Source organism: Arachis hypogaea, chromosome 4 (genome assembly GCF_003086295.3).
Source record: "Arachis hypogaea cultivar Tifrunner chromosome 4, arahy.Tifrunner.gnm2.J5K5, whole genome shotgun sequence".
Lineage (NCBI taxonomy): Eukaryota > Viridiplantae > Streptophyta > Magnoliopsida > Fabales > Fabaceae > Arachis > Arachis hypogaea.
In genome coordinates, this window is record NC_092039.1 from 97,141,999 (window position 1) to 97,214,087 (window position 72,089).

General features: G+C 35.4%; 1 protein-coding gene across 2 annotated transcripts; it reads left to right on the forward strand.

The window, feature by feature from the left end:
* The first annotated feature begins 32,224 nt into the window (after positions 1-32,224).
* On the forward strand, positions 32,225-37,407 carry LOC112795054 (putative UPF0481 protein At3g02645). Of its 2 annotated transcripts, XM_025837011.3 has the most exons (4): positions 32,225-32,320; positions 34,690-35,474; positions 35,666-35,895; positions 36,623-37,406. In XM_025837011.3, exons 2-4 carry the CDS (start codon positions 34,693-34,695, stop codon positions 37,210-37,212), a joined length of 1,602 nt encoding a protein of 533 aa, XP_025692796.2. In that variant the 5' UTR covers positions 32,225-32,320; positions 34,690-34,692; the 3' UTR covers positions 37,213-37,406. The 2 variants fall into 2 exon arrangements, with proteins under 2 accessions (XP_025692796.2, XP_072090786.1); XM_072234685.1 differs by lacking the exon at positions 32,225-32,320 and having other exon boundaries at positions 34,257-35,474; positions 36,623-37,407.
* The last annotated feature ends 34,682 nt before the right edge of the window (positions 37,408-72,089 follow it).

A 72,089-nucleotide genomic window follows, 5' to 3' on the forward strand; every position in this document is an offset into this window, starting at 1 on the left:
TTTCCTAGCTACAGCAGGAGCTGTGATAGATGTCAACAGAGGTGAAATAGTCCTTCAATTGAATGGGGACTACCTTGTGTTTAAGGCACATGGCCATCCCTCTGTGACAAAAGAGAGTAAGCATGAAGAGCTTCTCTCAGTTCAGAGTCAAGAAGAGCCCCCACAGTCAAACTCTAAGTTTGGTGTTGGGAGGCCACAACCAAACTCTAAGTTTGGTGTTAAGACCCCATATCCAAACTCTAAGTTTGGTGTTGGGACTATACAACATTGACCTGATCACCTTTGTGGCTCCATGAGAGCCACTGTCAAGCTATTGACATTAAAGAAGCGCTTGTTGGGAGGCAACCCAATTTTATTTATCTAATTTTTATTTTATTTTATTCTATTTTTATTTTGTGTTTTATTATGTACATGATCATGTGGAGTCACGAAAAAAATATAAAAATTAAAAACAGAATCAAAAACAGCAGAAGAAAAATCACACCCTGGAGGAAGCACAGGCTGGCGTTCAACGCCAGTAAGATGCATCTGGTTGGCGTTCAACGCCAGAACAGAGCATGAATCTGGCGCTGAATGCCAGAAACAAGCAACATTCTGGCGCTGAACGCCAGGAATGTGCCCAGAGGAAAAGTTGGCGCTGAACGCCAGTAACAAGCATGAAACTGGCGTTCAACGCCAGAAACATGTTATATGTGGGCGTTGAACGCCCAGAATGTGCACCACTCGGCGTTTAAACGCCAGAATGGTGTGCAAAGGCATTTTACATGCCTATTTGGTGCAGGGATGGAATTCCTTGACACCTCAGGATCTGTGGACCCCACAGGATCCCCACCTACTATATTCCCACCTTACCTCCTAATCCTATTTTACTCTTCCCCATGTCACACTTCCCAAAAACCCTTCACCAATCACCTCAATCTCTCTTCCCAATCACCTATTCACCACTCACATCCACACACTCTTCCCCATAAACCCCACCTACCTTCAAAATTCAAAAACATTTTCCCACCCAATCCCACCCTAAAATGGCCGAACCTACCCTCTCCCCTCTCCCTATATATACCCTTCCATTCTACTTCATTTTCACACAACACTACCCCCTCTACTATACCTTGGCCAAATCCATCTCCCCTCACTCTCCTCCAATTTCTTCTTCTTCTTCTTCTTCTTCTCTTCTTTCTTCTCTTGCTCGAGGGCGAGCAATATTTTAAGTTTGGTGTGGTAAAAGCATAAGCTTTTTGTTTTTCCATCACCATCAATGGCACCTAAGGCCGGAGAATCCTCTAGAAAAGGAAAAGGGAAGACAAAAGCTTCCACCTCCGAGTCATGGGAGATGGTAAGATTCATCTCTAAGAGCCATCAAGACCACTTCTATGATGTTGTGGCAAAGAAGAAGGTGATCCCTGAGGTCCCTATCAAGCTCAAGAAAAATGAGTATCCGGAGATCCGACATGAGATCCGAAGAAGAGGTTGGAAAGTCCTAACCAACCCCATGCAACAAGTCGGAATCTTAATGGTTCAAGAGTTCTATGCCAATGCATGGATCACTAGGAACCATGATCAAAGTATGAACCCGAATCCAAAAAATTATCTCACAATGTTTCGGGGGAAATACTTAGATTTTAGTCCGGAGAATGTGAGGTTGGCGTTCCACTTGCCCATGATGCAAGAAGATGTACGCCCCTACACTAGAAGGGTCAACTTTAATCAAAGGTTGGACCAAGTCCTTATGGACATATGTGTGGAAGGAGCTCAATGGAAAAGAGACTCCAAAGGCAAGCCAGTTCAACTAAGAAGACTGGACCTCAAGCCTGTGGCTAGAGGATGGTTGGAGTTCATTCAACACTCTATCATTCCCACTAGCAACCGATCTGAAGTTACTGTGGATCGGGCCATCATGATTCATAACATCATGATTGGAGAGGAAGTAGAAGTTCATGAGGTCATCTCCAATGAAATCTACAAAATAGCTGACAAGCCCTCCACCATGGCAAGGCTAGCTTTTCCTCACCTTATTTGCCATCTATGTTACTCAGCTGGAGTTATCATAGAAGGAGACATCCCCATTGAAGAGGATAAGCCCATCACCAAGAAGAGGATGGAGCAAACAAGAGAGACTCTCCACGGATCTCAAGAGATGCATGAGGAAGCTCATCATCAAGAAATCTCTGAGATGCCTCAAAGGATGCACTTTCCTCCCAACAACTATTGGGAATAACTCAACACTTCCTTAGAAGATTTGAGCCACAATGTGGAATAATTAAGGGTGGAACATCATGAGCACTCCATCATTCTCCATGAAATAAGAGAAGATCAAAGAGCAATGAGGGAGGAGCAACAAAGGCAAGGAAGGGACATAGAAGAGCTTAAGGACATTGTTGGTCCTTCAAGAAGAAGACACCACTAAGGTGGATTCATTCCTTGTTCTTATTTCTTTCTGTTTTTCGGTTTCTATGTTATGTTTATCTATATTTTGTGTCTCTACTTCATGATCATTAGTATATAGTAACCATGTCTTAAAGCTATGAATAAAATCCATTAATCCTTCACCTCTCTTAAATGAAATATGCTTTAATTCAAAAGAACAAGAAGTACATGAAATTCGAATTCATCCTTGAATTTAATTTAATTATATTGATGTGGTGACAATACTTTTTGTTTTCTGAATGAATGCTTGAACAGTGCATAATTTTGATCTTGTTGTTTATGAATGTTAAAACTGTTGGCTCTTGAAAGAATGATGAACAAAGAGAAATGTTATTGATGATCTGAAAAATCATGAAATTGATTCTTGAAGCAAGAAAAAGCAGTGAAAAACAAAAGATTGCAAAAAAAAAGTGGCGAAAAAAATAGAAAGAAAAAGAAAAAGCAAGCAGAAAAATCCAATAGCCCTTAAAATCAAAAGGCAAGGGTAAAAAGGATCCAAGGCTTTGAGCATCAATGGATAGGAGGGCCCAAGGAAATAAAATCCAGGCCTAAGCGGCTAAATTAAGCTGTCCCTAACCATGTGCTTGTGGCATGCAGGTCCAAGTGAAAAGCTTTAGACTGAGTGGTTAAAGTCGTGATCCAAGGCAAAAGGGTGTGCTTAAGAGCTCTGGACACCACTAACTGAGGACTCTAGCAAAGCTGAGTCACAATCTGAAAAGGTACACCCAGTCATGTGTCTGTGGCATTTATGTATCCAGTGGTAATACTGGAAAACAAAGTGCTTAGGGCCACAGCCAAGACTCATGAAAGTAGTTGTGTTCAAGAATCAACATTCTTAACTAGGAGAATCAATAACACTATCTGAACTTCTAAGTTCCTAGAGAAGCCAATCATTCTAAACTTCAAAGGAAAAAGTGAGATGCCAAAACTGTTCAGAAGCAAAAAGCTACAAGTCCCGCTCATCTAATTAGAATTAATATTCATTGATATTTTGGAATTTACAGTATATTCTCTTCTTTTTATCCTAATTGATTTTTAGTTGCTTGGGGACAAGCAACAATTTAAGTTTGGTGTTGTGATGAGCGGATAATTTATACGCTTTTTGGCATTGTTTTTAGGTAGTTTTTAGTAAGTTTAAGCTAGTTTTAGGGATGTTTTCATTAGTTTTTATGTTAAATTCACATTTCTGGACTTTACTATGAGTTTGTGTGTTTTTTCTGTAATTTCAGGTAATTTCTGGCTGAAATTGAGGGACTTGAGCAAAACTCTGAAAAAAGGCTGACAAAAGGACTGCTGATGCTGTTGGAATTTGACCTCCCTTCACTCAAAATGGATTTTCTGGAGCTACAGAACTCCAAATAGCGCGCTCTTAACAGTGTGGGAAAGTAGACATCCAGAGCTTTCCAGAAATATATAATAGTCCATACTTTATTCGGAAATTGACGATGTAACTTGGCGTTGAACGCCAAGTACATGCTGCTGTCTGGAGTTAAACGCCAGAAACACGTCATGATCCGGAGTTGAACGCCCAAAACACGTTATAACTTGGCGTTCAACTCCAAGAAAAGCCTCAGCTCGTGGATAGATCAAGCTCAGCCCAAACATACACCAAGTGGGCCCCGGAAGTGGTTTTATGCATCAATTACTTACTCATGTAAACCCTAGTAGCTAGTTTAGTATAAATAAGACTTTTTACTAGTGTATTAGTCGTCTTTGACCACGTTACATCTTTGGTCTCAGTTTTATTTTATTCTTCATCTTAGGAGGCTATTGATCACGTTTTGGGGGGCTGGCCATTCGGCCATGCCTGAACCTTTCACTTATGTATTTTCAACAGTGGAGTTTCTGCACACCATAGATTAAGGGTGTGGAGCTCTGCTGTACCTCAAGTTTCAATACAATTACTATTACTTTTTATTCAATTCTCTTTTATTCTTATTCCAAGATATACGTTGCACTTCAACTTGATGAATGTGATGATCCGTGACACTCATCATCATTCTCACCTATGAACGCGCATGATTAACAACCACTTCCTTCTACTCTAGGCCGGGCGCATATCTCTTAGATTCTCCAACAGAATCTTCGTGGTATAAGCTAGATAGATGGCGGCATTCATGGGGATCCGAAAAGTCTAACCTTGTCTGTGGTATTCCGAGTAGGATCCCGAGAATCCGGAAAGTCTAACCTTGTCTGTGGTATTCCGAGTAGGATTCCGGTATTGAATGACTGTGACGAGCTTCAAACTCCTGAAGGCTGGGCGTGATGACAAACGCAAAAGAATCAATGGATTCTACTCCAACCTGATTGAGAACCGACAGATGATTAGCCGTGTTGTAACAGAGCATTTGGACCATTTTCACTGAGAGGATGGGATGTAGCTATCAACAAGGGTGATGCCTCCAGACGATTAGCCGTACAGTGACAGCGCATAGGACCATTTTCCCGAGAGGATTAAAAGTATCCATTGATGATGGTGATGCTCTACATACAGCTTGCCATGGAAAGGAGTAAGAAGGATTGGATGAGAGCAATAAGAAAGTAGAGATTCGAAAGGATTCTAGCATCTCCACACGCCTATCTGAAATTCCCACTATTGATTTACATAAGTATTTCTATCCCTTTTTATTTTCTATTTATTATTAATTTTCGAAACCCATAACCATTTAATCTGCTTAACTGAGATTTACAAGGTGACCATAGCTTGCTTCATACCAACAATCTCTTTGGGATCGACCCTTACTCACGTAAGGTATTACTTGGATGACCCAGTACACTTGCTGGTTAAGTTGAATGAAGTTGTGATCATAAATTCCAATAGAGCCAATTTTTAAATCTCATGCAAATACAAAGAGGATCACAATTTCGTCCACCAATCACATACTCATGAGGAGAGTATTTCTGAGAAGGATGACGCTCTCTAGTAGATCTTCTCAATTCATGCTCAACTGGTGGTTCAGTTGGAACTTCAACATCTGGTGGAACTTCTGCATCTGGCACCTCAGGTTGAGGTGTAGGTTCATCATGCAAATCATCACCGTCATTATCAACTTGTACATCTCCCCCATCAACAGGAGGTCTAGTGGAAAGACTAGGTTCATCATCACCAGAACGTCTAACAGTTACTGTTGGCTTATCTGTCTTCTCAAGATCTTCAATAGTTTGGTTTTCAAGAAAAATTACATCTCGGCTTCTAATTATCTTCTTGCTCACCGAATCCCATAATCTGTAACCAAAGTCTTCGTGACCATAACCCTTGAAGATACACTGCTTTGACTTCCCATCAAGTTTAGACCTTTCATCTCTTGGAATGTGAACAAAAGCCCTGCAGCCAAACACTCGCAAGTGAGTATAGGAGACATCTTTTCCTCTCCAAACTTTCTCTGGAACATCACCATTAAGTGGAACTGAAGGAGAAAGGTTGATCAGATCTACTGCAGTTCTCATCGCTTCACCCCAAAAGGATTTAGGCAACTTTGCATGAGAGCATACACCTGACTCTGTCATTAATAGTGCGATTCATTCTCTCTGCAACTCCATTATGTTGAGGAGTCTTAGGAACCGTCTTCTCAAGCTTGATCCCATGTCCTTTACAATACTCTTCAAACAGACCCCTGTATTCACCACCATTATCTGCTTGAACACATTTCAGTTTCCTTCCTGTTTCTCTTTCAACACTTGCATGAAAGTGTTTGAAGATACCGAGCACCTGGTCTTTAGATTTCAAAACAAAAGCCCACACTTTTCGAGAATAATCATCAATAAAAATGACAAAATATGATGCACCACCTAGTGTCTTAACATCCATAGTGCAAACATCAGTGTGAACTAAATCTAGAACATGTGATCTCCTATGAGGTCCAGAATTATGAAATGATACTCTAGCATGCTTTCCAACAAAACAATGAGTGCAAGTATTTAAAGTTGTACCTTTCACTGGAAGTGAGTGCTTCTTGGCCAAGACGCTTAGTCCTTTCTCGCTCAAGTGACCAATACGTATATGCCACAAATCAGAAGAGGAATCATTAGCTACATTCATCTCTTCTTTGCACAACTTTGCTTGCAACTGGTAGAGAGTAGTAAGACTATTGTCTTCTCTAGCAACAATGAGAGCCCCTTTGGTAATCTTGCATTTTTCACTACCAAAGGAAGTGCAATACCCCTCTTGATCCAATGCCTTCACTGAAATGAGATTGAACCGTATATCTGGCGCATGCCTAACATTCTTCAACTGCAACTTGCATCCCATGTTATTTTCAAGCCATATATCACCCATACCAATGATATCACACACTTTTTTATCTCCCAATTTGATTTTGCCAAAATTTTCAGCAGTATAGGAAGTGAAAAATTCACGCCTCGGAGTGACATAACATGAGGCACCAAAGTCTATAATCCAAGTGGAATCATCACAGACAAGATTCACATAATTTTCATCATATGTGATAAGAACATCTTCATAAACAATAGCAGCAGTTTCTTTATCACTATCTTTACCTTTGTCTTCGTTTCTTCCCCTTGATTGTTCTCTTTTCAAGAACCTACAATACCTCTTGATATGCCCCGGCTTGCCACAATGGTGACAAATGAACTCCTTTCTTGGCTTGTACTTTCCTCTTGACTTGCTTCGACTCTCTGACCTGTCAGAACTGTGAGGTTTTCTACTTTGACTTCTCCCCCGTGACTCTGAAACAAGTGCTTCTGACTGGGAGGAGGCATTAGTCAAACCTCGCTCTCTTCTTCTGGCTTCTTCATTCAGCATGCTCTCTTAACCATTGCTAACATCAACTTTCCTTTTGGAGCTGAGTTAGTCAGTGTCACAACCAGAACTTCCCAACTATCAGGCAAAGAGCTCAACAACAACAAGGCTTGCAACTCATCATTCAAAGTGATTTCATTATTTGTCAGTTGATTCACCGTCTCCTGAAAAATACTCAAGTGCTCCGGCATTGATTTACCTTCAACATACTTCATATTGACAAGCTTCCTAATCAAGAATGCTTTGTTTTGCACATTTTTTCTCTCATATAACTCTTTCAATTTCTTCCACATCTTCTCAGCATTCGTTTCGGTGTCAACATGTGGATATACACTAAGATCAAGCCATTGCCTAATCAAAGCAACTGCCTTCCGATTCAGTTTCTTCCATTCAGCATCGGATTTAGTACCTTTGGATTTATCTCACTCCATAGGATCATACAAGTCCTTACTATACAACATATCTTCCATGAGGGTCTTCCGAATTGAATAATTTTGGGAATTCAATTTGACCATATTCGGTCCATGAGTATTTTCCTCCATTTAATCAGCACAGAAATAAACAACCAAAGCTCTGGATACCACTTTGTTGGGAAAAACTCAATAAAGGTTCAAAAATAAGAACCTATCTAACAGCGGAAGAATCAAAAATAATTTTCCCACAACCTGTGCAATTAAATGGGCAACACCAAAGATACTCCAAGCAACAAATATAATGGCAGGAATTAAATAATCAGACACCAGAATTTTAACGTGGAAAAACCCCCCCAAAAGAGGGACAAAAAACCCACGGGACCTAGTCCAGAAAAATCTTCCACTATCAGAATAATTGGTACACAAACAGTCTTCCTAGTGACACTAGGGCATCTCAACAATCAACAAAATACATCACCAAAACTGGTGGAATCAACATAAACCCTCCACAAAAGTGGGTATCTCAAATCAGGCAAAAGAGAAAGCAATACAACAAATAAGTTATATCCTAATTTTTATCTCTACACCAGGAATAACATACTAAAATTTCATAAGAAATGGAGCAAGTTTACCAAGTCAATGTGATCAAGATAGCCATGCTCTTTTCCCCCAAATTTTTCTTCTTCTCGCCGTCGAAGCCCCTGCTTCGTTCTCCTTTTCTCTCAAAAGTGAGACACAATTCTCACTCTCTCTTCGTGGCTAAAGCCACTTTTGTTTCTTTATTTTATTTTTATTTTTATTTTTTTGTTTTAAGTTGTGTGGGCCCTACTTGAAGTTGGGGACCCACCAACAGTTACTACTTCTAATTTTATTGATTATTTTGAAAAATTTTCAAAATCAGTAGCTACTACTCTAAAATATGATCATTGGACAAATGCTATAAAAGAAGAATTACATGCTGTTTTTAAAAAATTAAAATTGTATATTAGTTGTTCCACCTCCTAACAGTAATCGGATGTTGTAGGGTATATGCTATCAAATGACATCTAGATGGTAGAATTCTAAAATATAAGACAAGACTTATTGCCATAGGCAACCATCAAATGGAAGGAGTTGATTTTGATCAAGTCTTTGCACCCGTTATAAAGCCTGCCACTATTTGAGTTATTTTGACATTAGCCTTAACTTATAAATGGTTTATTCGACAATTTAATTTTAATAATGGCTTTCTAAATAGCGATTTATCTGAATTAGTCTATATGCAGCAACTTCCGGGATTTAGTTCTTCAGATTCTACTCAGGTTTGTAAGTTAAATAGAGCTTTGTATGGCTTGAGACAAGCATCCAGGGCATAGTTTCTCAAGCTAGCAGCCATCCTCTCTAATTTTGGATTCTCAAATATAAGGTTTGACCTTTCTTTTTTCACTAAACAATCTGGTAAGCTCATTATTTAACTTACAAATCCTAAACCCTAAGCTCTAAATTCCAAATACTTCGAGTTGAATCTTCATTTTGTAAGTAATAGAGTCAACAGTAAGCAACTACACATAATTCACATCTCAGCATTAGATCAAATTGCAGATTTGTTTACAAAATCTTTATCCTTTACTGGCCTTGAACGTTTTAGGCACAAACTCAAGATTATTCCAAGACTGATCATGACTTTGAAGGGAGTAATAAGAATAAAAATCAAGAATGTGTCATTTTCTTGAATCAAGATTAATTTTTTCACAAATTATATGTACCAAGCTCTCTTTCTGTTTTATCAGCTACTGTAAATATATAACAGATTCTTTCATGTAACTTTAGCTAATATAGATAAATAAGATACTTCATACTCTCAATTACAATATCTTACTTCAATCCTCAATTGAAGATCAACTTCTTTCTCTGCCTCTATCTCATTTCAGTTGGTAAAGGGGTCGAATGGTGACTTCGCTGTGCATAGCCATTAAAGGTCAGTAGGTAGAGGGTTAGAATGGTGAGTCTGCTGTATAAATTTTTTGTATAATTGAGGCCTTAATTTTTTTGAAGTTGTGGGACCGTATTAATTTTCACCCTAACTGTAACAAAAACGGACAAATATCCGGGCACGAAACCAAATGAAATGCTAACCCACAGCTTCAAGCTAATTATGGAGATGTTGTTTCTAGGAATTACGTTAATTATCTCGGATTGACAAGTACTGATGAACCCACCAGTCCACCACTCCAATTATCACCTTCATGTTTAACTAAACTTCCCCACATAAATAATATATAATATAACCTCCACGGACTCATCCCCTTTAAAGTCGTCTATAATATGAATTCAGCAACAACCAAGCACTTTCAAACTTTTAACTTTGGATGATTTTAAATAAAGGTTTAATTAACAAGTAATTAAAAACTAGTTAGTTAAAAATTTAAATACATAATAAATGTATTAAAAATTTAGATTTTTTATCAAAAGTTTTTTAATTAATAGTCTTAATCTTAGGATATTTGTTAGTAAACTTTTTTAAAAGATAAATACAGGAAATAAATCTAAAAAATCAAACTTGTGCAGAATATCTTTCTCGATACATTTTAATACACACATACACATGCATACCTACCGGCGTACTGAACTTACATACGGTCGTGTTATATATACAAATATTTTTATAACAATTAGTACAAACTTAACAAAAATTAATGTGCGTATATGTCATATTTTTTTATGTTTTTTTATTAATATAACTCATAAATTTTTGCTAAAAATTATAGAAATTTATTGGTATAACATAAAAATTTGTGTACTTCATACAAAAATTTTTGTATATATCATATAAATTTATTGATATTGTTTTATTGATTTTTAGTAAATCGAGAGTGATTTAATATCTAATCATCTGGGAGCGAAACATATTCCTCTGTGTGAGTATCAATTTTTTTTTCAAAAGTGAAAAAAAATCTAAAAGACAACCAATTTTAAAAATAAATTGACTAGAACTAAAATAAATTACATTGAATTTAAATGAAAGCAAGAAAATACATTCGATCAAATTAAAAGACTTTCAAAAAATAAAGTATTGAAACATAGAATTAAACAAAATAAATTAAATATTGCTTTGAAAAGTAAATTTGCAAAGGAATTAAAGATGAACGAAAATGTAAATGAAAGTGTAAAAACAATAGAAGGAGCCTTACAGAAAAGTAACTCGAGACAAATTCAAAAAGTCTCTGGGATGTGAATGTGTTTGAGTGTTTTTATGAAAAGATTCTAACCTTTATCCTTTCGAGTCTTCTCATATTTATAAGTATCTTCAACCAATCAGATTGAGATGTAACTTGCACGTTCCTTAGTCTTTAAACAACTGTTCTCACTCCTTTTTCCTAGCATAAATAACTGTTGAACACAACCTTCGATACTTGGACTCTTCGATTCGAACATATCAGCCAGTATCCTCTATTAGATTCACCGATTTGCTCCTGCTTCATATTCTCTGCCATAAATTTTCTCAATACGGACCTTTACTCTTTAAGATACAAACTTATTAAATTTCGAATTCAACATCTCTTCGAAATATAATATTTTAGACTAATAGATATAATATAAAAATTTCTGCACATAATACAAAAGTTTATCAATATAACAGAAAAATTTTTACATATAACACATAAACTTTTTATGTAAATATATTTTGTTAGTTTGGTGAATCAATATTTTAGACATGTAGTCTTTTAAAAATTTTATATTATACACTAATATTTATATATTGTATACCAAAATTTCTGTATTTAGTAATTTTGCTAAACATATATTTTGTTGGTTGGGTGAGTCATTTTTTAAATATTTTAATGTTGTGCATCACAATTTCTGTGTTCAGTAGTTTTAATTTGCTGAGCATATATATTTTATCAGTTGGGTAAGTCAATATTCTAGATATGTAGTCCGATATAAATTTATGTGCTTATTAGTTTTGATGAACATATACAAAAGACGACGACGATGATAATGAAGAAAGAAAGAAAAAAAAGAAAAGAAAGACATCAAAAAAGAAGAATAATAATAATGGAAGAGGAGAAGGTGGTAAAAAAAAAAAAGAAGAGAAAAAATAAACAAAAAGAGAAGAAGAAAAAGGCGACATTAAAAAAAAGCGTGTGCATGTAATTTAATTAGTTGGATTTTATCAGAAAAATACTTAGTCACCTAACTTTATTGAATTATATATCGACAATTTTAAGTAGAATGTTAACAGCAGTGATATACCATGTAAGGCTAAGAAAAATAAATTAGTTCGTTGTTTTTTTTAATTAATGTCCTAGTTAGTTAAAAATGTTGTATAGTTTTGAGAATATATAACATTAATAACTATATCTAGTTATACGGCCATGTCAATTTTAACTGAGTAATTTTCGTAGAGCACTTGTTGAAAATGAATTTACTAAGTAAATTCAAACAAATAACAACTCAGATTAAATTTGATTCATTATTAGACACAACGCCACAAATAAAGCAAAATTAAATGTCGAGCAAATTCTCTATAATTGAACAATGTTATGAGTGTCATTTTGTTTTAGCAATTTGATGACATTTTATAACAGATAAATTTTCTTTGCGATGATAGCATAAAAGAACTTTCTTATTATTAATAACTAGTAGAATTGTAAGAAAGTGTTAAATCATTCGAGGATATTATTTCTTCAAATTTGGTGCTGGTGGACAAAACCAATTTTTACAATCTTAATTTGGATAGTGGTTATCACTCCTCTTTAAATAAGAACTCATGGACTTTATATTGATGCCATAAGAGTTCTTGAAAAAAGGTAATCAAATTCTTTATTAATATGAAGACTTTACAAATGACAGCAAACTTAACACAAACCTACATAAAAGAAAATTTACAACACTTAAGAAATAAAAAATGGTAATTGAAATACTAAAACTAGAAAATAAAATAAATTGAAGATAAAGACATAACGAAAATAAAATGAACGTGAAAATAAAGTGATTGGCTCTCAACTACTTAAATGCACTTACATTCAATTATTTTTTCTTACATCGGTGTATTTTGTCGATTTTTAGCAAAATCGAGAGTGGCTCATATCTAGTGGTCTCGGAGCGAAACCTACTCCTCTTTGTAAGTACTAGTTTTATTTGCACCAAAATTCATATATTTGACAATGACGAAGAAAAAGGAACTAAGCTTTGCAGAAATTCGAAATGAACAATAAAATTTAAATGACTTGAATAAAAGAGAAATCAAATTAAATAAAGAAAAAGTGTTTGGAAAAATAAAGGACAAATTAAAAGGTAAAGACTGAAAAGGATAAAAGTTACTGAATTTAAAAGAATCGAAATGACATTGCAAAGAAGATAAATTGCATGAAAAGGAAAGTGACGGGGAATTTAAATGAAAAGCAAAGACATGGAAGGAACCCTTCAAAGAAAAAGACTTTGGACTGACTCAGAAAGTCGTTGAGGATGTGAGTGAGTATTTTCTTTGAAAAGATTCCAACCCTTGTTCCTTCGATCTTTCACGTATTTATGGAAGTCTTCGACCAATCAAATTTAGATATAACTTCCACGTACGTCTATCCTTGAATAACCGTTCTCGCTCTCTTTGAGTGCTATCTGTAACTGCCGCCAATTATCTTCACCTATTAACTTCCTTCGATTTCTTCACTCTCGATGAGTCCTAGTCGATCAACATTCTCTCCTTCATCGATTGGCCATCGATGACTCCACCTCGAATTTCACAACTTGTTATTTTTTCGACTAACAAATTACATTGCTGACATCTTCTTCGACACAGTTGACCATAGTCGAGTCTGCCACTTCAACTTCTGTATTTGTATCGATCAATTAATAGAGAGTACATAACAGAGTATGTAATTGGCTTCAATCCAAAGTTAATTGTAACATATATTTGGATGTTGATTGAAATATTATTTTAGCATTTACCAATGATCGATATCTAAACTTGTCTAACATTGGCTTGTCAAAAAATTCAATAACATCTTTATCGAAAATATTATTTTTCGATATAACAAATACCCCCTAAGTATTTATGTTTTCGACTAGAAGAAAGAAAATATAAATACTTACTGTTATTCAATATTTTTGACGACGATACTAGCCATTTTTTCATCTTCCTCTTCAAAATATTTCTCATCAACATAGTTGAATCCATTTTTAGGAATGGAGTTTCAACTGCTTTGCCCCTAGAAAGACAATTCGATTCAAAAGAGAAGATTTTTTTCTCATCGGGAAGTAAAAGGAACGCCAGTATTAACTCAATACAATTGTCGACCACTTTGGTCACCACCCATTCGATCTCGAAAAATGGTATTTCTATCACGGCCTCGAACAAAATAACTGTATCGAGTCTATTGCTATTGATATTCTCTCATCTTCTCAATCACCAAACTCTTGGCCAATTCTTGATCCATCCAACCCCAGTAGCTCTTCTTTATCGAAATTGATCTTTAATGGCTTGATCAATTTGAAACTGGCCCAAATAATTATTTGATCAGTTTCATATATTGTACAAATTTTCACAAATATTTTCTCGTAGTGCATGACAAAATATTAATGAAGCATCATGCCTATTCTTGAAGAGCCAAGAATAAAATATATTTTTTTCAATTTATCGAAGGGAAATTATCTTCATATAAAAAATGCCCCCAAGTATTTGTTTTCAAACTCTTGAGGTAAAGTGGCTGTTTGTCGAACTATTGGATCTTCGACTATTTATTTTTGATACCTCATCGAATTTTTTATGTTAACATATTACTCAAATCATGGTAATTTTCCTTTTCCTTCTCGGATCATTATGGTCAGAGAGTTGTCATATTTGATGAATCGAAAATATCATAATCAGAAATTTTTTTCAAATTTCCAACTTCACAATTTCCAAAGTGAACAGAGAAGCTTTTTCTTATCTGAAATTTGATCAATCTTATAGAGTTTCAAAGTTGAATATAGATTTTTCTCTTTTCTATAGTTATATCTAACAACTGCCAATAACCGCTTCTCAAGAACTTCTTTTCACAGACATACTTGTACATACCTTAACAGAGCACGCAACTCCTTCCAAAGTATTCCAATATGCACCTGTAACTTGATAAAGTTCGAATTTGTCGAACATTGGCTTGTCAAAGAATTCAACAATATCTTGTCGAAAATATTATTTTTGATGATGTTTTTTTTTGCTAGATAGACAAAAGCAAAAATACTTATCATCATTGAATATTATTTACGACAAACTCATATTCAACCATTTCTCTTTCTTTCTTCTTTTCTTCTTTTATTTTTTCAACTTGCGAACTCTCTCAGCCAAATAGGCTAAATTAGGAATATGCATATTGAGTAATTTTCGACGCATATACAAGCCAAGACCTTTGATGGCTATTTTGATGATCTTACTTTCAGGGTTCGACACATAACATCAATTGCGAGCATTTTTTTAATCGAATTATATAGTCATCTATCGATTCTCCATCATCTCGTTCTATTACAAGTAAATCTGTCAACGAGACATGCAATTCTGCTCTATAAAATTGAGCATAAAAAGCATTTTCCAATTATGCCCATGTTAAAATCGAACTGGGTCTCAGATTTGAAAACCAAGTGAAAGCATTTTTTGTTAATGAAGCAGGAAAAAATTAATTCTCAGGTTTTCATTATCTGCCAAATTCCCTAATTCGACCATATAGCGAGCTATATGCTCGACAGTTAACTCTCCAGCCTCTCCTGCAAATTTTATAATTATTTTGTGATTTTTTACACCCATTAGCACTTCTGTCATTTGTACTGCAGAAGGAAAAGCAAAAACAAAATATGGTCGATGATGCATGAGACCCATGTTGATATCCATTCTATTGAGGACATCCTTGACAATCCTTGTCACCTGGTAATGATATCCACGCTGTGTGTGAAGTGTATTCAAAACTTCATCAGCATTTTGATCTCATCGAACGAGATAAGGGATCTTTTCTTCCCTTTCAAGATTGTTAAATACATTCTCCTCATTATATCCTACATTCTCCTAATCTACTACCAAATCTTGAGGAATAGGCTGTCCCTAATCATAATCGACAATTCGAGCAATTCTCTTAACTTGTTTAACCAGTCGATCATATTTGGACTCATTGTCAGCCAAAACAGGATTCATAATAGTAGTCATCTGGTGAATCAACAGGTTGACTAAATCATGATAGATTTTGTTAATATATTATCGAAACTCAGCCATCAATCCTGAATTATTCAACGAGGAGCCCACTTGGTAATCTCGATTAACGTCGGGATATGAGAAAAAACGTTGGTTAGAAACTGGCACATTTCCAAATTTGACTAGAAATATGTAACTGCCCATAGGAGGCGTATAGCCAGGAGAAAAGTCAAATGGAAGCCAACATGTGGTTACTTGCGGTTGATTCTGCACTGGGGTGATCCTAGGGCATGAATTTTGCCCACTACCACCAACACTTGTATCAATAATTGCAATATTCTCCCCAAAATTATACTCTGCATGTGGAATTAAATTTGCAAAAATTTGTGTAGCAGTTATTGGGACATTGTTACTTATTTCTGTATTTCTATTTGAAACTTCGTCAGACATGGTCATAATTTTATCACTTCTTAATTGCATATACCAAATATCAACACAGCATGCACAATGCAATAGTTGAAAGGTAGGGGTCTTTTTCAGAAAACTAAACTTATTCATCTGAAACTGTTATATATGGATACTGATGTGAGAAATGTGCCTTTGGTGATTGTATAAGTCTTGTGTATTGTTTGATTGTCTTGAATGGATGTGAATGCTTATTTGACTGGACTATTGTTGGGTTTTGTGAAACGAACTATTTTTGGAGTATCTCTTTAAAGTTGTTTCTTTAAAGTTTTGAAATCAAGTTTAATCACTTGATAATGATTTGATCTTGAAACGGTTTTCTTGAGATATGAAAATAAGAGAATGTTGGATTTAGCTTGCTTTTGAACTGATTTTGGAATTTGGACCATTGAAAAGGATTGTGGAATGGTTTGGTTGGGACCCGAAAAAGGTGGCAAAAGTCCAAGTTTTAGGGGAGGTGCTGCCGAAATTTCTATAAAAATCTTAGACTTTGTTTGAAAAGTTATTTAGAAAGGTCTGAATTTGAGAAAGTGTATTATCTGATTTATTAAGAAAATAGTTATGTTTTCGAGTTTAATTTATTTAAGAAAACTATATGTCTTGAGTTCAATTTATTTAGAAAGAAATTACTTTACCATTTTGAATCATTGAATAAAAGTATTATGTTCTAATATTGATTTTAAATATAAAAAGGGCTTATGCTTTTAGTTAGACTTAAGGATTTCGTTCGGAGGAGCTTTTGGTGATGTTAAAGGAAATTGGACTTTTGATTTAATAATTGCGTTGTGACATTTTGGAAGAAGTCAGAGAATTGGTTTTAAGAAGGAACCTGGAAGTGGTTTTTATTTAAATGGATTGGCTCCATTTCAAGTGAATTGGTTTTGGATTGGGTTGGGACTTATGACTTTATATGATTCAGTTTTATAATAAATTCAGTTTCTATTTACTTAAACTAAGAGTCTATGATTTTAGGAGTTTCAATAAACTTTTAAGAGATTGAGATAGGTTGTCTTTCCCTAAAGTCTTGAGACTCTGTTGAGAAATTTCTATTGCCAAATTCTGTTTTTGGATGACTACTTTTTGGATCTTTCAAAATAGATTTTTAATTTGGCCTAGTTGCTGAATCGTTTGGAAGTTTTAGAAGGATATTGTGGAAATGTGGCTTGTTTTGAAAGAGGAAATTTCTTTTGAGAAAGATGGCTTATAAGCTAGAAGTGATTTGAGAAATGTGGATTTTTGGCTTGAATGATGATTTTATGAGTTTTATGATGTTGGATGGTGGAAGTGCTATTATGTTGTGAGCTGGAATGGTTGTATATGATAATGAATTATGGCTAATTTTGGAATATGTTATGAGCCGGAGTGGTTGTATATGATAATGAATTATTGCTAATTGTGGAATATGTTATGAGCCGGATGGCTGAGTATGAATATGAATGATTATTGAGCTGATAAAGTGATTGTTGCACTTCCAATTATCTGAGATACGAGTTTTCCTGGGTAAAAGCAATGGCTAGCCACCACGTGCTCCAGGTTGAGACTCGATACTCTGCTGACCCTATGTCGTAAGTGTGGCCAGACACTATGAAAATTCTGGATGAGCTCGCCTCCGTGGAATAACACCAGTATATGTGTTGTCTGATTATGATTATGATTGTGAATAACTCGAGTTGGGGATGCACGACAGAGGGACAATCCAATGGTTAGCTACCAGGACTTGTCGGATAGGCTTTATAACTGACAGATGAGACTCATCAGCCACTAGGACAGACATTCATCATATCCATCTATGTGACATTGTTTGGGTGTGCATATTGTACTTGGTTTGCATATGTGATTAATTGTATTTAATTGCTAATTGCCCTACTTGAAGTAACTACTTGATTGTGCTTGAACCTTTTACTTGTGTTTTGTGACTGAGAAGTTGATTGTATTGTGGTGGATTGGCTGCTGTTTGGATTGTTTGAGCCTAGGGCCGTGGTTGATTTTGAGATGGTCCAAAGGTTGTGTTTGGTTTTGTGTTTTTGGTTTAGGAAAGTATGAAAAACTAAACTGGTTCAGCATAGACTTAACGAACCTATGCTTGGAACAGCTTGGTCATTCATACTGTGTAAGAAAAACTTTCAAAAAGTCTTATGGTTTATTTTATTGAGGAATTAACAGTTTTTTCTTTCAGAGAGGATTTTGGATTTTTGATATTAAACCTTTGGTTTGGAAAGAAGCATAAGACGGATTGTAATCACTGTAACGGTTTTACCTTCACGTATCCTATTATAGTAATTCTCAAAAATCCTCTACCGAGAACCCTTTCGAGGATGATGTTCTCACCCCCCTTACAATTTTCCCTTTTCACGATGTGGACGCAGAAGTCATGAGGAGTTTACCTAGTTGTTGTTGTTGTGATATTTTGTATTACTTTAGTCATTATTTATTGTTCCCTCGCCTTTATCTCTATACATTCTGTAAGAGGGATAGGAATTGTATTAGTTAATGCTTGTAAAGTTATTAATATATATATATATATATATATATATATATATATATATATGTATGTGTATGTATTCTTTGTGAGTTTTGTAAGTTGTATTATATATATGGATGTATGTTACCTATCAAAAAGTATTGTGGAACGGTTATATGGTTTAAAGTTTTAAACATGCTCATATTTTAATATTAAATATTTTAAGAATTGTTGTAATACCTGATCTATTGGAGTGGCGCAGCCAGAAGCGTGACATTTTGATAGTTAAGGTGTTACAGTCCCTGCCCCGTTCCCGCAACGAAAAACGGAGAGTACGTCTCCGTCGGGAACTTAGGTATCTGCAGATTTTATAAAAAAAGGAAAAAAAATTGATAAAATCAAATACCATAGCAGAAATTGAAGGTAAATCCCAGAGCCAATGATAGTCTATCATTTAGTAATACTTCCAAGAATGGGGTTAAATTAAAATTAGTAAATAACATTCCTTGCTTATTGGTAAATCAATCGAAGGTATTAATCACTGACAGAGGCGCATATATGAAATAATAATTACAGAAATGGCAGAAAATCACAGATATCACAGAAATCAAATTAAAAAATACTCTAAGATAGATCACAGAAATTGCAAAAAATTCACTAAAAATCACATGAATCTCAAAAAATGGGATTGCAGAAACGACGAAGAAGAATAGTGATGCTCACTAAACGGCGACGGCATGATGCTCCTGCTGCCACGAAGACGGCGACGGTGCGCCGCTTCTGCTGCGACGAGAATGGTGATAGTGCGACGCTCCTGACGCAACAAAGAAGGCGATGGCGCGATGCTCCTGACGTGTGAAGCTGGCAACGACGTTCCATATTTTGAGGGAGGGAAATTGCAAGGGTGAGGGAGTTTACGGGGACTAGGGGAGTGCGACAGTGAGGGGTTTGGGGGCGGCGACCAACGGAGAGAAATGGAAGAAGAGAGGTGGACAGTGGATTGGAGTTGGCAGTAAATTGTGGTGGTTTAGTAGAGTCTCAAAGAGAATAGGTTAGGGTTCATGTCTAGAGAAATGAAATGGAGACTAGGGTTAATACGTTTGGAATGAAACTAATATATATATATATATATATATATATATATATATATATATATATATATATATGAAGGACATTTTGGTAATTTCTTATAACGGGGATTATACGGGTCTTCATGGGACAGTGACTCTATCTCCGCTCCCGCTCCATATAATAAATGAGTCCCTGTTTCCGTCACCCGCGAGGAGATTTTACCCCCAAATCTGTCCTCTGGCGGATAATTTTTCGCAGATATCCGCCCCACTAAAAAAATTGCTATACTTGATAGAATCTTTTAAAATTCGAATTAAGACACATAACACAATGTATATAATTATAATTTAAAAAAAATTGAAAACACAATGGGGGCAAGTGTAGGGATGGTAACATGTATCCGACTCGCAAGTATTCAATCCGACTCCATCCGGTCGGGTAAGGTTGCTAATCCGATCTGCAGCAAGTAGGATAGGGTGTGGGTTGAGTTTTAACTTTACCTGACCAACCCGCACCCTATATATGTATATATTATATACTTAAATAAAAATATGTTTTAAGTGAATTTTGAATCAAATATTTCTCACTAAATGCAAAAGATCCTTAGCTACTAAAAGAAGATCATTAATTGATAATTTAATTTTTTTATATAAAAATTAATTCTATTTTAAATTTTCATTAATTTATATAATAATGTTGCATCTTTTTTGTAACTCGTGGGTAGAGTTGAGTATCTATGAATTAAAAACAAGTAGAGTTAAAATTTAGATCAATATTCTCAACATGCGTATAGGATAGGGTTGAATTTATCTAAAAAATTTAACCCCCGAATAAAATTAGGGTTAGCTTCAAACTTAACTCTACCTACCCATTGTTACCTTTAGCAAGTACTCCCTTATTGTTGTTACTGGTCCTTGCTTGCTTCCAAGCTCCGCATTAGAAAATAGTTTTTTTTTCTTTTTTAATATCATAATTTTATAGAATTTTACCGTAAAAAATTTTCTATTGATCTGACATTTGTCAAGTATGTTATTGAAACCGATTTATTTTGTATCTATTATCCTATTAACTCGATTTGCATTACTTTCTCTATCAACTTGACTAAATTAAGAATTTGCACCTTAACAAAATTGATTACATCATGCATGTTTGGGAATAAAAATATAGGATCGATTCTTGGCATTGTTAAACTTTGCACCATATAATCATCAATAGATTTCCCTAACGTTTGTGTGTGCTACTGTGCTTGTGCTTAATTTGCCATTGATGCACTACTTTACTGTATATATGATCATCATGGGATTGCTTGAGGTCCTGAAATCGTAGATAGGTAGAGGGGTCGAATTGTGACTTCTTCACGCATGTAATTGTGGACATGAGAAGGTAGTTAGAAGGTTAGAATGGTGACTTCGCTATTATAGTGTAATGACTATTGACTAGTTATTACTGAGTGATATTCATGATTGTGGCTCAAGTTGTGGGACCAAAACCCACCTTCATGCTTTCCCTGTTTTCAGCACATGACAATTTAATTAGGGTTATTTTAGTATGATTATATTATCGTGATTATGATATCTTAAAAAATAATATTAAAATTAAAATAATATTTTTTTATTATTAAACAATACTTTTAAAAAAGTGTAGTTTAAAAAACTTGTTGTCAAAATATAAGAAAAATAATTGAATCAACTGACCTCACAAATTTAAGATTAAGCCGAAAAAGTATAATCTAGTTTTTTCTTCTTTTTTCTACTTGCTTTTTCCATACATCATTTTAGAATAACTGAGTCATCACAATTCTAGTAGATATAGCAAGTCATCACGATATTGTTATTCATTAGGAATCTTATAGATTTTCTAGAAGATTTGATTGTGTATATATTGTACTCATCTTTACTGTTTTTAAAATAGGAAGCAAATCACAGTAATAAGTCGAGGAGAGCAAAATTTTATACGAATAAGTGAAAATGAAAACTGCTTCATAAATTTATCAATACACGTTTACATGTCGTTCGAATCAGCTAAATTTAAACTCCATTTCTACATAATTCGTTATACACAAACACACGCATACAGTAATTCAAATCAAGTGAGTTTGAATTATATACAAACATACACACACTAATTCGAACCAGCTGAGTTCGAATTAAGTTCGAATTACACACAGTAATTCCTATGCTGTTAAAAAATTAAAAATTTATTAAAAATTTATTAAAAATTTTATTAAAAAAATTAATAATTTAAAAATTAAAAAAATATATATTTTATTTCATATATTAAAACAAAGCTAACAAAATATTTAATTACGAGACTTCTTTAAAATATTTGTGATCTATCAATTCGAATTCCATTCAATACTCTTTTGTCCATTTTTAATAGTTCATGAATATTTTTTAATAAATTTTTTTAATAAATTTATTTAAATTATACTACAAAAAATATTTTATCCTATTCAAACTAATTAAAAAATGGCTTAAAAAATGTTAGGAGTATTATAAAAATTTGTAATGTTCTAATAACTTAGGTAAATACATGCATGTACTCAAATTTTAAATAAAATACTCTATATAGTCAATAATAATTTAGAAATGAAACAAAATATTTTATTCCATACGAAACAATTAAAAAATATATTTTATTCTAATACAAAATAATTTTAAAAAATGGCTTAAAAGATGTTATGAATACTACAAAAGTTTGTAATATTCTAATAATTTAGGTAAATACATGATCAAAATATTTTTTTTTAAGATCTAAATTATTATTGACTATGTAGAGTATTTCTTTAATGTCCTAAGTCATTAGGATATTACAAATTTTTACGAATTTGTAATATATGGTGATTTGAATCACCATATAATTTAGGAGTACTATAAAAATTTGTAATATATGATTGACTTAGGTCATTAAAGAAATACTCTACATAGTCAATAATAATTTAGATCTTAAAAGAAAAAATATTTTTATCATGTATCTACCTAAATCACTAGAATATTACAAACTTTGATAGTACTCATAACATCTTTTAAGCCATTTTTTTAAAATTATTTTGTATTAGAATAAAATATATTTTTTAATTATTTTGTATGGAATAAAATATTTTCTTTCATTTCTAAATTATTATTGACTATGTAGAGTATTTTATTTAAAATTTGAGTACATGCATGTGTTTACCTAAGTTATTAAAAAATAATTTATTAAAAAATATTCATAAGCTATTAAAAATGGACAAAAGAGTATTATATGGAATTTGAATTGATAGATCACAAATATTTTAAAGAAGTCTCATAATTAAATATTTTGTTAGCTTTTTTTAATATATGAAATAAAATATATATTTTTATTTTTAAATTATTAATTTTTTAATAAAATTTTTTAATAAATTATTAATTTTTTTAACAGCATAGGGATTACTGTAATTCGAACTCAGCTGGTTCGAATTAGTGTGTGCATTTGTTTGTGTACTGGTTCGAATTATGTAGAGATGAAGTTCGAATTTAGCTAGTTCGAACTACATATAAACGTGTGTTGGTGGATTCATGAAGCAGTTTTCGTTTTAGGTGATTCATGTAAAATTTTACTCCCCTTGACTTATTATTGTGATTTACCCTTTTTTTCAATATTGCATTTCTGCCTAGTATTTGTTAAGAGTGACTTTAATTTTAATAATATTTACATAATCACTGTAACCACTATAGGATAATCATACTAGAATTCATTATTTAATTAATGTATGTATACATCCTTTAATTTGATGTATTTTTTATTTAAATAAAAATATATATTTTTCAATTTGGGTTAAAAATAGAAAGACTTACGTTTTTATATATGTATTTTTAGTGTATTTCTCCGGCTAAACAAGGAAATAAAGATAAAACATTATTATTTCTATATTTTGCTTCTCAATTAATTAGCAAAATACTTGTATGTCCAATTTTAAATTTGAATATATTTCGCTAGTTTAATAGTGAAATAGGGATAAAAATTTGAAATATTTCGTCTTTTTCTTAAATTTTATTCAACTCAACTCAAATAAATAAATTATTGATAACTTGTATTAAATATCTCAATTTGCTTGGTAAACAGAATTTAAAACTCGCATGCAACCTTCAGCAAACTAATTAAAGTAAGAGTGAAAAAAAAGAATGAAACTTACAAAAAGTGAGAACAAATATAAAACAAATCAACTAAAAGAAATAAAATGATGTATTGCGGAATTTAAAAGAAAGGACTATAAAGTATAAATTACAGAAATAAAAAATGCAAAAAACAAAACATAAGGTAGGTGACTTCGGTATTTTTATATCAATATTATCAAAATGTATTCATAAATGAAAAATATTTACATTTTTATAAGACATATTTTATTCTTCTCTCCAACCACGATGTGAGACTTTAATTTACAGATGATCTCCAAATTTGTCTGTGAATATTGATCGATATTCTCACTTTCCAACATTTCTTTTTTTTTTGTTCCTTTCCTTTCCTTCTCGTCTTTTTTTTTCCTCCTTTCTACATCCAAGCATTCAATGTGGTTGCTGTAAAAATTTAAATGTTAAATGTGAAAATGATTAAATGAGGCAAAACCTCTTTGCAGCCTTTTTTGGCGTTATTTAGCGTGCGAGCTAGAGACATTAAGAGTACATAAAAATGATAAAATTGTAATAATTAATTCTTTCTATTTTAATTTTTAACCAAAATTAAAAATTTTATAATTATTATTTAAATAAAAAAACCTCGATTCTACAGTCTACACAGCCAGCTCCATATAATGATAAAAGTGTAAAACCAAGGTGCAAACAAATTGTGGAAAGTGAAAAAAAAGTTGATAAGCTTTTTGGCTACGAGACAGGTTTAATAATAGAAGAAACGAAAAGATGTTAAATTATTGCAGATAATTATTGTAATATATAGCTATTTATCATAATGCGACACTTTCTTTCAATTCTATTAGCTGGAAATATAAAATTGGTTAAAATTATATATAAATTAAACTACTAATTTGATATTAGAATGAATTCTTTCAATAATAATAATAATAATATAATAATAATAATAATAATAATAATAATAATAATAATAATAATAATAATTAGTTCTAACAGCATTTTTAAAAGATTCTGCAAGTATATTATTTTTTTAAAAATATTATTTATATATTAAAATTAACTATTAAAATAAATTATTATATATTTATATATAAATATATATAATTTAATTATGTATAATTTCATTTATTTTTAATATATATTTTTATTATTTTATATTTCAAAATATATATATTTTAATAATTGATTTTAATAGTTAATTTTAATATATACTTAATTGATTTTTCTTAAATAATATCGACGTGATAAAACTAAGTAATTAAGGACGGACTATCTAAACAAATTAAAGGGTAGAATTAACGCAACAACGCCACCTTTGATATAATTAATGTTATAAAATAAGGTGTAACCTCCCATAAAAATATTTAAAGTTGCCTTTACGTGAAAATAGATTTTTTTTTGTGACTTCAAGATAGAAATTTAGATATTAACTAGTATTTTAATTTGTAATAATACATAAATATAAGGGCAATTTACATAAATAAATAAAATGGGAGAATTATTTACGTAAATGTGTAAATCTGTTTGTTGTTACGATTTTGTGCAAAAATGAATATTATGTAAACCGTGACAACCCACCACGGTTTCAAAACAAACATAAACCGTGGGAGGTCACCACGGATTAGGAAGAAATTGGTTTGCATGTAAACCGTGGGAGGTCACCACGGTTTACGTAGAAAAATGGTTGTTCATAAACCGTGGGGAGTCACCACGGTTTATGTAGGGTAAAAAAACGTGGTGAAAATCTATATATATGTGGGTGATTCAAGCACCAGAAGAGATCATTCTCACAATGTGCATTATAATATAAACCATACATGAACACATGAAATACTCTGAATCAGGCACTCACTACATAGTCAAAAGATAGATATTATTTAACAGTAAGTCTAAAATACATAAACACTAACAATTGTGCACATTTACTGTTAGTGTTTATGTAATGTGCATGATTGTTAGTGTTTATGTATTTCAGACTTACTGTTAAATATTATTTATCTTTTGAGTATGTAGTGAGTGCCTGATTCAGAGTATTTCAGGTGTTCATGTATGGTTTACATTATAATGCACATTATTAAAGATATCTAAAGAGGTTTAATGAAACTGATAATTTAAAACGAGGTTATTACACTAAGATTTCGTTGTTGATGAAACACGTTCAAAGTGACATATTTAACCAACGACGCATTACTAACATTACTTAGAGCAAGAAACAAATAAAACAGCATAGACGAGGGTTACACAAAATGAGATCTAAGCATCCCCTCCACCAGTTTGTGATCGCTGCTGACAGTTCCTTCGCGTATGCCCAGGCTGACGGCATAACCCACAACGCTTCGGCTGATTATGTTGAGACTGATCCATGCTTCCTCGGATCCTGGTTGACTTTGGACGACCTTCCTTTGCACGCCGCAGATTAGGGTCAGGAATAATGGTTGGGCCACCATATGGAGGCCACAGGCCTTCAGGAATAGGTGGGAGAAACCCATGATTGTAAACGTTGAACACCTCAGTCATACGATACACCTCATGAACATATGACGCCCAGTTTAGCCGGGAGTAGGCGCAACAGGCAATGGCGTGGCAACATGGATAATGCAGCGCCTGGAAGTGCCCACAGTCGCATCGGTGATCTTTAAGGGAAACTCTATAGCTACCAAGAGAGAACGTCCCCGTTGGTGTTGTCTCTGCCACGGTGTACTCTAGTTGATGCCTGTCGTATAATGTCACAGTAAAGCACCTGGAGTCTCTAAGGTTCCGATCAATAGCCTTGACCAATGCCTGACAGAATTCTTGGCCGGCTCCGAGTTGTGCCTCTGTTGTCTGTCCCCGGACTACAAATAGCTGAGCAAGCCTCCCGTAGGTTGATTTAACCAATGATGTGACAGGGAGGTTGCGAGTTCCCTTTAGCACGGAGTTCACACATTCACTGATGTTTGTGGTCATGTGCCCGAACCGTCGACCAGCATCCTCATGTTGGGTCCATTTGTCATACTCCATACGGTTGGCCCAGTCACACATTGCTGGATTCTCAGTCCGCATGATGTCGAACCAGTAGTAAAACTCACCCTCAGTCTTGGCGTAGGCAGCATTGACCAGTAACCTCCTTGAGTCCTTAGCTTTGAACGTTAGGGCGAAATTGGCGGCCACATGCCTTATACAGTAGGCCCGGAATGCACGAGGAGGCAGCCATCCATTCTCAGGTGCCTCAAGGGCCGCCTTGATCCCATTATGCCTGTCTGAGATAACTAGGATACCCTCCTGAGGAGTCACATGCTCTCGTAGGTTTGACAAGAAGAATGACCACGACTCTGCATTTTCCCCCTCTACAAGGGCGAATGCTATCGGGAGGATGTTCGAGTTTCCATCCTGAGCTATAGCCAACAGGAGCGTCCCTCCATACTTCCCATACAAGTGGGTACCATCAATACTGACGAGTGGCTTGCAATGCCGGAAAGCCTCGATACAGGGTGGAAATGTCCAGAAAAGTCGGTGAAAGTACACCCTCGACTCATCTACAGCACCACCAATCTGAACCGGAGACGTCTTCAGCACCGTGATTGTTCCCGGCATTGTTGCCTGGATCCCTAGCATCCAACGGGGCAGTTCCGCGTAAGACTCTTCCCAATCTCCATATATTTCTGCCACAGCCTTCTGCTTAGCCAACCAGACCTTCCTGTAACTAGGCCTGAAACCGTAATCAGCTTCTGTCGCTTCTTGAAGTACCTTTACCGTAACCGCAGCATCCGCCCTAACCATAGGAAGAATCCTCGCACATATAACGTTATAATCCAGCTGACGGTGATCACTTGAAATAGAAGTTGCGAGGCACGTGTGTGGCCCGTTGTACCTCCTAACCTCCCAAGTTCCCTTTCGTGCACGAAGCGCTACACGAATCAACCAAGTGCAACCCTTGCCGAATGCCTTGCATTTTCCATGATACTTCAAATGATCCGATTCGATGACTCTGTACTCAACACCTCGCCGGATGCTATAGTCCTTCACACTGAGCACAACTTCATCTTTACTCTGGAAAGATTGCCCAATCTCAAATTCTGTAGAAGATCTACCCACTCTGTTACCACTGTCTTCCTGTTGACCAAGAGCTTCCAAGTTTAGTGTCGAGAAGTGTGGAGGGTATTGATGAGAAGCAGAACTTGAAGGCCGATGTTGCGCATCTGCATCGCCGCCTGTGTTTTCGTCGCTGTCACCATCGATATCAACAGGCTCCTCTTCAGATTCATCGTCACGCATTGCATTCTCTATATGATCAGGTCCACCAAAGTCTTCGAGATAAGGCACGAGGCCACCACCGGTGCCCACGACGTTGGGAGGCTCAATGACTGCTGCATGCTCCAAAGGGACAGAACCAACAACCTCCGTTTGTTGTAAGTCAGCCGCAAAAGAAGGAGATTGAACCGGCGGAAGATGCGGTCTGACCGGAGGCATCGAACTAGATGCACCACCAGCGGATGCTACGCAAGGAACTGGAGCGGATGCCCCAGAACTATCGACACCAACCTCCAACTTCGCAAACAACTCATGGATTCTGATCTCCGGAAAACTCCTTACACAATAGAAGAGAACCCTAATATCTTCATCAGACTTAACCGCAAAGGTTTCGTACTGAACACCGGTCGAGACAACCGCCATTGGAATCTTGTAGAATAGTTTCTTCACCCACTTGGAACCCAACACGCCAAGCTTCTCCAAGATGCTGTTCTTCAACTCCGACAAACTCATAGACGAACTGATAAACATACTTAGTGGTTCTCTGTCGGTGAACTTCACACCATGGCTTTTGCTTTTTTTAATTTTTCCAGAGCAATGCACCAGAGCAAGAAAGCTCTCTTCCTCACTAGCCATTGTGAGAATGATCTCTTCTGCTGCTTGAATCACCCACATATATATAGATTTTCCGTCAGAGTAAACCGTTGCAACCCACCACGTTTTTTTACCCTACATAAACCGTGGTGACTCCCCACGGTTTATGAACAACCATTTTCCTACGTAAACCGTGGTGACCTCCCACGGTTTACATGCAAACCAATTTCTTCCTAATCCGTGGTGACCTCCCACGGTTTATGTTTGTTTTGAAACCGTGGTGGGTTGCCACGGTTTACATAATATTCATTTTTGCACAAAATCGTAACAACAAACAGATTTGCACATTTACGTAAATAATTCTCCCATTTTATTTATTTATGTAAATTGCCCTAAATATAAATTTTTTAAAATTATATTGATTTTGTTATGGCATTATAGATTGTGGCACAAAAAAATTGATAAATAAAATTACTTTTATAAAAATATTGTAAGAGACAAAAATTTTCATCGGTTAAGAAGACATGAGTTTTTATACATAAAAAAATTAAATAATAAGATTTTTAGTTATTATTTTCATGCAAAAGAGTCTAATTCTTTATTAAATTGATTAATTTTATCATTTATTATCTAAAATTTAAAAAAATTTAATGTGTATACTTTTTTACTTGATTAGGTGTTAAATTTATTGTACAAATTAAATAAAAATAATTAATTTTTATACTTATTATTTAAAAATAATATTTTCTCTCTTTATGTATATAAAAATATAATTGGATACTAGTATAAAAAAATTTATATTAATAGTTATAAAATTAATTCAACTTTTTTAAATAATTAAATCTTTATTCTAACTTTTAATCACAACATTAGTATTCTCTCCAAATTATATGTAATAAATATTTGAAACAAGAGAAACGAAAAAAATATAGATTAAAAAATTTAAAATTAAATAAAAAATACATATAATAATATTTTTAATTTGAATTATATTATCTTATTAATTTTAATTTTTGTAAAATAGAAACGTAGAGAAAAATAGAGAATGAGAAAAAAGAGAGAGATAAATAAGAAGAAAAATATTATTTTAGTTGTAATAAAAAATATTTAGTAATACATTTTGATTTGTCAAATTATTAATATTAAATATAAATTATAAATTATATATAAAATAAAAATGATAGAGAGAAATAAAAAAAAGAAAGGTAGATAACAGAATGTAATAAGAAAGAAGTTTATTAATTTTGAAAAAAAATATTTTTTCATAATTTTAATAAGAGAGTGTTATGTGATATATTTTGATTATTAAATTAGTTAATAATATATAATATATTTATATTTTAATTTTAATTTAATTTAAATGTAATTAGAGAATGTCATATTAAATATTTGATGGTCAAAAAATTTGTAATCAATTATTGATAATAATATATAAAAAAGATAAAGTGGGTGAAAGAATGAGAAAGATAAAAAAAAGATAAAAAAGAGCGAAAAATTCTTTAATTTAAAAAAAAATATTTAATTTTATTATAATAAAAAATAATATATAATATATTTTAATTATAAAATTAGTAATATACGATAGAATATAATAAATGTATATTATGTAATACTTTTTCTTGGTGTCCATGTTTATTATATATGTAATAAGTTCAGTTTGAAAAATATCTTCTAAATTAAGATGAAGCGAAAAAAAAATCAGCTAACAACCTCTTATAAAAGATAAATCAATTTTTTTATCAACTTAGTTGCATGAAAAAGGTCAACATTTAAATTTGCATCTTTACGTTCCGTAAATCTTGCTTATGACATATTTATTTTAATTTTCACCATAAAATAAGATTTTAAAAGTAGATTTTTTCCTTTCAAAGTATATATCATGCACAATAGAAGTTGAATTGAGTCAGGCTACCGGACAAAAAATTGTAATTCGCTTCGATTCAGTTCGTGTTATTAGACAGATTAAATTTAAATTTTGTGTAAAATTTATTAATTAAAATGGTCAGACCATAGACTTTACAAAGTTTATAAAATTCGTTGGGTTGTCTTATTAATTTTTTTAAAAAAATATTTTTAATTTAAATTTTTAACTATTTATTTATAATAAATATAAAACAAAATTAAAAATAAATAAATAATCATACTAGTTAAAATTGAGGATTTTTTTAAAGAAAAAATTTATGTTTATAAATTATAAGTAAGTTATGATATGTGACAATCGATTGATATATAAATTAATTATGATTTATATATTATGAATTATAACTTTTAGAATCATACATTTAATATCAATTTAAATTTTTAAAAAAGTTTATTATTTTAAATTATAATTCACAAAATATATTTTTTCAAATAAACTCGTGAGTTTGTCGAGTTTTTAAACAAGTTGGACTCGAACATAAAAAAAAGACTTATAAAAAGTAATATGCCTAAATAGGAGTGACAAGTGGAAAAGTTCACTTGTCCTATTCCATCTCACTAAAAATCTGTCTTTTGGCGAATTTGCACACCCTATCCTGTTTGTCATGTTTAATAAGACGGTTCTGAAATCTCACTCTGTTCCCACTTAACAGCAGGCTGATAGATTAGTAGGCAAATTTTTTTTTTATTATTAAATATTAAATAATATATATAATTTTTAAAAAAATAAAAAATTATAATTTTTAAATTCACAAATATTAAAATATTTATAATTATAAACTAAATTTTTTAAAACAAAATAAATATTAACAAAAAAAACCACTAAAACTAGTCAGGGAGGCTCTTCCCGCCCCACCAAAGTCCGTCAAAATTCATAGTTTAAACAATGCATATTAGGCAGACTTTCGAAGTACGATGATTTCAATTTTCAACCGACCCGCTTTTTTTGACGGATTACGTGAATCGACCCAACAAATTCAGACCCATTTACCACCCAATACATGAACTATATATTATTTACGGATATAAATCAGACTCACCTGAACTAAAGTTTGACTCAAGTTTACAAAATGATAAAGCAAGTTTAGAAACATATTGTTATGTAAGTGATAAAAAGAAAGAAAGAACTAGCTGAGACAAATATGGTTGAATATTTTAAACAACATAAAATAAATTATTTAATATATCAATATTTTAATTTATAAAACATTCTCATACATAGTGAGTTTATGAAATTAAAGGTGGCAATAATGATGTCGTTTCTGGGATGGTTGTTACAAGACCATCATCACCTCTTCCTATAAAAGGGAATAGCTTGTTGCTCTAGCACATATGGCTTTCATATATCCTTTCTGCAGCTTTCTTCATTCTATCCTTGCTACTCTACTCTTTTGTTCTGCAATCCTCTTCTACAGGGCTAGGTATGTAATAGACCCTCGTTCAAATGAACAATCTTCTAAATCCTATAATCATTAGATATAGCCATTATTATAATTCATTGACTATATAGTTTTATCGCTCAATCAATTATCAACCACTGAAATGGTTCTAAGCCCTTCAGATTTGATAAACTTACACTAAACTATTGATATCATTCTAATATAAACTTCTAACTTAAAACTTTTAAGAGTGTTTTACAGGTCGCACTTGCGTGGTGCTCGACTGCTCGTTCGCAGGGAGACGAAATCGTTCCCAATACGACAACGCTCGATCCATTAATTGAGAAGACCACAGGTCCTAACTAATATTTATATAGTTTTATATACATTTTTTATCAGAAATTCTTCGGTTAGAGACTTTTTAGTATTTTTGGTTGCATAAATATTAAATTATTTTTAGTAAATAATTTTTACTAATTTATGTATGTAAAATTTAAAAAAATATATAAATGTAAATTATATTGATTTATGTGTATAAAATTTTAATAAATATAAATATAAATTATTATTGATTAAATATTAATAAAAAATAATAATATTTTTTAGTCATGTAATATTATTTTTTTTATTTTAATATTACTATACCGTCACTTCATAAGTTATGGAAATTATTATAATAGTACTACATATTTAAGTATTTTTGTTAATTAAATTTAATTAAATTAGTTTTTTTTTTTTTGGTGACTCTAATTAAATTAGTTTAACATAATAAAAATCAGTTATGATTAATATTATTTTAAATTTTATTGCTTAATTTTATTGGACTTAGTTTATAAAAAATTTAAATGTGTAATATTATTCAATAAATTAATATTTTTTAATATTTTTAAAACAGCAAGGTATTTGCTCTGTATAGCGAAAAATTAGTACGTACAAATACAACGTGGACTAATTAAAATGCAATATATAGACTATATTATTTTCATTAATATTTTTATTTATTTTTTTAAAATTATTATATAATATATCAAAATATCCTCACCATTAATTCTAGAATGACTAAAATATTTTTTAATTAATTTAAAAAATGACTAAACTATTTTTAATTTTCTTACAACAATATCATTTAACTCATACTGAAAAAAAAATTTACCTTTTATTTGTTAATTTTTTAAAGGATTAAAATAATTTTTTAGAATTTTAGTCATTTTAAAATCAAATTTTTAATTTATAATAGAATTAAAAATTAATATTAGAAGATCACTTTTTAAAAATTAACTATTATGTTGGCGAGAAAGTTACAAAGGATAATTTAATATTTATAAATTAAAAAATATTTTAGTCATTTCATAATTAATAATAAGAACATTTCATTATAAAGTATTTTATAATATATTTATTAAAAACTAAATAAAAATAAATACTAATATAAATAATATAATTCACATTCTGTTTTTTTATGGATTTTTTATAACTAAATAAATTAGATATTTTATTTATCAACATATATAATTTATAAAATAATTAAGCTTTTACTTCTATTGTACATCTTGTTTATAATAAAATTGAAAAAAAGTAGTTATATATCTTGTTTAAATGAGATAAATCACGCTAATTTGTCTTTATCTCATTTGAAAATGAGCTATATGTAATAATATTACATATCTATTTATTTTATAAACGATATATATATATATATATATTGTTTACATTGTATTTGTAAATATAAAAATATAATTTCCTCAAAATAATAAAAATGTATTTACAGTACGATTTGGATCGATTTGAGTTAATTTTTTAATTTCTTATTTGATTAAAAACTACTTTTTAAAAATATGAATTAAAATTTAGAAAAATTTAATAATTAAAATTTTTAAATTACAAAAAATTCTATGATTTAAATTAAAAAAATATATTGATTTTACCTTCTAAACTAAAAAGCATAATATAAACACACTCTTTTTAGTTGGTCAATAATATGCTAAATTTTGTGTGATCATACCTCATTTATATTATATACAAGATACAAATATATCTATCTCATTTTCATTATAAACGAAATAAATTATATTATATAAAATAGCAAACACTCTTTCACATTTTTTTCTCTAATTAACCGATACATGTTAATTTGTGACCTTACTCTATGGCAGTTAATTTATTTCAATTGGATGTATTATTATTATTATTATTTTGACAATTCATAAATTAAAATAATTTTTATACCTATTAATTTCAACCAATAAACTAATTATTTTTATTTAAATTGCTCTTTTTCACTTTTTGCTCCTTCCTCCTACACTATATTTTATTCACCACCACCAGCAATTTACCACCACTGTTGACCAGGCACTTGTTAACGTCGACCATCATGCTATCATTTTCGTTTTTTTTTTAAGTTTTAAATTTTAAATTTCTAATTTTTTTTTTCTTTACAAATATAGCTATCCAAGATACAGTGGTTGAAATAATAAGCTAAGGTCCATATGCATGGAAGAGTAGAATATTAAAATCATTTATAATATATTTGTGAATAAATATATATGTTATTAAATTTATTTTTAATATATACTTTATATTAGAAATTAATTTTAATGAGTGAGTTTAGTATATACCTCTGTGTGGGTGGCATAACCGCATAAGCATTATGAAGAAATTAAATTTGAATAGAATAACAATGCAACTCTCATCAAGGCAGGTAGCCAATTAACGAATTTGTTTTAGGAAATGGCGGCAAATGATGTTCCTAACAATGGAATGGAAGACGGCGACTTGAATGGATGGAAGGAATCGGCGTCGAAAGCATTACTAGGCAGTTTCCAAGCACACTCTGAGCCAATTGGAATTTCTAATGTCCCAAGAAAACTCCGTGAAGGTAACAAGAACGCTTTCATGCCAAAGACCATTTCCATCGGCCCTCGTTACAAGGGAGCTAGAAGGGACCTAATGAAATGGCAAAACATCAAATTGCACTCCATGCAATCTCTTCTTCATCGGGGACCAAACAAACCAGCAAAAACAAAGCTCCAAGAATGCATGGAGGCCATTTTGAAGTTGGAGAAAGAAGTTCGCGCAAACTATGCAGATGATCTGAAGATGGAATGGAACGACCTTGCGAATATCATGTTGTCTGACGCTGGTTTCTTGCTTGAGCTTCTCATTAGTTCTTCAAAGGAATTCAATGAAAAACTTAAAAGCCGGTTGGCGCCTCCCAACCCGGATGGCGAAGTAAAGAGAACAGGGGAGGTAGTGACTGATTTGTTGGTGTTGGAGAACCAAATACCGCTTATCATTCTCCATAAGTTGTCTGAAATAATTCTAGTTGAGGATGATATTTCAATTGAAAGTTTGGCACTGAATTTCTTTGGCTACATCCCGGACGAAAGATTCAGGCCGGACTTTAACCCTGGTGTTGCGTCTCGTCACTTTCTTGAACTTATCCACTCCTACATCTCTGAAGATAGTGAAGAAGAGGAAGGAGAGCAACAGGATCAGAGAAACGAGCAGAGGTGCATTTTTATTCCGTTTTACAATTTCAAAATGTCCGACTGCATATTATTTTTTGAAAGGTATCTAAGGTCTAATAATTACATATGAACTAAAGTTGAGCGGCCCGGAATAATTACAATTTTTTAAAACTTGTTATAATTTATAATTAAGACAAGTTTGAGTCTGAAGAGAACATCCTATGAACATACAGGTGTTGTAATCCGATCAACAGTATTAAATCTGTTAACTTCCAAAAGGTATCGAATACCTGTGCCAATTGTGCTTCCGATTGTGGGTATGATGTGGAAGATGCGATGGGGATAAGAGAAAAGACCACCGATGCTGCCAGCAATGTTCAGCAGCTTACTTCCTATGCTCAACTCAATCGATGTGCTCCCATTCTTGCAGCTGCTGGGGTTACAATAATCAAAACTATACGCAGTAAGTTTTATTTTTTATTTTTTAATTTTTTTGTGATGATCTTGGTCTTTATTATTGGATATCAAAAATGCTGTTTCCATACTAAAATTAATCATTTATTTGTGTAATTTAATTTATTTTTTAATCATGTTAGGTGTACACCAAAATCAGTTACTAAAATTATTTATCTATATAGAATACACATTAAAATATAAAATATAAATTAAAAATAAATTAAACTATACATATATTTATACGCAAATACATAGTGGCTGATTTTAGTATGCAAATAATATTTTTGTTTATTTTTAGTATATATTTTATATTTTATATATATATTTTACACTAATAATTAATTTTAGTGACTAATTTTAACTATATTTGATATATAAATCAAATAATTTAGATGTTATAGCTTAAGTTATACCACTATCATTCCTTTTGTATTTAATTACATAATAGATAGAGTTTATAGTAGTTGTTAATGTGGTTACTGTGACTATACAACTTTAACAATTTTTTTACTAAAATTAAAAACAAAATTTTAGTGTATTTTTGTAACATTTTTTGCTTTTATTTTTTAAATTAACAATTATTTTAGATATTAAAAAATTACTCTAATTGTAGTAATGCTTTTTAAATATTATGAAAATTTATAATCATACTAGTCACATAGCATGTACCTAATTTTAATTAGTTTTAAACTTTTTACACGCAATTTATTAAGTTTGATTACCTGCACCTATAGGTAACGAGGAAAAGCATGAGAACCCAACTCAAAGACCAAATGAAATAAGGGGCTTCAACTTTAACATAAAATTTCAGAAGACCAATGGAACTCTGGAAATTCCACAGCTTCACATCACAAAATCAACAGAAGTGACGTGGCGGAATCTCATTGCTTGGGAGCAAGGCCATACCGGATTCAGCTGCAAACACAAGTGTACTTGGGCTGCATTATTTTTCAACGGCTTAATGTGTTGCGAAAACGATGTTCAGCTTCTCAAAGATAAACAAGTGATAGTGGATCACTTGGACTTGGGCAACCGCAAATTGTTGGAGTTCTTCCGTTCCATCGTCCATGGAGTTGATTCTGATAAGGCAAGTGATTCTCCTTACTGGGAAATGGTTAGTGTGATTAACTCCTATCGCGGCACATGTTGCCTCGGCATAAAAAAATACTCCATAATACTGCGCCATTCTTGGATCCCAACGGTTTTTCGCCACTTTGACCGGCTTGTGTTGCGCGGTTACAACCTTCTCATTGGAATGATATCTCTTTACGCTCTTATGCAGACCATCTATACTATCCTCGGCTACTATGAACATCAAGAGTGAGAAATTCTGGTCAAATGTTTTCGCTGCCTCCTCGCTCCCTACCTCGCCGCCCCCCACCCTTACCACCACCTCCTCCTCCCGGAGGCGTTCAATAATTTTGTGTTCTTTTATTTCCAAATAAAAAGAATCGACTATTTATGTAGATGTAAATGTGAACATAATGTAAAGTGGAGTATCTCATTTACTAAAATGAGTTTGTGGAAGTATTTTCGTTAGAATAGGCAGTAAAAATAACTTCAACTATATTTTACTGTATGATCTATTTAATGTTTAAATTGTAAGGGTTTTACAATGTATGATAAGTACTTTGTGATGAGAGAATTAGAAAAAAGAAAGTAAAGAAATCAGATGATAGAGAAGGGATGAAAAATTTTCTGCAGTAATTTACTTTAGGAGCAATCTGAATTAGAATGAATAACTATAGATCCACACAAGGCTATAGTTGGACTCCAAAAAGCTAAACCTGACAGAACTGTAATTAATCAAACCATTTTCTAACCAATTTTTACTGATCAACCTTGAGTTTCTTGTTTTGAAGTCAAGCAATTATGCTGTGTACTAACACCTCCCTCAAATTAATAGTTGACATAGGAATAACTCTCAATTTGGACTTCAACCATTCAAATGTTGTTTCCGTAAGAGGTTTAGTCAACAAATCTGCCACTTGATCAGTTTCTGGCACATGGACAACATGAAGCAGTTTCTTCTAAATTTTGTCTCGAATCAACTGAACTTCAAGCTGAAAATGTTTTGTCTTATTGTGTAAGATAAAATTTACCATAAGTAATACAGTGCTGAGGTTGTCACAGTAAATTATTGGTGGAGTATTCAACTTTACATCTAATTCATCAAGCAAATTCTGCAACCATTCCATTTATGCTTCACAAGAAATCAGGCTCCGAAACTCAGTTTCAGTAGAGAATCTTAAAATAGTTACTTATTTGCTACAAGACCAAGAAATCAGATTAGCATCAAAGTGCACACAGTAACCTAACACTAACCTGTGATCCTCAACGTCTACTGTCCAATCCGAGTCAGAAACACCATACAACCTCATGTCGTCACTCTTATGTAGAACTAGATCATGATGCTTGGTGCCTTGCACATATCTCAGAACTCTCTTCACTGCCTTCCAATGTGCCAGCAACGAACTATGTATAAATGGACTAATTTTACTCACTGCAAAAGATAAAATTGATCTATACTACAAGAAAAATACTGAACACGGTTGAATTTAAAAATGCAGAATAGTGGGAATTTCTTGGTAGTGAAGACGTCGAACACGGATTTACATTTTTGACAGTAAATTAGTCGGTGATAATTGGAGAAAAAAAAATAGGCGTGTAAGTTAGTATCGGATTTACGGTCGGATAAATCCGCCGATAAACCCATTTAGTGAAAACGCTGTGTTCTGTACTGTTGGATTTTTTTGATGTAATTTTGCCTTAAATTCGAAATGCTAATGCTCTCCCCTTTCATTTCGAATCTCTCTCTACCCTTTTTTCTCCCACTCTCTCTCTCTAACCCTCTTGCTCCCTGTCGCTCTGTCAACTCCCACCGCCGCCTCTTCTTTCTCTCTAACCCTCTCCTTTCTGCCGCTTTGTTAGTCTCACCGCGTGTCAGCTCCGCCGCTGCATTCTCTATGGCAGTGCCCCTCCCTCTCACCGTCATCTAGTTTTGCTAGCCAACACCAACAGCGCCGGCTGATAAACGAAAATTATCATGCCGATATAGAATTCAATAATGGATATAATCGTGAGTATAGTCTAATCGACACTCAAACTTCGCATCAAACAATCCTACAATCTATAACCGAGAATACTAGTCTCCCAAGTCGTCCTCCCTTGGAATTGCTAGAGCATGCATCTTATTGATTAGAAAACCTTATTATGATTCTTTGAAAGTTTAGCAAAAATAGATGACAAGCAATCAATCTTTAAAAGACTTGGTCTAGGGTTGGCATTAGAAATTTTATCTTTATAGTTCCTTCAATGATGACAACAATTAGACCTTGCTTCATTTAGTTAACCCCTATGTATAGAGAAAAGTCAAATGAGAGTAATTAACTTGAGTCACAAGTCCTAGTTTTACCTTAGGAAAATCTAGCTTTAGTGCACTCCAAGTTAATTAGCAATTTCTAATTCCAAATCAACAATTGACATAAACTATTCAACTCTTTCTAATGGCCCAAACCCTATGCCAAGTAAGAAACTTTTACTCCATAACTAATGTTGGCATTTTATCAAATAATTGATGAGAAAGAATGAAAGACATAGTAAGAATGAGAAGAAAGTAGAATTAAAAATGCTTCAACACAAGAAATTAACAACAATTAACAAAGAACAACAATGGAAATGGAAATGAAATTCTCAAGAACTTGATAAAGTTCAAAACTACAAAGTTGAATCTAGGATCTATGAAAATTGAGCAATTACAAACACTAATTGAGATTGGAGAAGAAGATCTATGATGTAATCAAAGTAAATTGAGAATTGCAATGGATCTCACCAAAGAGTGATTGAAAATTCAGAAAATTGATGAATATGAACCCTAATGAAAGCTTGGAATCTCTCTCTCCTTCTCCAAGAGTCTAACTAACTATCTCCAAAAAATCTAGAACAATCTAAAAATGAGCTAAAGTCCCTTAACCCTTCAGCCTTTGGTCTTCTTAAGCTTTTCCCGCCAAGGCACTTCCCCAAGATGGGATCCCCAACTCTCTCCACGCCCAAGTCACGTGGCTCTTTAAAAAATCATATTCGAACATCAGCGCGCACGCGCAAAGCACACGTGCGCGCCACTGAGGCATCTTGTAATGTGCGCGGAGGCGTAATGTACGCGTGCGCGCCCATGAAGATCATGGCCTAGCCGCTACACAAGCCGGCTCGTGGCTTGGCTCTTGGCTTCGACTTCTAACTGCTCAATCCACGCCGACGCGTCAAGTGCGCGCACGCGCCCATGCTGAGATTTCCAAAGTTCAATTCTCATGCTCCTTTCCTTTGCACCCATCCTCCTTCTCTCTTCCGGTCCATCCCTGCCCTATATTCTGAAACCACTTAACACACAGGTCACGGCATCGAATGGCACCAAGAGAAGATTAGAAATGTATCTAATTTAGTGCAAAATAAGCATGTTTTCATCCATGAGGCAAAATTAGGAAAGGAACACAAAGTCTTGTATTTTCATATAGAAAGCGTGTGGAATTATTGATAAAATCCCTGAAATCAACACAAGATAAACCCTCAAAATGGGGTATATCAACCTCCCCACACTTAGATTCTAGCATGTCCTCATGCTTAGAGAAATGTGAAAGAAACACAAAAGACCGAGGGATCATAAAGGTATAAGACTCATGAAGTGCAACCTACTTATATGAATGCAACTATGACTAGTGCTATCATCTACTTGGTTAGGAACAAATCAACCTTCCTAAGATATATGCAAGCATATAGGGTCCAATGGTGGTCAATATATAGGACTTACCAATTTTCAAGCATCAAATACAATATATGCAACCTTGCATGAAGAATGCTCGTGAGAACCGGGAATCATGAATTAGAGCCTTCGAACCCTCACTGGAAGTGTTTATACTCTATTCGCTCAAGTGTCTAGGGTTGATTCTCTCAATTTTCTCCTAATCATGCTCTCCAAGATTTGTTCTCCATCTAACAATCAACATTTATTCCATGCATGTGTACAAATATCATGAGGTCTTTCTTTAGGTTGTAATGGGGCTAGGGTCAAGGTGGGATACATATTTGGTTAAGTGAGTTGAAATTTGAATCTTTGATAAGCTTAAACTTTCCACCTAACCTATGACATCCTATACAATTTCAAAGCTAACCTAACTACCCATTTCTCACTTTTTCACATACTCATGCAATTTCTTTTCATTTCACAACACTCATGCATTGATTTTATTGAGCTACACTTTGCTTTGGGGCATTTTGTCCCCTTTTTATTTCTTTCTTTTTCTTCTTTTTCTTTCTTTTTCTATTTTTTTCTTTTTTCTTTTCCATATTATTTTTCTTTTCTTTTTCTTTTGTTTTTCTCATTTTTTTTCTATATACAAGAACCCCAATGCATAAGGTTTTGCATTTGATCAATACATGAGTATGTACCCAATTCCCAATATTTCCAATAACAATACAAGATTACCCTTTTATTCACCTAATGTCCCCAGGTTTCCACACTTGAACGATACTCTCACACACTAGCCTAAGCCAATCAAAGATCCAAATAAGGACATTTATTGTCTTTCGCTTTAAGGCTTGTAATGTGCTAAAATTAAGAACAAGTGGGTTAAGCGTAGGCTCAAAGTTGGCTAACAATGGAAGATAAAAGGTAAGGCTATTTGGGTAAGTGGGCTACTAAAATGATGGCCTCAATCATATAAATGCGTGAATACAAGGAATAATGGACATATAGACTCAAACAAAGCAAGGATCACACTCATAGAGAGAAAACAATTTTCACACAAGAAGGAGAGTAGGTGACTATAAGATGTAGCCACAAAACAAGGCTCAAAGCTCACTAGCTTGTGTTCTTAACTCAAAATCTATGTTCCAAAATATAATTCTTCAAGCAAATTTGGCATCAAAATATTCGAAATTGGCAGTGCCACGGTTGCCCCAAAGTATTGGTTTCCTAAGAAAGAGTTTCATTGTTCCAACCAAGTAAACTTATCATGAAAATGATGTCAAAGAAGACCTAATCATGCAACCTATCCTGACTATAAAGGAGTTCAAAGAACGAAAATTTATTCGGGTGTTACCTACGGAGATCGGTCAGCCGACCTCCCCATACTTAAAACTTAGCACGGTCCTCCGTGCTATAGGTGAGGCGCAAGGGTTGGTCGAGTCCCGAGTGTCCCTCATCTCCATTGTCATCGCTATGTCCGCTTGAAGTTGCGGTGGATGTGGAGATATCTGGTTCCTCCATAGGTGGGGTGACTACGCTTAGAAGTTTCTTCACGTGAGCGTATCGGCGTTGGTTACGCCTCTCATAACGGTCCAACTTCTTGTGAAGGTCTTCAAGGCGTTGGGTGCCTGATTTTTGTGGTGTGGATGATGTGGTGGTGTTGCGAGTTGGTATGGGTAGTCCAATGTCCTTGGTGAATTCCGGAGGCTTGAGGAACCTCTTGGTCAGAATAACATCGCCCTCGACCGGAATTGAGGTTCTCCTATCCTTAGCCTCTCGGTGGACGCCGGCCATTGCAACTAATTCTGTCACCATAGCAGGGAATGGTAGATTTCCCTTGGCATGAATGCGCCCCATGGATTGGTGAATGGCATGCGAAATGTCGACCGGTTTCTCGGTTAGGATGCACCATATCAATAAGGCAAGCTCGGCGGTGATGGATGACCCATGGGTGCTCGGGAGCACGTAGTGAGCTAGAATTTGGGTCCATGCCATGGCTTCTTGAGTGAGGTAACGTGCATCCAAACCTTTTGGTTGTTGCTTTATGGTCCCCCGAGTCTAACATGCGTCGGGTAGAGCAATTACGCGGAGGACCGCGCTCCAATTGAACTCCCTGTCATCGCATGCGGTCAAGACTTCTTGATAGGCATCACATCTATCCGCTAACGGCCCAATCCCAAGGACCTCTCGGATGGTTTCCACTGTGACTGACACTTGCTTCCGGCGCACAAATATTGATGTGAGAAGGGGTGAGTGGTAGTTGGAGTAGAATTCCACCACCCATGATAAATTGGCCTCCTTTGGCTGCCTCAAGAGGAACCTCCATTGCCTCCGGTCAATGTGTGACATCACTATCGGAGTGAGGTGGGCCGGTAGGACTAGAAGAGGCTCTGGGTGATAATTCTTTTCAATCATCCTTGTGTAAACAAGTTCGCAGTAGCGGTTAGGGAACTTGTTTGAATCCTTTGGAGGGTTGTCCTTCTCTAGAACATCAACGGGGCCCCTAGCCTTCTTTAGGAGTGGCTTGGCTGTTAGTTCTTGGCACGCTCTATTGGAGGTGGCTTCTTCGGGGCTTTCCCTTTGTTCTTTTTGATGACCATCTTGCGATAGTAAAAAGGGAGATAATGTCAAACACAAAGAAGCGTAATTGAATGTGAATATGCCAAGAAAAATTGTGCCCAAGAATATGGGTATCCGTATTACATGACAGCTGCAACATGTAACTAAGATAACATGTGATAAGCAAGGCAAATCATTGGCATATGGTATAGGGGTAGTTTAAGCATGCAAGTAAGAGGCATGAGAAGCATACACCCGCAACTACCAAAAGTGAGAAGCAATTTAGGAAAAAGTGAGTGAATGGATTGGAGAATGTGGGGGTGCACCCAAAGGTGATTAGTTAAGAGGTAATTAGTCAAAATGAGCTCAAAGCTCATGTATGCCTTTCCTCAAACACTTGGCGTGCATCCTTTTTGTAGTATGTAATTAGATGAAGGTGAAAGCAATGTAACATTCCACAATCCATTCTTAATGACTACAGTGCACAGTGGTTGTAAGAAAAGCAAGCAACACATCTCATCTATCAATGCAAGAGAATGTAGGACCCAAATGCCTATGAAGAGTTAAATGGAAAAAAAGAAAAAATGAAAACACCCCAAAGAAGTAGCTAAAGAGAGTCAGGGGAAAAGAAAGAGACTACCGAAAACAAATTGAAATTGAAGATTAAGGATTAAAAAGAGAGAAGTAGAGCAAGAGGGGAGCCTAGTAAAGTACCTTGAGAGAGATGGAAATGGGTATGGGAGAGGAGGTTGTAAAGAGGAATGATGGAGGATGCAGGGGCAATGTAGGGGCCACCGGAGGTAGGTGGTCGGAGGTGGTTGGAAGGAAGAAGAAAGGGTAATAGGGAGATGGGTAGTAGAGGGGGTGAGAAGAAGAAAAGGGGAAGGAGAATGAAGGGGGCAGGTGTACTCCCTATTAAATTGGCGTCGATCACCCACGCGTGCGCGCATGGTGCGCGCTCGCGCAGGGAAGCGAAGTGGAGTGGGGGCGCACGCGCGCACGTTGCGCGCACGCGCCCATGCGCTTGTGCTGGTAGCACAAGGGTGGCTTAGAGGTGGCACAACTCTCTGGACGAAGTACCAGAAGTTGGCTGCAGGGCTATTGGCGCGCGCGCGCACGGTGCGCGTGCGCGGCAATGTGGTTATGCCCCAGGCATGAGATGGGCCTGGGGTGGGCCTAACTCTCTGTGAAGTGGCCTAGAGGAGGGTGCAGGACGAGGGACGCGTGCGCGGCCTAGGCGCGTGCGCGCACATCGTGTTGCGAGCATATGGACGCGTGTGCGCCAGGTGCGCGCACGCGGCAGAGGTGGTGGGCTGGTGGCTTAGTGCAGGCCTGAGAGTGGCCTAACTCTCTGGAATATGTGCCCGGAGTGCACAAGGGTAATCGGCCCGCGCGCGCACGGTGCGCTAGCGCGTCGATCTGTAGATTTGTGAAAGCGTGCGTTCGCGCCATGTGCGCGCACGCGTGATTGGCCTGTGCCTCAAGCATGGGGCTGGCGTAGTGTGGGCTCAACTCTCTGGAAAATGTATGGAGGGTTGCTTTTGTTGATCCATGCGTCTGCGCACGGTGCGCGTCCGCGCGGATGGTCGACAAATGCTTCAAAGACGCGCGCGTGCCAGGTGCTCGCACGCGCAGAAGGGTGCCTTTTCCAAAGTTTGCATGTTTTCGCACCACTTATAGCATTCCAACCCTCTTAAACAGCCACTTATACCAAACGAACTCAACAAATGAAGCAAAATTAGAATTGAAATCTAACTACAACTACTTCTATTACTTAGGTACCAATCATGAAGTCAAGTGTTAAGCAAGTGTTAATCAAGGAACGATTCAATGGTTATGTACAAAGGAAGATCTTACCATGGTGGGGTGTCTCCCACCTAGCACTTTTGTTTACCGTCCTTAAGTTGGACTTCTACTAGCTCAGAGTTCTTATTCAAGAGATGCATCCCTCAAGAGGAATACTTCAAATTCCTTGGAGTTCTTTCTTTGCTCACCATGGTACAATTTGAGACGGTGCCCATTTAACTTGAAAATGTCCGGACTTGATGGGTGGCGCAAGTGGTAGACCCCATAAGGTTCTACGTTCTCCACTTGGTAGGGTCTATCCCACCTTGATCTAAGCTTTCCGGGTAGTAATCTCAACCTTGAGTTGTAAAGAAGGACTAGTTCACCGGGTCGGAATTCCCTTCTCCTAATGTTCTTGTCATGGATGGCTTTCATCTTTTCCTTGTAAAGTCTAGAGTTGTCATAAGCTTCTAATCTTAAGCATTCCAATTCCGCTAATTGAAGCTTTCTCTCTACTCCGGCTCCACCCAAGCTCATATTACATTCCTTTATGGCCCAATAAGCTTTGTGTTCGATTTCTACCGGTAAGTGGCATGCTTTACCATATACAAGCCTAAAGGGGCTCATGCCAATGGGTGTTTTGTAAGCCGTTCGATATGCCCATAGTGCATCAGAGAGTTTAACGCTCCAATCCTTCCGATTCGGCTTCACAATCCTTTCCAACACATGTTTGATTTTCCGGTTAGAAACCTCAGCTTGGCCATTTGTCTGAGGGTGGTAGGCCGTGGCGACTTCGTGTATGATGCCATACTTTCTCATGAAGCTGTCCATTTTTTTGTTGCAAAAGTGGGATCCTTGGTCACTTATGATTGCTCTTGGGGAGCCAAAGCGACAAATGATATTGTTCCTCACAAAAGAATAAACAACATGAGCATCATCCGTTCGGGTGGGGATTGCCTCCACCCATTTTGACACATAATCGACGGCTAACAAGATGTAGAGAAAGCCATTGGAATTTGGAAATGGTCCCATGAAGTCGATTCCCCATACATCAAAGATTTCACAAAAAAGCATATTTTGTTGGGGGATTTCGTCCTTCTTAGAAATATTTCCAAACCGAATGCATTGGGGGCAAGATTTGCAATAGAGAGAAGAATCTTTGAGAAGAGTTGGCCACCAAAATCCGCAATCAATGACCTTTCTTGCCGTTCTTTGGGGGCCATAGTGGCCACCTCCTTCGGAAGCATGGCAAGCGTCCAAGATTGCTTGGAATTCGGTTTGAGATATGCACCGTCGCACTATTTGGTCCGCTCCACACCTCCACAAATAGGGATCGTCCCAAACATAGTATTTGGATTCACTTTTCAGCTTATCCTTTTGATGTTTGTTGAGATTGGGAGGGAGGGTACGTGAAACCAAGTAGTTTGCTATTGGGGCATACCAAGGAACTACTTTCGAGATTGCGTGCAAACCATCTAGAGGAAATGAGTCATTGATAGAAGTGGTGTCGCCTTTTGTGTGTTCGAGGCGACTTAGATGGTCCGCTACTAAGTTTTGGGAACCACTCCTATCTTTGATCTCCAAGTCAAATTCTTGTAACAAAAGCACCCAACGAATTAATCTCAGTTTTGATTCCTTTTTGGCCAACAAATACTTTAGTGCTGCGTGATCCGAGTATACTACAACCTTGGAACCAAGAAGATAGGCTCGGAACTTGTCCAAAGCAAAAACAATGGCTAGGAGTTCCTTTTCGGTAGTAGTGTAGTTGGATTGGGCACCATCTAGTGTTTTGGAAGCATAAGCTATGACGTAGGGAATCTTACCTTCGCGTTGTGCTAACGTGGCTCCAATCGCATAATTCGAGGCATCGCACATGATTTCAAATGGTTGAGTCCAATTCGGTCCTCGCACAATAGGGGCTTGTGTCAATGCTACTTTAAGTTTGTCATATGCTTCCATACATTCCTTGCTTAGCTCAAATTCAGTGTCCTTTTGTAGTAGAGGTAAGGCCACCTTGCTAAAGTCTTTGATGAATCTCCGGTAGAATCCTACATGTCCAAGAAAAGAACGGACTTCCCTCTCGGAGGAGGGGTAAGGTAAACTAGATATGACATTTATTTTTGCCGGATCTACGGAGATGCCTTCTTTTGAGACTATGTGTCCCAAAACAATGCCTTGTTTGACCATGAAATGACATTTTTCAAAATTTAAGACAAGATTTGTTTTGGTGCATCTCTCTAAGACTTTTTCAAGGTTACCTAAGCAATGATCAAATGAATCACCGTACACACTAAAGTCGTCCATGAAAACTTCCATACATTGTTCTAGAAAGTCCGCAAATAAGCTCATCATGCATCTTTGAAACGCTGCCGGTGCATTGCATAGGCCAAATGGCATACGCTTGTAAGCATACGTTCCAAAGGGGCAGGTAAATGTGGTTTTTTCTTGGTCCTCTAGAGCAATGTGAATTTGGAAGTATCCAGAGTAACCATCAAGAAAGCAATAATATGATTTACCGGCTAATCGATCAAGCATTTGATCAATGAATGGTAGTGGAAAGTGATCTTTTCTTGTGGCCGCATTCAACCTTCGGTAGTTTATGCATACTCTCCAAGAATTTTGCACTCTTGTTGCTATAAGTTCACCACTTTCATTTTTGATTATTGTCACCCCGAATTTCTTTGGCACCACTTGGACCGGGCTTACCCACTCGCTATCCGAGATAGGATAGATGATGTCTGCTTCAAGTAGCTTAGTGACCTCTTTTTTCACAACCTCAAGAATGGTTGGATTAAGTCTCCTTTGAGGTTGTCGGACCGGTCTTGCTCCTTCTTCAAGAAATATGTGATGCTCGCATACTTGGGGGCTTATTCCCACTAGATCCGCCAAACTCCACCCGATTGCCCTTTTATTTTTCCTCAATACATCTAGTAACTTTTCTTCTTGTTGAGGAGTTAACTCTTTTGCAATTATCACGGGGAGCTTTTGGGCTTCATCAAGATATGAGTACCTTAAATGGGGTGGTAGTGGCTTCAATTCCATCTTTTTGTCATTCTTTGAAGTTTGAGTTTCCGGATGGTTTGTATGGTGTGTGGTGTTTAATTTGCTTGGACCTTCATTTGCTTCTTCAATCATGTACTTCTCATCTAACTTTGCAAGGTGCACTTCGGCAACCATGTTGTCAATTGGGGTGGAATAGAGAGTGATTCTCCGGTGGATGCTTCATTGCTTCTTCTAGGCTAAAACTTACGACTCTCCCATCTATTTCAAATGAGTAGGTTCCCGAGTAGGCATCTAGCTTAAATCTAGAAGTTCTCAAAAATGGTCTTCCAAGTAGGATAGATGATGCTCTCTCGGTTTCGATTGATGGCATTTCAAGGACATAGAAGTCAATCGGAAACACCAACCCTTTGATATTCACCAATACATCTTCCGCAACACCCGTCACGGTTATTATGCTTTTATCCGCTAGGACAAATCTTGCCGTCGACCTTTTTAGTGGTGGCAACTTCAATACCCGGTAGACGGAGAGCGGCATGATGCTAACACATGCTCCGAGGTCATACATACAATCGATAAATTGAACTTCATTGACGGTGCAAGTGACCATACAAGGGCCCGGATCATCACACTTCTCGGGCAATGCTCCCATTAAAGCAGAAATAGAACTCCCCAATGGGATGGTTTCCAAATCAAGAATTCTATCCTTGTTCATGCATATATCTTTAAGGAATTTTGCATATCTAGGAACTTGATGGATAGCATCAAAGAGGGGGATGGTCACCTCAACTTTCTTGAACATTTCTACCATTTTGGGGTCGAGTTCTATGCGCTTCCTAGCTTTCTTTGCAAGTGTTGGAAATGGGAGTGGTTGAGCAATTCCTTCTTCCAAGGTTTTCTTGGTCTTGGGGGTCTCCTTCGTTGGTTGAGCTTCATCCTCAACTGTGACTTGTGGTGTCTCCTCTTCCACTACCTCTTCTATATCTATTCTCTCCTCCTCTTGAGTGATTGTGATGGGATTTGAATCCTTTGCTCCCTTTTCTTTTAATTGTGTTCCGGATCTAAGGGTGATGGCATTGATGCCTCCCTTAGGATTGGGTTGAGGTTGAGAGGGAATGACGCTTTGGATTGGGGGTTGAGGAGTGGGATTTGATGGTGTATCCATTCATGCAAGAAGAGCTTGTAGTGTAGAGGTGAGGCCGGTGAGACCGGAAGCGAGTATGTTTTGTAGTTCCTTTTGGCCTTGGATGATGGTCCGGAGTGTTTCATCTTGGTTGGAGGGGGCGGTTGCATATGTGAGTTGGGGAGTTTGTGATTGGTTGGGTGGTGGTCTTTGATGTGGTGGTTGGTATGTTTGGTAGTTTCTTTGTTGGTTTTGTTGGTTGTATGGTTGATTTTGTTGGTTGTATGGTGGCCGGTTTTGTGAGAAATTTTGTGAGTTGTTGCTCCATCTTTGACCTCCTCCATTGTTGTTGTTGTCCCTATTCCCTTGTTGATGATTGTCTCTCTAATTTTGATTGTGATACCCACTCCCTTGATTGTAGCTTCCTCCTTGATAAGGGTGCCCTTGGTTAGGATTACCGCCTTGGTAGTACCCTTGATTTGGGCGGTCATAGAAATTATGGGTAGCCGCCAAAGTGTTGTCTTCTTGAAGGCTTGGGCACTCATCCGTGTAGTGGGAATAACAAGAACAAATGCCACATACTTTTTAAGGGACCAATTGTTGATTGTATTGTTGAGGGGGTGGGGCGTGTTGTTGGTATGATTGAGGTTGTTGTGGTTGTTGTTGGTTCAATTGGAGTTGCCTCAAGATGGATGTCATTTCGCTCAAGGATTGAGTTAGAGCGGTGGTTTCACTACTAGTTGATACCTCATTCACGGTTCTTGGACGGTTGACTCTTCGTCTCATATGTTGATTGGATTCGGCTAAGTCAATGATAAGTTGCCATGCCTCATCCGCTGTTTTATATTTAGACAAAGAACCATTGCTAGAGGTGTCCAAGAGAGTTCTATCTTGTTCTCGCATCCCTTGACATATGTATCCAAGCAATACTTGAGTGTCAAGCATGTGATTAGGGCATGCGTCTAGTAGTTTACGAAACCGTTCCCAATACTCGTATAGTGGTTCCGTTTCACCTTGTACAATACAAGACATTTCCTTCCTTAGCCTATCCATCTTCTCCGGGGGCAAGAATTTATCCAAGAATCCTCGTCTAAGAAAGTCCCAATCGGAGGTGCGTGACTTCACTAGATAGAGTGTAGAACCATTCTTTAGCCTTGTCTTCAAGAGAGAAAGGGAAAGAAAACAACCATATAGCAACCTCATCGGATCCTTCCCGTCTAGTTGTCGAGCATATACGATGAAAGTCTTTGAGATGTCGAATAGGATCTTGTGCGGGAAGCCCATGAAACTTAGGTAGGAGGTTGATCAAAGCGGTCTTCAATTCAAAGTTTACATTCAAGTTGGGGTGAGTTACATGAAGGGGTTGAAGGACATAATCCGGTGCACCTGCTTCCTTGATGGTAACCCTCCTCGGAGCATCCATGGTGTTGGTACCTAAAACGAAAGAGGAGTTGTTAGTGATATTGATGGAAGTATGACTAATGCCTTCTTTGAGTGACGGTTCAATGTTCACTTTTAGTAAGGTGGTTGAGGTGGTGAAGACCTCTTCACCTTTCCCAAACTTTAGCCGCCTCCGAGCTTGTCTAATATGAAACAAAGTTCGTTCTATTTCCGGATCAAAGGGGACTAAGCTCGGATTCGGTTGTGAACGCGTCATGCAATGAAGGGGAAGTGGAATTCATGGTAACGATGAGGGGTTAGTCACTTGAACAATTTATAATGAAATGCAACTATATACATATATACACACATTTATTCCAAACAATAACATGGCACACTAAGCAAATTCCCCAGCAACGGCGCCATTTTGATAAACAAAAATTATCATGCCGATATAGAATTCAATAATGGATATAATCGTGAGTATAGTCTAATCGACACTCAAACATCGCATCAAACAATCCTACAATCTATAACCGAGAATACTAGTCTCCCGAGTCGTCCTCCCTTGGAATTGCTAGAGCATGCATCTTATTGATTAGAAAACCTTGTTATGATTCTTTGAAAGTTTAGCAAAAATAGATGACAAGCAATCAATCTTTAAAAGACTTGGCCTAGGGTTGGCATTAGAAATTTTATCCTTATAGTTCCTTCAATAATGACAACAATTAGACCTTGCTTCATTTAGTTAACCCCTAGGTATAGAGGAAAGTCAAATGAGAGTAATTAACTTGAGTCACAAGTCCTAGTTTTACCTTAGGGAAATCTAACTTTAGTGCACTCCAAGTCAATTAGCAATTTCTAATTTCAAATCAACAATTGACATAAACTATTCAACTCTTTCTAATGGCCCAAACCCTATGCCAAGTAAGAAACTTTTACTCCATAACTAGTGTTGGCATTTTATCAAACAATTGATGAGCAAGAATGAAAGACATAGTAAGAATGAGAAGAAAGTAGAATTAAAAATGCTTCAACACAAGAAATTAACAACAATTAACAAAGAACAACAATGGAAATGGAAATAAAATTCTCAAGAACTTGATAAAGTTCAAAACTACAAAGTTGAATCTAGGATCTATGAAAATTGAATAATTACAAACACTAATTGAAATTGGAGAAGAAGATCTATGATGTAATCAAAGTAAATTGAGAATTGCAATGGATCTCACCAAAGAGTGATTGAAAATTCAGAAAATGGATGAAGATGAACCCTAATGAAAGCTTGGAATCTCTATCTCCTTCTCCAAGAGTCTAACTAACTATCTCCAAAAAATCTAGAACAATTTAAAAATGAGCTAAAGTCCCTTAACCCTTCAGCCTTTGGTCTTCTTAAGCTTTTCCCGCCAAGGCACTTCCCCAAGATGGGATCCCCAACTCTCTCCACACCCAAGTCACGTGGCTCTTTAAAAAATCATATTCGAACATCGGCGCGCACGCGCAAAGCACGCGTGCGTGCCACTAAGGCATCTTGTAATGCGCGCGGAGGCGTAATGTACGCGTGCGCGCCCATGAAGATCATGGCCTAGCCGCTACACAAGCCGGCTCGTGGCTTGGCTCTTGGCTTCGACGTCTAACTGCTCAATCCACGCGGACACGTCAAGTGCGCGCACGCGCCCATGCTGAGATTTCCAAAGTTCAATTCTCATGCTCCCTTCCTTTGTACCCGTCCTCCTTCTCTCTTCCGGTCCATCCCTGCCCTATATTCTGAAACCACTTAACACACAGGTCACGGTATCGAATGGCACCAAGAGAAGATTAGAAATGTATCTAATTTAGTGCAAAAGAAGCATGTTTTCATCCATGAGGCAAAATTAGGAAAGGAACACAAAGTCTTGTATTTTCATATAGAAAGCGTGTGGAATTATTGATAAAACCCCTGAAATCAACACAAGATAAACCCTCAAAATGGGGTATATCACCGGCCACCACGAACATTCTCTTGTCTACTTCTGTTTCTGTTCTTGTTAAATTTAGGATTAGTTTAGATTTTAGTTGTTAATTAGTATTATGATTTAGTTAGAAATATTTTTTCTGTTTAGTGAATTGACGTGGTTAAAATAGGATTAGATTATGATATTAGATTTTTGTTAGTTCTAATGTTGTAATGATGTGATATTGTTGTTGTTGTACCGTTGGTTTTGAATTGGAATTAAATTTAGTAAATTGGTGATGCTCAAACTTAAATGCATATATTTCACATAATTTAAATAGGCATATTGCTAAATGTTTGGGAAGTTGGTTAAACTTACTTTTATACGGATCAATTTTTGGTTAAACTAATTTTATCTGTGTAATTAAATAATTTATTATCTATCATTTTAATAGTTCTTTATTTTATGCATAGTCAATGTAATTAATTATATTATATTATTCGTTATAATGTATATTATATTTTATTGTATTAAGGTATTATTATTATTATTATTATTATTATTGTTATTGTTATTATTATTATTATTGTTTCTTACATGGCAATAGTCAACAAGTTGATTAAAGACTCAAATAATAAGTCATATTAATTTTTAATATGTTTTAAGAATGAAAATGATAGTAAATTAAAAAAATTAAATATAAGATCATTTTAAATTACTTATGAATGATTTTTTATTTGCATATGGACAAATTATACATGTAGTAATATATATATATATATATATATATATATATATATATATATATATATATATATTTTGCTAAATGTATTTCTTTAACTAAGTTTAATGTAGTTTATTTTGATTAAGCATTTTGAATGATGTTACGAATATGTTTAGCACATTTTTAGTTGGTATGCTCTTTGCAGACATGACAATAGATAGAGGTGTTGCAGATCAGTCTAGTGGTCATGGTAAAGAAAGAGTTTCTGCGAGTACTCCTAGAAATTCTAGATCTTCTCTCTCTAATCCAACTACTCCGATGATGTCACAAGTTGCGGATGCACCGGAATAGCCATTCATCATGGTGCCTAATTTACTATAGTTTGAAACAACTTGAGATCTTCGAATTTTTCGGAACATATAGACATTAATTGAAGAGAAGATACCATAAGATTAAGCATTTGCACTAGCTCGTCCCATGCCTAATTTAAATAATAAATCTATAACATATTTTGTTTGTGAATGATGAATTTGTACTTGTTCAGTTTTAGTCACTTCTATTCCTAAAAAATAACTTAATTCTCCCAAGTCTTTCAAAGAAAAAACTGAATTTAATCTGTTTATCATATTTTGTACAGCAGTAGCATTATTCCCTGTTATAATTATATCAATGTCGCATAAAATATAAATGATGACACCAAAATTTCTCATAATGAAAAAAGTTATCTTATTTAGCATTAACAAAACCAAAGGAATGTAAGGTAGAACTAAGCTTAAGAAATTATTCTCTTGGAGATTGTTTTAAGCCATAGAAAGATTTTTCTAGTTTGCAAACATGTGTATCACTGTGAACTTTAAAATAATCAATTGGTTGTTTCATGTAAATAATTTGATGCAAGTCACTATTTAAAAATGTATTATTATTAAAATCAAACTGTCTAATAACCTAGTTTCTAGTCAAACTAAACTTAAAATCAATCTGACTGTTGCAAGTTTTATGACAGAACTAAACATCTATTCAAAATCATATTCCTCTTTTTGATGAAAGCCTTGAGCTCCGATCCTAACTTAGCTTTGTGCTTTTGAATGGTGCCATTAAGGTACCTTTTAATGGCATAAACCCATTTGCAACCTATAACTTGGGCTCTTGATGGTTTTGGAATTAATGTCCATGTATGATTTCTAATTAAAGCTTGATACTCATCACTCATAGCCTTCTTCCAGTAAGGAATAGCTAGAGCTTGAATAGGATTATTGGGAGGTTGTTCTTCTTTAGAATTAGAGATAAGAGAAGTAGCTAAAACTCTTGGTTTGATAGAACCTATCTTGGATCCAGTCAACATAGTATGAGTACGGATTAGTAGAAGGTGTAGTGTCAATAGTCATAGAGGCATTATTATTAACAGGTTCTATATGTGGTAACACTATTTCTATAATTGAGACAGGTTGCATCGATTCTTTTGAAAATTCTGTTCTTGGGATATATCATTATTATGACTAGTGTCATGACTAGATGTAGTTAAAGAAGGATGAGAATTATTTTGTGATGCAGACTTAACAGAAATATTATTATGATTATGTAAGTAAGAAATAGAATTGTTAATAGGTATAGAAGGTATAAAATTATCGGAAAATTATCGGATTGACTATGGTCTAAATTAACAGATTGAGAATCAGATTTAATAACTCTAAATAATTTATAGGAAAAAACATATTCATCAAACAATACATCTTTTGTAATGTAAATTTTACCATTTGGAGACAGACACTTGTAACCTTTATAATTGGGAGCATATCCAAGAAAGACATGCTTGTGAGACCTGTAATCCAATTTTGATTGGTTGTATGGCCTAAGCAAAGGGAAACATGTACTTTCAAAAACTCTTACTGAGTTGTAATCTAGTTTTTGACTAAAAAGCATCTCAAAAGGAAATTTGTTAGACAAAGTAGGGGTTGGTAATTGATTAATTAAATAAGTAGTAGTGATTACAGCTTCATCCCAATAAATTTTGGCATTGCAACAATGAATAATATAGCTAAACTCATTTTAACGAGGTGCCTGTGTTTTCTTTCTACTATTCTATTTTCCTGAGACAAATATGAACATGAAATCTATTTTGGATGCCATATTGACCTAGAAAAGTAGAAAAAGGCTTTGGAGGTGTATTTGTAAAACTCGATAAATTAATAAATAATTAACTAATAAATTAATTATGAGCTAAAGAAATTAAAAAAATAAATTTTATAATTTGAAAAAATAAAAATATTTAAAATACGAATTTAAACACTAATTTTAAAAATTTTTAGTCCGAAATTGAACCAACGAGTCAAATTGATTGAACCGAACTCGCATTGGGCCTTATAATCTAAACTCAACCACACCTTCCCTTCTGATAAGGAATAGATTGGGAGTTAGGTTATATCACAATAGATAAGGATTATTCAATAAAAGGGGATAAGAAAAAAATAACATCAAGAAGAGGAATTTATTGGCATAAAAAGATACATCAGAAACATAAAAGATAGATAAATGTTTTCCTACTAGACCTCTAAGATACCTGTTCTTAGCAACCTAGGTCACCAGAAAGAATTTTCTATTAGACCTTCAAAGAACTTGTCCTTGATAACCTAGATAAGATTAAGATTTTAAATAGGCCCCTAACACACTAACTAAAAGATAAGATAAGATTAAAATTTAAATCGATCTGACCTTAATGGATTAGATCATATTTGATTTTAAATTTAAAATTCTTAAAAATACTAATAAACAAATCAAATTTAAAATAAATCTTCTAACAAACTTTAACCGTATAACAAACTAAAAAAAAAATTCTAAAACTTCGAAATTTAATGATAAATTATGTCTCCCACTGAATTCGGAAAGCATTATTGAGCTTCTTGCTGTCTTGACTTAGCCCAATGGGCCTTGCCTATTCTTCCTTGGTTAGAACTTGATGTAACTCCATATGTATAAGCGCTGCCAAGTTCCTAAAGCTCTCCTTGAGCTTCTTTGTACGTGCTTTGGTGATGGGGCCCTTTGGAAGTGTGAAATTTCCAGTCTGCCCTTTTGCCTTAGAATTCTCCAATTGTCTTTCGAGCATGTATCATTTCCTCCTTACTAAAAAAGATTCGTTGTCAAATCTGTGTCCATATCAAAAGGAAAGAGATAAAAAACATTGAAAGTAACAGAGACATTATACTCACCTGGTAGGTCAATCTTGTAGGCATTGTCATTGATCTTCTCAAGAACTTGGAACAGGCCATCCCCCCTAGCATCAAGTTTAGACTTCCTTTGAGTAGGAAATCTCCTTCCTCAAATGTACCCAAACCCAATCTCCTAGTTCGAAGACTATATGCTTTCGGCTCTTGTTAATCCTCTCAGTCGTGGCTTTGTTCTTCCTCTCAATTAAGTCACGAGCCTTTTCATGTATAACTTTAACCTTCTCAGTTTTGCTTGCTCCATCTAAGCTAATAAGATCACTCAAAGGTAAAGGCATTAAATCCAAGACAGTTAGAGGATTAAAACCATAGACAAGTTCAAAGGGCAAAAAACCAGTAGAAGAGTGGATTGTCCTGTTATAAGCAAACTCAATAAAAGGTAAATAATCTTCTCAGGTTTTCAAATTCCTACCAACAATAGCACGTAACAAGGTTCCCAATGTCCTATTTACCACTTCATTTTGACCATCTATTTGAGAGTGACAAGTAGTTGAGTATAACAATTTTGTTCCCAAAAGTGACTTAAGAATTTGACATCACGATCAGAAACAATAGTTTGGGGAACACCATATAAGCGCACAACTTCTCTAAAGAATAGGTCAGCAATATTTGTGGCATCATCAGTTTTATGGCAAGCAATGAAATGAGCCATTTTACTAAATCTATCTACTACAACAAAAATGCTATCTCGACCCCTCCTAGTTCTAGGCAAACCAAGAACAAAATCCATAAAAATATCAACCCATGGATGCACAGGAACAGGTAAAGGAGTATACAAACCATGTGATAATGACTTAGATTTAACTGTTTACATGCAATGCATTTAGCACAAAATTTTTTAACATCTTTATGCATGTGGGGCCAATAAAAATGCTCAGATAAAACATCCAAAGTCTTATGCACACCAAAATGACCCATCAAACCCCCCACTATGTGATTCTAAAACAAGTAGCTCCCTAATAGAACAAGTAGGTACCCAAATCCTATTACCCCGAAAAAGAAAACCATCATGCTTATAGAATTTGCTATGTGCACCATGTTCACATGCAGCATAGATAGAGGCAAAAGCAGCATCAGTTGCATACAATTGCTTTATACACTCAAAACCTAATAGCTTAGAAGTAAGGGTTGTGATTAAGGAGTACCTTCTAGATAATACATCCGCAACTACATTCTCTTTACCTTGCTTATAGGCAATTACGTATGGAAAGGATTTAAAGAATTCTATCAATTTTGCATGTCTCTTGTTCAGCTTCCCTTGGGCCTTCAAGTGTTTGAGGGATTCATGGTCAGTATGCACCACAAATTCCTTAGGTAGCAAATAATGCTGCCATGCATCCAAAGCTCTCACCAAAGCATGAAGCTCCTTATCATAAGTTGAGTAGTTGAGATGGGCTCCATTCAACTTCTCACTGAAATAGGCGATTGCTCGCTTTTCCTGCATCAAAACAGCACCTATACCAATTCTAGAAGCATCACATTCTATTTCAAAAGTTTTAGAAAAATCTGGTAAAATAAGAATGGGGGCAGAGCACAATAATTCTTTCAAGGTGTTAAAGGCAAGTTCTTGTTATTGATCCCATTTAAAGTTGACATGTTTCTTGATAATTTAAGTTAAAGGTGCAGCAATAGTGGAAAAATCTTTAACAAACCTCCGATAAAAACCCGCAAGACCATGAAAACTTCTAACATCTGAGACACTCTGAGGTATGGGCCATTCTCTAATAGCATTCACGTTCTCGTCATCTACCTCAATCCCTGCAGAACTTATCACAAAACCTAGGAACACGATTTTACTAAGACGGAACGAGCACTTTTGGAGATTAGCATACAATTTATCCTTTCTAAGTACCTCTAAAACAGATTGAACATGCAAAATATGATCATCAATACATTTACTGTAGATAAGGATATCATCAAAATAAACAACTACAAATTTACCTAAAAACTCTCGCAAAACATGATTAATTAATCTCATGAATGTACTAGGTGCATTAGTCAAACCAAATGGCATAACTAACCACTCATACAAACCATATTTAGTTTTGAAAGCTGTTTTCCATTCATCACCAAGTTTCATTCGTATTTGATGATAATAACTCCTTAAATCTATTTTAGTTAAAATAACATAACCATGCAATTCATCAAGCATATCATCAAGTCTAGGAATACGATGGCGATATTTTACCGTAATCTTGTTTACAGCTCTGCAGTCAACACACATCCTCCATGACCCATCTTTCTTGGGTACCAAAGTACCGGAACAGCACAAGGACTCATTCTTTCTCTCACAAAATCCTTACTTGCTGTTGCAGTACCTTCGTCTCCTCAGGATTAGTCCGGTAAGCTGGCCGGTTAGGAATGCTTGATCCGGGGACAAAGTCAATCTGATGCTCAATGCATCGTAACGGAGGTAAACCTGGGGGCATCTCATTCGGAAAGACATCTCCAAATTCCTGCAAGAGTGAAACAAAAGCATTAGGTAGGTCATAGTTAGTTTCAATGGTAGAAAGTAAAGACTCTCTAAATCGTACTAACACCAATGATTTTTTTCTAAACTAGCATGCTTCAGATCCCTCTCTTTTACATAAAAACATATTTTGTGAGCACTCTCACTCTCCACAGATTTTTCTCTTTTAGAACTCTCTTTTTCAGTCAGACCTTGACTCTTTTTCTCACACGTTTCGTCTCTTAGAGCCCTCTCTTTACCCTCTTTTTTCTCAATTTTCTCACATCCAAAAGACTCTTTGGTAGATTTACGAATGCTCAGTTGCTCTAGGTACACTTCTTTAGATGTCAAAGGTGCAAGGGTAATCTTCTTCCCAAGATAAGTGAAGGAGTATCAGTTTGTGAAACCATCATGGACCACCCTCCTATCATACTGCCATGGACGGCCTAGGAGTAGATGACAAGCCTGCATGGGAATGAAGTTAGAATTTTTGCTAGTAAAGAATTTGTAAAAATATAGTCGCGTTGTGAGTATAGATTCTAAACCAACAGAAAATCCCTTCGTACAAACGTTTTGGTTGTCACAATTAACAAACCCCTTCGAAATTGATAACCGAAGTATTTAACCTCGGGTCGACTTCTCAAGGAATTACAGGGAGGTGTTCTTATTATTGGTTATGCAAAGGTATATTTTGGAATTTTCAAAAGGGTTGAACAAGTAATGTAAAATAATAAGTCGTTAAAATAATAAATAGTAAAGCTCTTGGCAAGGTATGAGAACTGGAAGTCCTATCCTAGTTATCCTTATTAATTGTGATGAGAATTGGATTTTAATCCCACTTGGTTAACCTCTAACTATGAAGGTAAGTTAAGTGAATGAATTAATTTTGATTCCTCAGGTCCTAGTCTTTCCTTGGGAAAGACTAGAGTTATTGGAACTCGAGTTAATTCTTGAAGAATTCCAATTTTCAATCAACAATGAGTTTGATAACTCAAGTGTCTCCAATGACTCAACCAAAGCCAAAAGGGAAAAATCTAAATTAAATTAAAAGCATCAATAACATAAATAGAAGAAGGCAATCAAATTACGTTTAAACATAAATTCAAATTTAACATGAAAGAGTTCATAAATTAAATTGGAAAAATAAATAAAAGGAATAATAAACCTGGAACTCAGAAGAGATTATAAGTTGAAATAATAATAAACCCTAATTTCTAAAAATCCTAATCCTAAGAGAGAGGAGAGAACCTCTCTCTCTAAAAACTATATCTAAAACTATGAAAAGTGAATTATGATCTGATCTGAAGTGTCCCCTTCATTCCTCCACTTTGCAGCCTTTAATCTATGTTTTCTGGGATTGAAACTGGGCCGGAAATATCCCAGAATTTGCTGGTTATGAAATCTGCCACGCTGATTTTCGCAGATGCGACGCGTCCGCATGGAGCGCGTGTTCGCGTCGCCTATCCGTATGGAAACTATGGCAAATTATATATCAAATCGAAGCCCCGAACGTTAGCTTTCCAACGCAACTAAAACCGCATCATTTGGACCTCTGTAGCTCAAGTTATGACCATTTGAGTGCGAAGAGGTCAGGCTGACAGCTTTGGCAACTTCTTCAACTTCTTGTATTCCTTCCACTTTTGCATGCTTTCTTTCCATCCTCTAAGCCATTCTTGCCCTGTAATCCTTGAAATCAATTAACATACATATCAAAGCATCGAATGATAATAAGAAATGATTTAAATAAAAGAAAATAAAAGCCAAAGAAGTATGTTTTCAATCATAGCACAAAATCAGGAAGGAGAATGTAAAATGATGCAAATCATATGAATAAGTGGGCAAAGGCTTGATAAAAACCACTCAATTGAGCACAAGATAAACCATAAAATAGTGATTTATCAACCTCCCCACACTTAAACATTCGCATGTCCTCATGCTAAACTCAAGAGAAGCTATAAAAGAGTGAAGAGGAATGATAGAGAGTATGCAATGCAACCTATCTATGTGAATGCAACTACATGTAAAATGTTTCTACCTACTTGGTTAAAAGTAAATAAGTTCTCCAAGACAAACATAAACCAAATTCCACTAATTCAAATCATACAACAAAAAGCAAGTAAACTTGTTAGAAGATAGCTAATGAAAGCAGGAAACATAGAATAAAGCATTGAACCCTCACTGGTAGTGTATATCACTCTAGTCTCTCAAGTGTATAGGGTAATTCACTCTACTCTTCTCTAGTCATGCTTTCTAAACTTTTTTCTTCATCTAACCAATCAACAAGTATTTAATGTACTAATCCAAACATCATGAGGTCTTTTCAAGGTTATAATGGGGCCAAGGTAAGGGTGAGGATATATGTATGGTTAAGTGAGCTATAAATTGAATCCTTGACTAATATAAGCTCTCATAAACACACACACACTCTATATAACTTCTCAAATTATGCCTAGCTACCCATAATTTTTACTTTTGTATCACATACTCATGTACCAGACTTTTGATATTTCTTTACTTTTATCACATGTGCATTGATCTTTCTATTAAAGCTTAACATTGGGGTATTTTTGTCCCCTTATTTATTGAATTTTTTTTGAATCATAACATTGTCAATGCACATGGATTTTTTTTATTATTTTTCTATTTTGGTTTTTCATGAGTAGGTTCCCAAATTCCCAATATTAGAAACATGATACATTCCCTTATTAACCCATGTTCCCACAGTTTCTCCACACTTAGTTGATACACAATCTTTATCTTAAGCTAACCAAAGATTCAATTGGGATATTTAATTTGTTTTTCTACTTAAGGCTAGAGATGTGGTTATAGAACAGAAGGGGATTAAAAAGCTCAAAGTGGCTAACAAAGGTAATTTAAAGGGTAGGCTTATTTGGGATAAGTGAGATAAAATAAATAATGGCCTCAATCATATGCAAGCATGTAGATACGCTAAATAATGGACATATAGAATGAAACAAAGTAAAGATTGCAATCATAGAGAAGAAAATACACAAGAATAAAATATTTATAGTTAAACAATGTAACCATGTAATTAAGCTCAAATCTCACAGGTTGTGTGTTCTTTAGCTCAAAAACCATGTTCCAAATACAACTTCAAATAAATTTAACACAAAAGTTTTTATTTAAATTAGTGAAATTTTCCAAAAATAGGGTCTTAAAAAGAAACTTATTATTTTAACCAAGTAGTAACTAAATGCATAAAATCAAACAAACATGCAATTAAACATGTAAATACAATAATGAACTAACAAATAAAAATAAAAATTGGTGTTGAGAAGGGACTAACTAACCCGCGGAGATCGGTATCGACCTCGCCACACTTAAAGATTGCACCGTCCTCGGTGCATGCTTAGATGTGCAGGTGGACGGGTTGTTCCAACTAATGCTTTTCTTCAAGGATTGTACAGATAGACTTGTTTGTCTCCCCTTTTAGAAGTTTCTCCCTTTTTTCGTCTTTTGTGGCCAGCCTAAAAGAAGAGAAAAAGAAGAACAGTAACCCATAAATAAAGATAAGAAAGCAAATAAAACATGGTTGGGTTAATGCCAAATAATGACGGTCTCAATTACGTGGCAGCTATAACATGCAAGTGAGAAAATAGTAGAAGTACATGGCAAAGCAAGAATGCAAAAATTTGCAACAATGGGGAAGAGAGTGTGGGTAAGGAGAGATAATATAAATTTATGTCAATGCAAAAGTAAAACATGTATAAAAGATTGGCATGGATTTAAATAATATTACCTAACCAGAATAAAACAAGTCACTAGGCACCCAAAATAAATCAAGAGAAGATGCAACAGTTAAATAAGAAAATTTTAACACCAAAGGAAAAATAAAGAATTTAGAAAAGAAAATAAAAATGTGCACAAAATTTAGATGTAATGAATGAAATATGCAAATAAAAATGAAAGATAAGAAGAATGAGAAGGGAATGAAGGGAAGAAAGAAGTAAGGAAGAAGGGAGGAAGGAAAAATTAGGATTGGGAAAGAAAAGATAAGATATTTTGGCAATGTAGGGTAAGTTGTGCGGTGCAAGCGATGCGGACGCGTCGGGGACGCGGTCGCGCGACTTGCGCTTAAATTAATTGACGCGGTCACGTCGGTCACGCGGACGCGTGAACCTCGCGCTCGCACAACTCTCTGTTCAGAATTTTTTATTGCCAAATTCCAGGGCGACACGGTCGCGTGGTTGATGCGATCGCGTGAGTGGCCATTATAGGGATATGACGCGGACGCGTCAGCCATGCGTTCGAATGGTAAGGCTTGCGTGTTTAGCACCAATCCAGCACCACTCCAGCACAACTTTCGGTCGTGCATCCTTTCTTACGTCGAATTTCAGGTCACGCATTCGCGTGGGTGACGCAGACGCGTGGGAGGCATTTTTTCCACAAGACGCGGACGCGTCAGCGACGCGGTCGCATGGGATGATTTGTGCCAAAGGCACGCCTCCAACCACACTCCTGCGTGACTCTCTGTTCGATTTATTTTCTTCCTAATGCACCTGCGACGCGGACGCGTCGGCGACGCTGTCATGTCGCGTGTGTGTTCTCCTTCTTTTATTTTTTGATGCAGTATGTATAATGCAATGAATGTTATGCAAAATTTCAGGTTCAATCAAAACTCAAAAATAGACTAAAATTTAAGCTAAAAAAGGAACGATCATACCATGGTGGGTTGTCTCCCACCTAGCACTTTTAGTTAAAGTCCTTAAGTTGGACATTTGGCAAGCTCCCTGTTTTGGTGGCTTATGCTTGTACTGATCCAGGAATCCCCACCAATGTTTGTAATGCCAATAGCCTCTGGGGTCCCAAACAAGGCACATAAAGCCTTCAAGTAAGTTAAAGCAAGTGACAAGGCCCCAAGAGTGATGACTGTTGGAATGAATTCCGGGGTCCCAAACCTTGCTTTTACACCCGTCTTTGTGTAGATCATCATGATTCCATCCGGGTGGCACGCGATCTGAATTCTCACCAAAGCGGCCAAACAGCTTCCTAGACCCATTCAGTTGAGCTCTATACCAACCTTTGCGTTTAAGCTTAAAGCTTCTAACCATAATGAAACTTGCAAGACAATTCTTACTACTGACCATCTTCCTCTTACTCTTAATGCCACAAAGAGCTCTAAGTTGACCATCCGTTTCCAGTAGCCCATATTCAAGTGGAATTAGAAAGTTAAGGGATATGAATTTTACCCACTTGAATGTTGTGTTGGACGGTAATGGCTTTGGGGGGGGGGGAGGTTTCCAACAGCTTTGGCAGGATGATTTCAAGCTCCATTCCCTTGTGCTCTCCCCTGACAACTTCCGCCTCTTTGCAAGCTTCTTCAATTTCAACCTCTTCCTCTTGGTAGCTTTCTTCCATTTCAATCTTTTCCTCATTACTTACCAAGAGCATGGGAGGTTGTGCTTTTTCTTCTTGAATCTCCATCTCTTGATCAACCTCTTCCAAGTCTTCAACCATGATATACCTTGGAGGTTGTACACCCTCCTCAACATCAAATGCAATTGTCTTGGAAGGAGGCTTTATGTCTTGACTTTCCCATGGAGGTTCAGAATCTCGCAAGTCTTCAACCACTTCTTCCTCTGCAACTATTATGGCTTCCTCCACTTGTTCCAGTACAAAGTCATGCTCCTTATTGTCCGCTGGAGTCTCTAGTGTCTCCTTCATGCTACGTTCTTCATTAGATTCTCCACATGAAGCTATGGGGGTTCCTTGAGTGTCCGAATGTCTGGAAGGTAATTGATTTATCGCTTGTTCCAATTGACGAAGGGTTGCATGAAATTGATCCACTGTTTCCTTGAAATGATCCCTTGACTCTTGTTCCTCCTTGATGATTAACTTTCCATGACAACTCCCTTCAATTACTCCTTCATCTTCAAGGGTCTCTTCTACCTTCACCTTTAGTGCCTCCTCTATCTCCTTATGAAGTATGGATTCACGAAGATGATCCCTTCTCTCTTGTTCCATGTCAATAGCATCATTGGGATCATGTTGCTCTTAGATTGATGGATATGGGTGCTCTTCCATGGATGGTGGTGATGGGATGGGTGGATCATTATGTGGTTGAGATGGAAGTGTATTGGAGCTTGAGGGTTGAATATTGAAGGTATTTGGTGGTCCGATTTGGGTGACGAGAGCTTGTATAGTAGAGTTTAGATCGGTAAATGCTTTCTCTAAGAAGGTTTGGGGTGGATAGGAGGGTTCATTTGTTGGGAGAAAGGGTTCATGGTAGGAAGGTGGTTCATCTTGATAATGATAAGGAGATGGTGAATATTGAGGTAGTGGTTCTAAGTATGGCTCATAAGGTGGTTGGTATGGTGGATAAGGATTAGGGTCATATGGGGGTGTTTGGTGGAAAGGGGCTTGTGAGTGTGGTGGTTCAAAGTTATATTGTGAGGATGGTCTCTGAGCATACGGTGGGGCTTGTTGGTAGCTACTAGGCGGTCCACCATATCTATCAGCTTGGTATGCATTATAGAATGGTCTTTGTCTATGATATCTAGGAGGATGTTGTTGCCTAAAGGGTTGATCAGATCCTCTTGGCTCCGTCCACCTTTGATTGCTTTGACCTTGATGCATATTCCTGTTATAGCTTCCTCTTCCTGCAACATAGTTGTAACCAGACTCATAGCCAAATGGGTGAGAGTTCATAGTAGTGAGAGAAAATAAAAACAAAAACTAACAAAAAGAAAATATTTTGAAAAAGATATAATTTTTGAAAAAGGATAAGATAAGATAAAAATTTTTAAAATCTGAAATTTTTTTGAAAAATATTTACAATTACCAATAATAAGGCACACATTTGCAATTCCCCAATAACGGTGCCATTTTGACGTTAGGATTTTTGCTAGTAAAGAATTTGTAAAAATATAGTTGCGTTGTGCGTATAGATTCTAAACCGACAGAAAATCCCTTCGTACAAACGTTTTGGTTGTCACAATTAACAAACCCCTTTGGAATTGATAATCGAAGTATTTAAACCTCGGGTCGTCTTCTCAAGGAATTGCAGGGAGGTGTTCTTATTATTGGTTATGCAAAGGTATATTTTGGGGTTTTCAAAAGGGTTGAACAAGTAATGTAAAATAATAAGTCGTTAAAATAATAAATAGTAAAGCTCTTGGCAAGGTATAAGAACTGGAAGTCCTATCCTAGTTATCCTTATTAATTGTGATGAGAATTGGATTTTAATCCACTTGGTTAACCTCTAACTATGAAGGTAAGTTAAGTGAATGAATTAATTTTGATTCCTCAGGTCCTAGTCTTTCCTTGGGAAAGACTAGAGTTATTGGAACTCGAGTTAATTCTTGAAGAATTCCAATTTTCAATCAACAATGAGTTTGATAACTCAAGTGTCTCCAATGACTCAACCAAAGCCAAAAGGAAAAAATCTAAATTAAATTAAAAAGCATCAATAACATAAATAGAAGAAGGCAATCAAATTACGTTTAAACATAAATTCAAATTTAACATGAAAGAGTTCATAAATTAAATTGGAAAAATAAATAAAAGGAATAATAAACCTGGAACTCAGAAGAGATTGTAAGTTGAAATAATAATAAACCCTAATTTCTAAAAATCCTAATTCTAATCCTAATCCTAAGAGAGAGGAGAGAACCTCTCTCTAAAAACTACATCTAAAACTATGAAAAGTGAATTATGATCTGATCTGAAGTATCCCCTTCATTCCTCCACTTTGTAGCCTTTAATCTGTATTTTCTGGGCTTGAACTGGGCCGGAAATAGCCCAAAATTTGCTGGTTATGAAATCTGCCACGCTGATTTTCGCAGATGCGACGCGTCCGCATGAAGCACGCGTTTGCGTCGCCTATCCATACGGAAACTATGGAAAATTATATATCAAATCGAAGCCCCGGACGTTAGCTTTCCAACGCAACTAAAACCGCGTCATTTGGACCTCTGTAGCTTAAGTTATGACCATTTGAGTGCAAAGAGGTCAGGCTGACAGCTTTGGCAACTTCTTCAACTTATTGTATTCCTTCCACTTTTGCATGTTTTCTTTCTATCCTCTAAGTCATTATTGCCCTGTAATCCTTGAAATCACTTAACACACATATCAAGGCATCGAATGATAATAAGAGAGGATTTAAATAAAAGAAAATAAAAGTCAAAGAAGCATGTTTTCAATCATAGCACAAAATCAGGAAGGAGGATGTAAAACGATGCAAATCATATGAATAAGTGGGCAAAGGCTTGATAAAAATCACTCAATTGAGCACAAGATAAACCATAAAATAGTGGTTTATTAGGAAATCACGTCACAAAGTACCTCGTCACTATATCTCCCAATAGAGAACTGTATGCGGGCTTGCTTCATAACCTTCAATTCACCAACATCACTTAGCCACTCCAGTTTGTAAGGGTTAGGGTGTTTGGTGCATTTCCAACCTTACCTCCCAATAAAACTTTTGTATGAAAGATGTTCTCTCGTTGTTCTTGACGATTGTCCTTGGCTTGTACATTTAAGAGCCGCCTAGTAACAAGGGTCTCGCCACTAACAGCATACTCAACTATATCTTCATTATCCGTAGTGTCATTCGTATGTGGCATGTCCTTATACCCGTCTGAGTTATCAGATTCTGAGAAAATTTCATTTGCTTTAATTACTATGGTCCTTTTTTTGGACACTCGGAAGCATAATGGCCTAATCCGCGGAACTTAAAGCAGGTAATATCACGATGCCGTGTAGGAGGTTTAGAAGTAGAATTAGGCGTGTGCATCTTCCTGTACTGCTCTGTAGGCTTCTCCTTTGATTCGGTAGGTTTGGATCCAGTCTTCTCCCAGAAATTAGCACCTCTTGAATCCTACCGTGAAGTAGAGTTAGAAGAATTATGTAGCCCTTTTGCCTTTTGCTATCTTTCCACCTTGATAGCTAGGTTCACCAAGTCTTCCATATTCACAAATGGGTGACGTTCTACAGTATTTGTAATGTCTCGGTTCAGCCCACTCAAGAAACGTGCTATAGTAGCCTCAGACTCCTCCTCAATATCTGCTTGGATTAGCAGCATCTCCATCTCCTTATGATACTCATCTACAGACTTAGAACCTTGGTGTAACCGTTGGAGCCATTGATGTAGCTCCCTGTAGTAGTAAGAAGGGACAAACCGTTGTCGCATGACCTTCTTCATCTTCTCCCAAGACAGAATTGGTGGTTTTCCATTCCGCCTCCTCTGTTTGTCCAGCTCGGCACACCAGACAAGGGCATAATCTGAGAATTCTACAGCTAGTCTTACCTTTTTCACATCAGAGTAGTTATAACACTAAAATAAGAGCTCCACCTTTCGTTCCCATTCCAGGTATGCCTCAGGGTCACTTCTGCCTTTAAATTCTGGGATGCGCATCTTGATAGCATTAAGGTTACTATCAACATCTGCCAGTTGTCTATGATGCAGGGATCTGGATGAAGTCTCCTCCTCAGACTCTGTAGAATTATTATGAACAGATTCTCGTGACCGTGCTTTTCGCCTAGGGGAAAAAGAGTTAATTCGGGAATCCATGTCATCAAGACGTTGTTTAATCCTTGTAAGGATGCTAGCGAGTGCGTCAACGCGGAAAGTTAGTTGTGGATAGCCATCAATGAACATGTAAAAGAAAAGATCTTATAGCACTCTTCTCACATGTATCACTCGGAGTAGGACACTAGTGTTTTCACTCAATACGTGGCTTTTACCCTCTGATGGCTCACCACTCTTGTCTTTTTCCACTCTTAGATTGCTTTAACAAGTTGCACTTCGGAAGATAAGGAATTGAGACACCAAACTAAGATAATCTGAATGATAGGGACATTCAACTTGACAAGAAGACAACTAAAGTATGTGACAAAGGAAGAAAAAATAAGAAATAATACTAAGATGACAGAAACTAGCAAAATTGACTCCTAATTGGAACCTTAAGAAAATTTGAAAGGATAAAACAAAGGAAAAATTTGAAATTTCGTGTTTTTTTTGTTTTTTTGTACGCTTTATTTTTTTATGTTTTTTTTCTCCGTTAACTTAAATAAATATAAATTGCAATAATAGAATATAAGGATGAAATTTTAGTTTTTTTTTGGGAATCTAAAGTAAATTTGCAGAAATTGAAGAGAAAAATAAAGAAACTAAACAAAAATCCTGGAACGTGCAGATAAATAAGAATTTATCTATGACCTGTAACTGATACCAAATGATAAGGAATAGGTTGGGAGTTAGGGTTATATCACAATAGATAAGGATTATTCAGTAAAAGGGGACAAGAAAAGAATGACATCAGGAAGAGGAATTTATTGGCATAAAGAGACACAGTGGAAACATAAAAGATAGGTAAATATTTTCCTACTAGACCTCTAAGATACCTGTTCTTAGCAACATAGGTCACCGGAAAGGATTCCCTACTAGACCTTCAAAGAAATTGTCCTTGACAACCTAGATCAGAGGGACAAAAACTAAAAGAAACCACCACGCAGATCACCTTAGTGTTGGATCCTCCAATCTTCCTCATGCAACAAGCGAAGCAAATTACTCACCTCACTTCTCACAAAATAAAATGTGCTTAAAAGCAACTGAAATCTATTCATCAAAAGTTATCTAAATGGTCTCACCAAAGGTGTATAAATAGGTCCCTAACAAACTAACTAAAAGATAAGATAAGATTAAAATTTAAATCATATTTGATCTTAATGGATTAGATCAAATTTGATTTTAAATTTAAAATTCCTAAAAATACTTCTAAATAAATCAAATTTAAAACAAATCTTTTAACAAACTTTAACCGCATAACAAACTAAAACAAAATTCTAAAATTTTGAAATTTAATAATAAATTATGTCTCCCACTGAATTCAGAAAGCATTATTGGGCTTCTTGCTGTCCTGACTTAGTCCAATGGGCCTTGCCCATTCTTCCTTGATTAGAACTTGATGTAACTCCATATGAATAAGCACTGCCAAGTTTCTAAAGCTCTCATTGAGCTTCTTTGCATGTGCTCTAGTGATGGGGCCCTCTGGAAGTGTGAAATTTTCAGTCTGCCCTTTTGCCTTAGAATTCTCCAATTGTCTTTCTGAGCATGTATCACCTTCAATTCTGCAATTCACATTGGGAAAGTGAGATTGAGGAAGAAACCCCAAACCCTTTCCACTTTTAATTTCAATCTTCCATAACTTTCAATTCGGAGCTCCGATCCCGTACCATTTGCGGCTACGCGATCGCCTCGCTGTGCTCTTCAAATTCATTTGAACAAAATGGTAAGAAACTCAAAATTTCTTATCCATCTCTTACTTCTCTTCAATTTGGCATTTTGGTTTTGGGATATTGAGAAATTTTATATTTTTGATGATTTACGTGTACTCTAGCAATGGATAATTATTGGCTTTCACTCTAATCATCGGTGGATAAGGTGAAAACCTCTAAACGCTTGTGAATTATTGAATTAGTGGAACCCTAGTGTGATTTTGATAAATTGTGTGAAAATTAGATTGAATCTATATGAATTGACGTCAAATTGGTGGAGTTACGTGCTTGAATTGGAACTCTGGTGGCTGAAAACTTGTTGGGTTGGCTTGGAAGCTTGTGAAGAGGAGGTTTTGAGGTGTTTTAAGCTTGGAAAGAAATTGGCCAATGTAAGATTTCAGTTTTTTATATTTAATATATAATGTTGTGTGAAACTTAGGCTAGTAGCCTTAAGATAGGTTGAATTTCATGAATTAATTGATTAAATGAATAGGATGATATAGAATGTCGAATGAGATTCTATATGAAGGAGTGTTTTTATGATGTTATAGATTGATGATGATTATTGATAAGTATTGAATGATAAACATTGATGTTGATGAGGATTGAATTGCATGTTTTGGTTGATAGAATTGTGTGTGATATGTGACTAATCGAATGGAGGTTGAATATGAGTTTGTGAATGTTATATTGATGTATAACGATTGTGATGGATTGGAATTGTGTATATTTGGTATGATTATCGCATGGATGGTAACTGTTGAAAGTTGTTGAAATGAATAAATTGGAAATTGAATGGTTTAGGTGTTGAAATGATTGAAAAGTAATTAAGGAGTATTTGTTATGGTGTAGGAGTACTTAGTATGAAATTAGTATGGTTAAATTTGAAATTGGACTGAGGATTTTGAAAGTGGAGGACTATGGTAAAATTTTGGTAAAAATTTATTTTTGACCAACTTCGGCAGACCATAACTTGGCTTCCGGACCCCCAAACCCTGTGAAACTTGTTTTGAATGAAAATTGGCTTCATGAAATTTATAACATTCGAAGAACGGATTAAAAATAATTTTTAACGAAAAAGATATGCGCATTTGAAGTTTGATGTGAAAAATTGATTTCTGAACTTAACAGCTTTTTGAATATATTGATATGCCTGAGTATGCGGAAGGGTCATGTGTACGCGAGTATTGCTCTACTCAGAAATTTCGCGTACATGGACAAATGCATGCATACGCGGCACTGTAAAATTGCAATCTCGCGTACGCCGACGATGCATGCATACACGGCACTGTAATTCTTCAATTTTTTGCATACGCAGGTAGCATGCGTATGCATGACCACCCTATTTTGCTGCAACATGGAGTTTCGAGTTTTTGATCATTTTGTTAGTCTTTGTACCTTTTGTAAATCCTGTTACGACTCTAGATCCAGTGAAATAGAGGATAAAAAGGTTAAGGATGAAATTTGAGGGGTTGAGATAGTAAATTGAAGAAGACGATTATGAAGTGTGATATTGAGAAATGATAATGAGGAGGAAAGAGTATGAAAGTATATCTACTAATGATGAGGATTGATTTTAATTACAATTTTTGAATAAATTGAGGATGATATGAAAAATGGAATTGAAAATCAAAATTGAATTTGATTGAGATATACCACTGGAAAAGATGCAGTGGCATTGTCCACTTGCTACGGGTAAAAGTTGAGACACGGGATAAGATGCAATGGCATAGTCCACTTGCTCCAGGTAAAAGTTTGAGACACCGGGTAGGATACAAGGGTTGAGTTTTGTCACACTTGCTCTAGGTTGAGAATTGTAACACCACTTGAGTAAGAGGCAAGGGTTGAGGTTGTCCCCATTGCTCCGGATTACGCGGGTATAGGGCATCTCGGGTTTGGCAGTATAATTGACAGATAAGCTCATCGGCCATAGGACAGACATGCATCATATGCACTTGTATGTTTTGTTTGAGTATGTATTTATTTTTGCTTGTCTATTTGCTTAATTGTAATTAACTGCTACTTGATCTAATTGCTGTATCTGTTTTTA

Bases quoted from the DNA above. Each gene is read 5' to 3' on its own strand.
- LOC112795054 (XM_025837011.3), top strand. From the start codon at position 34,693: ATGGCGGCAAATGATGTTCCTAACAATGGAATGGAAGACGGCGACTTG. The intron at 35,475-35,665 runs GTGCATTTTTAT...ATGAACATACAG, and splicing joins GATCAGAGAAACGAGCAGAG to GTGTTGTAATCCGATCAACA. The intron at 35,896-36,622 runs GTAAGTTTTATT...CTGCACCTATAG, and splicing joins AATAATCAAAACTATACGCA to GTAACGAGGAAAAGCATGAG.